Here is a 72,089-nt window from a genome sequence, read left to right on the forward strand (position 1 = left end):
TGACTCGGCCATGGACGGCTCTGACTCGTCCATGGACGGCTCTGACTCAGCCATGGAGGCCATGGACGACTCTGACTCAGCCATGGAGGCCATGGACGGCTCTGACTCGTCCATGGACGGCTCTGACTCAGCCATGGAGGCCATGGACGCCTCTGATTCGGCCATGGACGCCTCTGCCCCGGCCATGGACGCCTCTGCCCGGCCATGGACGCCTCTGACCCGGCCATGGAGGCCAGGGATGCCTCTGAGGCGGCTGTGCGTCGGGAGAGACTCGGGGAGGCCGCTATCGTGGCCGTCGTCATCCTATCGGGCCGGGACGGACCGGTAACATTAGCCCCCCGAGTTTCCGGTCGAGCGTAGGTCGAGTGGAAACTCAAAATCTACGCTTTCATGCGGATGCGGGATGAATGCTCTCGGGTTTGCGTCACGGGGAACGGCCTTTGTGCGTCGCGAGTGACAGCCTTTGTGCGTCACGAGGGATGGCTTTATTGCGTCGCGAGGGACGGCTTTATTGCGTCGTGAGGGACGACTTATATGCGTCACGAGGGACGGCCTTATGTGCGTCACGGGGGACGGCTTTTGTGCGTCGCGAGGGACGACTTATTGTGCGTCACGAGGGACGACTTATTGTGCGCCACGAGGGACGGCCTTTGTGCGTCGCAAGGGACGGCTTTTGGGCGTCGCGAGGGACGACTTATTGTTTCGGGTTGATCGTGCGTGGCTTATTTTCTCGATCTACCATTGAAGGCGTGATCGATTAGCACGACTTTATTGTGCGTGGCTTATTTTCTCGACCTACCAATGAAGGCGTGATCGATTAGCACGACTTGGGCCTCGGGGGCCTTGGTGTCACGTTTGTGTGACCGGGTTTTCCGCGGACGCTGGCTAGACCAGGTACGTCCGACGGACGCAAGCCTTTGAAACCCATTTGTAACTTGCTGCCTTTCGGCTCACGAGCTGGGTGGCGAGCGCGATGCCACATTTGCGTGGCGAGGTTTCCCGTGGGCGCTGGCTAGACCAGGTACGCCCGGCGGACGCAGGCCTTTGAAACCCATTTGAAACTCGCTGCCTTTCGGCTCACGAGCTGGGCGGCGAGCGCGGAGCCACATTTGCGTGGCGAGGTTTCCCGTAGACGCTGGCTAGACCAGGTACGCCCGGCGGACGCAGGCCTTTGAAACCCATTTGAAACTCGCTGCCTTTCGGCTCACGAGCTGGGCAACGAGCGTGGAGCCACATTTGCGTGGCGAGGTTTCCCGTGGACGCTGGCTAGACCAGGTACGCCCGGCGGACGCAGGCCTTTGAAACCCATTTGAAACTCGCTGCCTTTCGGCTCACGAGCTGGGCGACGAGCGTGGAGCCACATTTGCGTGGCGAGGTTTCCCGTGGACGCTGGCTAGACCAAGTACGCCCGACGGACGCAAGCCTTTGAAACCCATTTGAAACTCGCTGCCTTTCGGCTCACGAGCTGGGCGGCGAGCGCGAAGCAACATTTGCGTGGCGAGGTTTCCCGTGGACGCTGGGTAGACCAGGTACGCCCGGCGGACGCAAGCCTTTGAAACCCATTTGAAACTCGCTGCCTTTCGGCTCACGAGCTGGGCGGCAAGCGCGGAGCCACATTTGCATGGCGAGGTTTCCCGTGGACGCTGGCTAGACCAGGTACGCCCGGCGGACGCAAACCTTTGAAACCCATTTGAAACTCGTTGCCTTTTGGCTCACGAGCTGGGCGGCGAGCGCGGACTCAGGACTCAACTCGAGGACTCATGTAGAGCCTGCACGAGGGGTATCAGTCGACTTGCAGACTTGGGGCTCAACTCGAGGACTCATGTAGAGCCTGCACGAGGAGCGTCAGTCGACTTGTGGACTCGGGACTCAACTCGAGGACTCATGTAGAGCCTGCACGAGGAGTTACGTGAGGAGTCGGCACAAGGAATATTAGTCGACTCGTGGACTCGAACTCGTCTCGAGAACTCATGTAAAGCCTGCACGAGGAGTTACGTGAAGATTCGGCATGAGGAGTATCAGTCGACTCGTGGACTCGAGCTCGACTCGAGGAATGAACTCATCTCGAGGAGACATGCAGAGTCGGCACGAGGAATACTAGTCGACTCGTGGACTCGAACTCGACTCGAGGACTCATGTAGAGCCTGCACGAGGAGTTACGTGAAGAGTCGGCACGAGGAGTATCGGTCGACTCGTGGACTCAGGACTCAACTCGAGGACTCATGTAGAGCCTGCACGAGGAGTTACGTGAAGAGTCGGCACGAGGAGTATCAAGCGACTCGCGGACTCGGACTCGACTCGAGGAGTGAACTCTACTTGAGGAGAAATGAAGAGTCAGCACGAGGAGTAGCTAGTCGACTCGTGGACTCGGTTCCCGACTCGAGGAGTGAACTCTACTCGAGGAGACATGAATAGTCAGCACGAGGAGCAGCTAGTCGACTCGGTACTCGACTCGAGGAGTGAACTCTGCTCGAGGAGAAATGAAGAGTCAGCGCGAGGAGTAGCTAGTCGATTCGTGGACTCGGTACTCGACTCGAGGAGTGAACTCTGCTCGAGGAGAAATGAAGAGTCAGCACGAGGAGTAGCTAGTCGACTCGTGGACTCGGTACCCGGCTCGAGGAGTGAACTCTACTCGAGGAGAAATGAAGAGTCAGCACGAGGAGTAGCTAGTCGACTCGTGGACTCGGTACCCGACTCGAGGAGTGAACTCTACTCGAGGAGAAATGAAGAGTCAACACGAGGAGTAGCTAGTCGACTCGTGGACTCGGTACTCGACTTGAGGAATGAACTCTACTCGAGGAGAAATGAAGAGTCAGCACGAGGAGTAGCTAGTCGACTCGTGGACTCGGTACCCGACTCGAGGAGTGAACTCTACTCGAGGAGAAATGAAGAGTCAGCACGAGGAGTAGCTAGTCGACTCGTGGACTCGGTACCCGACTCGAGGAGTGAACTCTACTCGAGGAGAAATGAAGAGTCAGCACGAGGAGTAGCTAGTCGACTCGTGGACTCGGTACCCGACTCGAGGAGTGAACTCTACTCGAGGAGAAATGAAGAGTCAGCACGAGGAGTAGCTAGTCGAGTCGTGGACTCGGTACTCGACTCGAGGAATGAACTCTACTCAAGGAGAAATGAAGAGTCAGTACGAGGAGTAGCTAGTCGACTCGTGGACTCGGTACCCGACTCGAGGAGTGAACTCTACTCGAGGAGAAATGAAGAGTCAGCACGAGGAGTAGCTAGTCGACTCGGTACCCGACTCGAGGAGTGAACTCTACTCGAGGAGAAATGAAGAGTCAGCACGAGGAGCAGCAGTCGACTCGTGGACTCGGGACTCAACTCGAGGACTCGTGTAGAGCCTGCACGAGGAGTTTCTTGAAGAGTCGGCGCGAGGAATATCGGTCGACTCGCGGACTCGGAGCTCGACTCGAGGAATGAGCGCGCCTCGAGGAGATATGCGAAGAGTTGGCACGAGTACCAGTCGACTCGTGGACTCGGGACTCAATTCGAGGAATGAGCTCGTCTCGAGGAGATATGTGAGGAGTCTCTCTTTGGGACCTCCGGCCTAACCATCGACCCCTTGAGACTTTACTATTATTATTATTTGTTTTCTGTTTCGAGAGAGTTAGCCCAATACGTTCGGGTGAACTGATGAACCGAATCCAAAGACGTCTGGACGAAGTGATGAAGTCGCTCCAGCTCGACTAGACGAAATGGCGAGTTCGACAGACGAGGTGACGAGCTCGACCAGACGAGCTTGACCAGGCGAGGTGGCGAGCCCGACCAGGCGAGGTGGCGAGCTCGACTTGGCGAACTGGAGAGCTCGACTAGGCGAAGTGGCGAGCTTAGTGAACTGACGAGTTCGACTTGGCGAACTGATGAGCTCGACTAGGCGAAGTGGCGAGCTCGACTTGGCGAACTGACGAGCTCGACTAGACGAGCTTGACCAGGCGAGGTGGCAAGCTCGAAATCCCAACAATCCGTTACTCAACTCGAGGACTCAGGTGGAGTCTGCACGAGGAGTTTCGTGAAGAGTCGCAACGAGGAGTATCAGTCGACTCGTGGACTCGGGACTCAACTCGAGGACTCGTGTAGAGCCTGCACGAGGAGTTACGCGAAGAGTCGCCACGAGGAGTATCAGTCGACTCGTGGACTCGGGACTCAACTCGAGGACTCGTGTAGAGCCTGCAAGAGGAGTTACGTGAAAAGGCTTTCCTTGGGACCTCCGGCCTAACCATCGGCCCCTTGAGACTTTATTATCATTATTATTGTTGTTTATTTTTTTTTTGTTGAGTTGTTTTTGATTGAGCATTGATCCCTGTTAGCCCCCCGAGTTTCTTGCGTTTGTGAGACGAAGGCCAAGAAACTCTCGTGTCGGAGGTATACAATAGTCTGTGTCACAATAACTCTTTGTTGCAATAAAGGGGATCATTACAGGTAGTCATGGCACTTGGCCTTCTTTTAAGAAAAAAAGAAAATTACATTTTTGAAATAAAAGCGATCACGAGGTCGATCGAGTTCGGTCGTGAGTTTAAGGGTCGAAGTAACGACAATCATGGCTTGCCAGCAGATGCGACGAATTCCTTGAGATCCCCACCTCGAATCAGGGAATCAATTCGCTTCCTAAGCTGGTAGCATTCAGCGGTTGCGTGTCCGTGATCTTGGTGGTAGTCGCATTGCTTGCTTCCGTTCCGCGTCGCGGGGTCCTTCTTCAGCGGGGCCGGGGATCCTAGCTTTCGCTGGTGTAAGCTCAGGATCCGGCTGGGCGTCGTGTTGAGTGGGACGAAGGGCTGCTTCGGGGCTGGAGAAGGATGGTCATTAGGGACTCGACCGTTTCTACGCCTCTTTCTTCGCGAGCCGAGACCGGTGGCCGGTGCCATGAGTGCGGCGGCACGATTCTTGTCTGGTGCACGGTCAGCAGCGTTGGGTGGTTGGTGTCCAAAGGCAGCTTCCTTCACGGTCTCGCGTCGGGCGTTGAGTTTCTCTCTCAAGTCGCACCCACGGGATTCCCTTCGGGACTCGAGGTGGTCTCTCAAGTCTCCATTGGCCGTCCCTATCACTTTGGGCGAGGATACGCCATTCGGGTGACGTCCTCGACGGACGTCTCGGCCATTGACGTCGTCATCTCCTCGGGGGTTTTGGACGCGGATGGTGAGCTTGGAGCGTCCCTTTCGGGACCTAGAGGTCGAGCGTCCCTGAGTGTTATTCGACACTTGACGCCTCGACGTGGTCGCCGGATGGTGTCCCCTCGAGCGTGTGTGGGCGTGTTCGTTAGAAAGTTGACATCTCAGAGCGGTCGCCCGAGGGTGTCCCCTTGGAAGCGCACGCGAGCGTCCCCTTTCGTCAACAGCGTGGTGGAGATTGGTCTCGTTGGTTATCGGCTTCACCGCGTGACCGGGGTCTTTCTCGTCATGGTTGACATCATCGACGTTGTTGGAGTCGAGGAGGTCGGCGATGAGCGCGCCGGTGACGCCGGGGCGGTCTAGGAGCTCGGCGAGCCTTCGAGCCGCGTCCTCTCGGACTGCGGCCTCGAGGTCATTCGCCGGGTCTCGGAGCTGGCTCTCATTATCATGAGGTTGCCCTTCGAGACGGTGCACAGAGCTTTGGTGATCGCGCCTCGAGCTAGTCGCTTGGGCGCCCGCAGACGTAGCGGGGATACGACTCATCTCTCAAGAGTCGTAGAAGTACCAGGAATGAACGTGGTAGAGGGAATGCGTCGCCAAGGTCGAGAGATCCCCTCCTTCTAGCGCCAAAATGTTGTCGCAGTTTTTCGGACAACGATTTAGGAGCCCAAAGTGGTTAGACCCAAGGCCAGACCAAGTGGTCTCACTTCGGCTCGAGCGTGTCGGACTTGATATCTCAAGTCATCCCTTAGCTATTGGTGATGTCTATCTCGTCCAGGCACCTGAAAAGCAAGCAGGAAGGTGTGAACTACAAAGGGGAAATAGAGGGCGTGCCTCTATTTACCTCTCTGACGCTCAACATTAGTAGGATTGAGGTGGATATTGAGGATTTAGGTGTTTAGAGGCCGAGACTTGAGAGAAACGAGCGAGGTACGAGCTCGGCAGCATTTCAGTACTCAAGAATGGATTACCTGGATTAGGGGAGAGACCCCTGTATTTATAGGCGACCAAGGGGCGTTATGAACAACCCCTTGGCCGAGGGCTGCCTCTGACTCGGCCATGGAGGCCATGGACGGCTCTGACTCGGCCATGGACGGCTCTGACTCGTCCATGGATGGCTCTGACTCGGCCATGGAGGCCATGGACGGCTCTGACTCGGCCATGGACGGCTCTGACTCGTCCATGGACAGCTCTGACACATCCATGGACGGCTCTGACTCGTCCATGGACGGCTCTGACTCGTCCATGGACGGCTCTGACTCGTCCATGGAGGCCATGGACGGCTATGACTCGGCCATGGACGGCTCTGACTCGTCCATGGACGGCTCTGACTCGGCCATGGAGGCCATGGACGACTCTGACTCAGCCATGGAGGCCATGGACGACTCTGACTCGGCCATGGAGGCCATGGACGGCTCTGACTCGGCCATGGACGGCTCTGACTCATCCATGGACGGCTCTGACTCAGCCATGGAGGCCATGGACGACTCTGACTCGGCCATGGAGGCCATGGACGGCTCTGACTCGTCCATGGACGGCTCTGACTCAGCCATAGAGGCCATGGATGACTCTGACCCGGCCATGGAGGCCATGGACGCCTCTGACCCGGCCATGGACGCCTCTGACCCGGCCATGGAGGCCATGGACGCCTCTGACCCGGCCATGGAGGCCAGGGATGCCTCTGAGGCGGCCTTGCGTCGGGAGAGACTCGGGGAGGCCGCTATCGTGGCCGTCGTCATCCTACCGGGCCGGGACGGACCGGTAACAGATAATATTCAATGGATCCACTCATCATAATCAGGTTGAATTCTTGAGTAGAAAATTAATTCATTTGAACCGAGAGATTTTCAGTGTCAACTCTTTAGTGGACTCAGTTGACATTAAGCTAAACTTGGAAAAGGTTTGTGAACTTTTGAGTCCAAGTATTTAGCCCAATCTTTGTTTATTTGGATCCAAGAGGTCACTGTCACAAATCATATCGAGAAGGAATAGTTAAACTAAAAGCTAAGTCAAAACAAGAACGAGACAAGTTTTATGAAAATTGTCAAAAGGGTAATTTTGTCTTTTTGGACATAGGATGAAATGAATGTCAATAAATTTTTTGACATGGTCATTTGATGACTTACATCCACTCGGCCAAATTAATTTATTAGGGCCTTGTGGATTGATTTCATTTCATAAGAGTTTTATTGAAAATTCTTAATGGGAATTTCTCATGTTGTCATGAACAAATGAAGAAGCTTCTAGAAGTTCCTTCTATGGCCGCCCAACACAAAGAAACAAAGGGATATTATTTTGTGCATAAATGTATTTAGATACTTGCCAAAAGAAAAAGAGGAAACAAATTCCCTCCAAGAGGAAAGGGAATTTTCGGCCAAGGCTTAAGGGAAGCAAAAAAGGAAACAAATCCAAGGCTTCTAGAAGCCTTGTTTGGCCGCCCAAATGAAAGAGGAAAAGAGGAATATTTTGCTCATGAATATGTGATATTCTATAGAAGAAGAAACTAACTTATTGAAGATAATCCCTCCCCTATAAATAGAGGACTTATTCTTCTCATTTCATTCATCCCAAGTTTTAGAGATTTGAGAGCTTTTCTCTCTAGCTTGGCCGCCCAATCCTCTCTCTCTCTCTCTAAGTTCTTTTCGTTTTTGTTTTGGCACCTAGGTCCTCATTTGACCTAGCTTTTTTAGGTCTTCGACTTTAAGACTTGTTCTTAAGTCGTAGTGTTTAAAAGTGCCCACTCACTAATTCCTTTTCTCTCGAGTGATTCTTGTGATAGAAATCATCGTGGTTGCTCATGTTGCCGAGGAAAGAAGAGAGACGTGCTGCGAGGGGAGACGAACGTTTTCAACCTTCCGAAGGCTCATCAACGTTCAAGCTTCTAAAAAGGTTAGTAAACTTTTAATGCTCATAATAGTTTTTATTTACGTGTACTTGTTCTTTGTCTAGGTTAGTAAAATTCTTTTACTTGTCAAAAGAAAAATTTTAAAATTCCGCCGCTTACCCGAAGCGTTAAACTTTTTCTTAAACCCTAGATCAATTCCAACAAGTACAGACTGAGCACCTTCCACGGAGCTCAACGTGCACGTAGATCTTTCTGATCGAAGCACGGGAAAATTGGTTGTGTCTTTTACTTTCTGCAATTTCTTTTTGTTTGTCCTGATTCTGATCATAGTTGAGGCCAAATATCGCGTTTGGTTGCATAGTAATTAGGGCTAAAATTCCTACAGTGGTATCAGAGCCTTGCTTTCTTGAAGATCCTTGCCCTAACCCTAATTTCTTTCAATTTTAGGGTTTTCTGCCATCTTTGATTTATTGGCTTTCGTTGTTCATTATCTTTAAGAAACTCTTACTTCGGGATCGTGCCTCTTCTCCGTGTGTTTCAGGATAATGGGAACTGGACGCATAGAGATCGCAGCCTATGATGGGAAAACTGACTTCTCAATGTGGAGTACCAATGTTCGTGCCCTACTATCTCATCACAAGGTGGCAATTGCTCTCAAACAAAAAGAAGAGAAGTGGTCTGAGGACCAAATGAATAGAAGGGGCGAGATCGATGAGGAGGCCTACAACCTTCTCATATTGAACCTCTCCGACGGAGTGATCAGAAAGGTTTATGGATGCGCTACTCCGTTGAAAGTATGGGGTAAACTCGAAACTCTTTTCTCGAATCAATCTGCCCCCAATCTTTCCTATTTGAAAGCTTCCCTTTTCGCTTTCAAAATGGACCCCACGAAATCTGTCGATGAAAACCTTGATGAGTTCCTTAGGCTCACCCTTATGCTTCAAGGAACAGATCATGCGTTAGACGATTCTAGCGTGGTTATGATATTGATGAACTCGATACCTGAGAATTATCAAGTTGTGAAAGATGCTTTCCAATATACTGGCATTGTACCGTCTTATGATTTTTTCTGTTCTGCTTTGAGAACTAGGGAGTTAGAGTTAAAGAACCAAAAGAACAAGTCTGGTGCTAACTTGTTTGTAAAGAACAGCAAATCTGGTTCTGGAAATGATAAGAACAAAAAGAACAAGAATAAGGCAAAAGAAAACAACCCTGAAACAAGAAAATGTTATCACTGTAATAAAACTGGTCACCTTAGAAAGAATTGATATAAGTGGCTTGAAAAGAACAAACACTCGAATCCAGAAACCAACATAGCTTCATCTTCTAAAAATGTTGAAGTTTCTGAAGTTTTGAATGTTACTACCAAATCATGTAGCGATTGCTGAATTCTGGATTCTGGTTGTTCTTTCCACATGAGCCCTAAAAAGACTTGGTTTGATAACCTTTTACCTGTTTCTAATGAGACTGTTCTTATGGGAAATGACAACACATGTGCGGTTCTTTGTGTTGGATCAGTGAACCTAGGGCTTGATAACGGGAAAACCGTTACCTTGACCAAGGTGAGATACATCCTTGGTCTCAAAAGGAATCTTATATCTTTGGGTGTGTTAGATGATCTTGGTTATAGTTATGGTGCTGAGAATGGTAAGTTGGTTGTGCGCAAGGATGGTAGACAAGTTCTATCTGGGACTAAGGTATCTGATCTGTATATCTTGAATGGTTCTTGTTGCAATGCTATTACTTCTACTGCTTCTGTTGTTACCACTAACCTTTCAAATACCCAGAAATGGCACTTAAGGCTTGGCCACATAAGTCAGGATGGACTAAACTCACTGAGCAAGCAAGGAATGTTTGGTAAGGACAGCATCACTGAACTAGCATTCTGTGAGCCCTGTGTCATGGCCAAACAACATAGGCTGAAATTTGAATCAGGTACTCACTTGTCCAAAGCAAATTTAGATTATGTTCATGCTGATCTGTGGGGCCCTAAGGGTCATGAGACCCACGGAGGCAACAAATATTTCCTCTGCGTTGTTGATGATTTTTCCAGAAGAGTTTGGACCTTCCTACTCAAAACAAAGGATGAAGCCTTTGGAAAATTGAAAGAGTGGAAAACTTTTGAGGAAAATCAGTTGAGTAAGTCCCTTTAGACTCTCAGAACTGACAATGGCCTCGAATTCTGCAACATGGAGTTTGACAATTATTGCAAGGATCATGGGATCCTAAGACACAAAACTATCAAAAAAACTCCACAGCAAAATGGAGTGGCAGAACGTATGAACAGGACTTTGCTTGAGAAGGTCAGGGGACTTCTGATCACCTCTGGCCTTCCCAAGGCCTTCTGGGGAGAAGCACTGAGCACAGCCACATACCTAGTAAATAGGAGTCCAAATAGATCCCTAGATTCTAAGTGTCCCATGCAAGTGTGGAGTGATAGAACACCTGATCTTAGCCACCTAAGAATCTTTGGTTGTGCAGCCTATGCCCACAATAGGGAGGGAAAATTAGACCCTAGATCCCTTAAGTGTGTTTTCTTAGGATAACAACACCAGTCTGGTACAAAGGGGTATAGACTATGGGACAGAACCTCTAGGGGAGTGAAAATTATCATAAGTAGAGATGTGATCTTTAATGAAACAACCTTTCCCTGCAAAAGTCAACCTGAAAACCCAGTTGACCAAACAGCCAGACATGAAACTCCTGAACAAGACCATACCTCAATCTAGGTGGAGACCATAGACCCTAAACCTATCCTTACTGATGACCAACCCCTTGAGAATGACCAGATGGATGATCAACATGATCAGGAGCCAGATTTACAACCTGAGCACTCTGATCTAGATGAACAACCTGAAAGGTCGACTCAAGAGGCTTTAGGAGATTATCAGCTGACCAGAGATAGAGTTAGGAGAGACATTAGACCACCCACTAGATACTCTTATGTAGACCTAGTGTTTACTGCTCTTGTTGCTGCCCAGGAGGTTCAAAGTTCTGTACCAGTTTCATACATTGATGCTATGGAGTCCAAAGACTCTGAAAAATGGCATGTTGCCATGGTTGATGAGATGCTATCTCTGAGTATAAATACAACATGGGAACTGGTTGAAAAACCAGTGAATCAGAAACTGGTGGAATGCAAGTGGTTGTTCAAGATCAAGGAAGGATTGTCTGATACTGATCCTCCAAGGTATAAGGCCAGACTAGTGGCAAAAGGTTATACCCAACGTGAGGGTATAGATTTCACTGAGATTTTCTCACCAGTTGTTAAGTTCAAAACTATTCGGATAATGCTAGCACTTGTAGCTTATCAGAACCTTGAGCTTGAACAACTGAATGTGAAAACAGCTTTCTTACATGGTGAGTTAGAAGAAAAAATCTACATGAGACAGCCAGAAGGGTTTGTTGACAAAACCTTTCCCCAACACGTCTGCCTATTGAAGAAATCCATGTAAAGCTTAAAGCAGAGCCCTCGACAATGGTATAAAAGGTTTGATGATTTTGTGTTAAGCATTGGTTTCATTAGAAGTGAGTTTGATAGCTATTTTTATTTTACTTCTCTTTATGATAATCCTGTTTATATTCTGTTGTATGTTGATGATATGCTCTTGATTAGCAAGTCTGTTGCCAAGATTGATAAGCTGAAGTGTGATTTAAACTCTGTTTTTGACATGAAAGATCTTGGCCATGCTAGAAAAATTCTAGGAATGATTATTGCTAGAAATAGGGATAAATGTTTTCTGAAACTGCATCAAAAACCTTATCTTGAAAAACTTGTTTCAAAGTTTGGTAGCTTGCATTGTAAACCTATTTGTGTTAATCGCGTTTTTGGATTAGCACTAAGAACCGTCCGTGGTTCGATCTAGGGCCGGACCCTATGACCGCACGTAGGTTGGGTTTGGTGAAGTTCTTCTCTTCTCGTCGTGTTTGTGTTATTCGGATCTTCGGATCTTTCGTGTTCTTCGTTGAGTCTTTGCTTCTTTGAGTCTTCAACCCTTTGAATCTTCCATGTTCTTCATGTTCTCACGTGTTCGTGTTCATCGTGTTCTTCGAATCTTCTAGTGTCCGGGTCTTCGGATATTCGAGTCTCCGGGTCTTCGAATCTTCCACGTTCTTCGCGTTCTTCGTCGGGTCTTCGAATCCTTGCACTTTCACCTAACCACAAGAAAACGTGAATCTAGAGGGACGCGGAGGGTTTTCCCTCGGCGCGTTCTCCGACGCTCAACATTAGTCGTGTTGTATTGTGTTTTTGGTAAACGATTTGTACTTGTCTCTATGTTTTCTAGAGAGAGAAAGTGGTGGTGTGATTTTTGTAGAGTTTTGACAAGTTGAGAGAAACTTACCTTGTGTTGTGAATGGATGGGGTATTTATAGGAGCCAAGAGGTTTGGTGGAGATGGCCGGGTGGTCTTGAACGAGTGAAGATGACCGGGTGAAGGCGACCGGGTGGTCTTGGCCGAGTGAAGACGACCGGGTGATCTTTAGCCGAGTGAAGATGACCGGGTGAAGACAACCGGGTGGTCTTGGCCGAGTGAAGACGACCGGGTGATCTTAAGCCGAGTGAAGATGACCGGGCGAACACGACCGGGTGGTCTTGGCCGAGTGAAGACGACTCTTCTTTTTTGGCCAACCGGGTGGTCATTTTTGTGGTTTTATCTTGAAGATTTGTCAAGAAGTCTAGCTTGAAAACATTCTTTGAGAGTCTTTTGAAAGACATTTCATGAGTGTTGACTCGGAGCTTGGTGCGTGAGTTTTATTGTGGGCTTGTGCCTTGTGTATGGACTTGATGTATCATCTTTTGCTCTTGGGGTGTTATTTATACCATGTGAAAATAACGGCATAACATTAACCCCCAGTTTCTTGCGCGATTTCTCGTGCGAGAAATTCTTTAATTTTCCTTCCTGGTGCGTTGTTCTCCGACGGCGACTCCGTAATTTTTTAGACGTTGAAGGGCCTATTTTTTATTTGTCACATGGAAAACTATTTATTTGTATGTACATGGATTTTCTTTATGTATGTACCTCCTCTTTTTTTTTCTTCCTTTTTTTTTTTAAGTAATATTTCTATTGCCGTACATACATGCTTATCCATACATATATACATACGCATATGCATATTTTCTTTTGATATATATGAGTATGAGCATGCGCCTAGATGGGGATTTTAAAAAATTCACATGTATATATTTCTATGTACATACAAATGATACAATGTTCACTTTTCTTTCTGACATACACATGTTTTTTCTTTTTTCTTTTTTGAAATTGTTCTTTTTTTATACATCAGCACATTCTGACACACGTTTCCCTTTCCTTTTACCCTTTTTTTATTATTATTTTTTTTTAAAGGTAAAGAAAGAAACAAACAGAGACTTTCTACACAGGAAAAGCATTACTCTGAGTTTCATTTCTTTCATTTTGAAACTAACAGTGCAAAAACCCTAGAAACACATCGTCCACCATTCTTGCCAGATTGAAGCTCATTCTGCAACAAAAAAATCGTCGGATTTCAGGTGAGAATAGCTTCTTGGCTCCTCCTCTTCTCTCACACTTCTGCTTCCTTTTTTTTTTACTTTCTCCCTCTTCATTGATGGTGCTCAACGACCCCATTGATGACGGGTCCGAGGTTTTAGATTTGGTACGTTTGTCTGAAATTAATTCAAACAATGGGGAAGCTTTTGACCCGGGAGAACAGTTTGGGGTTCATTTGCTTGACGATTTGTTTTCCACGGAGGAGGTTCAAGGTTCGGATGTGTTTAGGTACGATGACTTTGGCTGGGTGAGCGTCTTGGCGGAAGTAAACCAGGCAGATTTCGTTGACGGCGGTGGCGGACATTGTGCCTCCGGCATCGGAGTCGAAGATTCTTGCGGTGCACGAGTGGTGGGGTCACACGCGGAGGTCGTCCAGGTTGTGGCAAGACGGTCCCTTGGTGAGATTGTTCAGGCGAAGGAGATGGCGAGAATTTCCCCGAAGAATGTCAGAAGCCCGGAGGTCGCCGGCGTTGGCTCTGCGATGCCTTCGGTGCGGATGCGGGTCGGGTCAGCGAAGGCGGTGAGGGAGAGTGAGGTGTCGGCCATTCCGCAGGGATCTCCAACAGGGATCGGTGGCAGACCCAGGACCGAGTCTCCGTCCGAGGTGGCCGGCAAGGATTCGGCGACTGAATGCGCTTCTTCGACTCGTGTTGCTGGTAGAGGCTTTATGCATAAGTCGTCGATGTCGGGTCAGGTCGAGGTGGACTCGACAACAAGTGCTCTAGCGGCGGGAGTTGTCTCGGCGGCCGGAGGAGGTACGTTTCCTCTTTTTTTTTATTGCACTCTCTGGTTCCCATGAGCATGATTCTCATACCATGTATACACACGTTTGTATAATTTAAGGTGGGTTTGGCACAACACTATACAGAGTTCTCTTGTGTTTTGGCCACGAGATTTTTTGGGTCATTTGGAAAGGTTTGTGGTTTGTCTAGAAATTTTGGTTTTTTGTGTAGAGAATAATCTTTGGAGTTTAGCGTGCTTTGGATTTTTTTGAATACTCGGTTGAGGGCTTTTGTTTGAAGTTTATGGGTTATTTTTTTTATGTATATTTGAACTGCGTTTTGGGTCGAATACGGTCCTTGGTGCCCTTATTTTGCGCACACGCGTTGTTATTACATCACAGGTAGTGTGACATTTGTGAACGTATCTTTGTCTCGTTCGGCGTCTGTCTTCTCACTATTTTGCGTTGGCAGGTCTCGAATCTAATCACGAGTCAGATGACATCCCTCTTAGCGAGTTGAGGAAGAGAAAAGAGGGGAAGGGAGCAAGGCAAAAACAAGACAAGCCTCGGGAGAGGAAGAAAGCGGCGGGGAAGGTGTGGGTAGAAAGTTCAGGAGAATGCAAAACGGCAGCCATTAATAAAAACGAAAAAGAGCATGCCTCCCACGGAAAGGTGTCCAATCCGTCCGTCTTGGAGGTCGAGAGTTCTATCACCACGGAGGAGTTGAAACTGATCCAGGAGGAGCTTTGCATCCCGAAATCGTTTCTCACTCTCGCCCCTTCTCCGAATGATATTCCAAGTTGTCCTCCTTTGGGTTACGGACCGGTACACCTCGAGAGTCTCATGTACGGGTTAAGTTACCCCCTCCAGCCTATCGTACAAGACTTATTAGTGGTCCTTCGTATCCATGCCTTCCAGTTAAGTCCTACAGCCTATTGGGTTATCTCGGCATGTTACATGATTTGGTCGTGGTTTTCTGGTCGGGCGATGACGGCGGGGGATTTTCGTGATTTGGTGAGGCTTGTTACCTTGCCTTCGGTTTCGGGTTCGTACTTTTTCATGGACCGTACTCGGAGGCCGGTGGTTTTGGGTCTTCCTGAGAGAATTCGTAGGGGATGGAAGAAACGGTGGTTTTGGATTTCTGACAAGTTGTACGGTATTGCTCCTCGAGAATTCGGTCTACCGGCTAGTTTCAGTGCGAGCAAGGGAGCGAACATAACAGAATTCTGCCAACTGATCCGGTCGCTACCCGATGACGCATTGTGTGCTGAGTTTTATCGGTCTCGTGTCACATGGTGGGAGTTTGGTTGGCTTCCGTTTCGTCCGGGTGTGGTCGATGGCAATGAGCCGTGCGCGTCGAGGGTCCCCGCTGTGTCTCTTGTGCCGAGTTCTACCCCGCCGTCCCCGGAGATCTTCGAGGAAACTTCCGAGGCCTATACGGAACTTCTCGGCGACTCTGTGGCTTCTCCCGTTTCGAATCATTCCCCCAATATCCCATGGGTTTCTTTATCGCCGTCTGGGGGTCTTTTGTCGCATGAGGTAGCGACTCCTGACACTTTGCCGTCGAGGGCAGCTCATGTGGTGTCACCCGCGGATCCTTTGATTTCCTCGCCCCAGCCATCGACAGTTGACGGTATTATTTATTGGCGTTGGAAAGGCGATTGTGTGTGTCGCGTGGATGATCGTGTTCCACCGATTGTGCATACATTCCCCATTTTTACTTGCCATTGTTATTACTATAATTATTATTATAATAATATTAGTTTTGTTTAATCTTTTTCTTCTTCGCAGGGATGGCTTGAGGCACCCACGCTCGCAATGAACGTAGTGGCTGGCCGAGCTCGCAGTATCCGATAATTCGCAGCCCGGGTGTGTGCGAGACGGGAGTCGTGCCGGCTCGCCCCTCTATTATTTCTGAGCATCCGTCATTGGAGGTGTTCACGAGGAAGCGTTCTTCTGACCCCATTCCTGATGGTCTTGAGAAAAGATTAAAGGGAGACTCGTCGTCCACGTCAGGGCGCGGGAGGAGATTGGGTGAACGTATCACCGCGGTTGTCAAGGCAGTCCCGCACGAGCGGCTCGCATCCGTGAGTCGGATGAGTTACTTGGAGTTGATGTCCTCCCACTCGGAGCGTCTCATGATGGTTGGTGATTTATTTCATATGTTCCTTTTAGTGCTAATACCTGGTTAAATGTATTTTTGTACGAACATATGTTTTGGGTATATGCGTCTTGTTTTATATTGTCATTCCCCTTTGTAGGCTTTTGTAGAGTTCGTGGAATCCGAGGAGGTTGTTCGTTCGTTGAAGGCGGAGGTGGACGAGTTAAAGGGGAAGATGAAGACCTCCGAACGTTCTCGAAAAGATGCTGATCGCTTGTCGAGGGAGGTGGACTGTCTGAAGGTTGACTTAAAGAATTCTGTAGCGGAGAAGAGGACTATTCGCCACACCTTCGGTGACCTGGTGAAGCAAGCTCGTGAGCTACAGTTGCTAGCCGAAAAGAAACTCCGGGATCGTGATGACGATGTGGCTTTCACGCGCTCTGAGATTCAGCGGTTGGGAAAGAGGATTGCCGAGCTTGAAGCATCGGCCGCATGTAATGGCGACTCGTGTTCTCTTCGCTTGGAGTTGGACAAGGCACTTGAGTCGATTACCGAACTCAGAGCGTCTCTTGAGGCTAAGAACGTCTCTTTGGAGTGGGATGCGATGCTCTACGGTCGGAGGCAGACTATGATGGAGAACCCCGGCCCGCTCACCTTTAGTTACATCCCGCCAGAGTACATCGCTGCAGATGACGCACGTGCGGCTAGGCGGGCAGCTGAGAGAGTCGAAGCATCGGAGGGTCCGAGGATGTCAGGGGCTTCTGATGGTGATGCGGATCACGCGGTCCGAATGGAAAACAGAGATGTTCCGGAAGACGCCGAGAGGATTAATGCTCTAGATGGCATTGGCGAGTAGTTTTGATGCTTTTTGTTTATTTAGCTATTAGGATATTATTATATGTTTATGTATGCGTTTCAGGGCGAACCATCATCTGTTGGCTATTTTTCTTTTTGTTGACGCGGTATGTTGTGCGTCTTTTCGAGCCCTTATTATCTTTTGCGGGCCCTCCCTCACGGGTGTATTGTCGATAAATGAAAGCTCTCCCATTCGCATAATCGTCTTCTTTCCTCTTTTTTTTATCTATGCTTTTATACATCGTTTGTTGATGGTTTGTGGACTTCATAATTTTCAGCGTGCTTGTGGAACCTGGGGTGCTATAGCCCTCGATTGTGTTCGCTTGCTTTGTCGGGGTTTTTTTTTTCCGTAACGTTGATGCGTGTTTACGCTTGTTTGGTGTTTACTTCGCGTCTTATGTGCTTTGGCTTGTCACCGTGTATCTCAGATAGGATCGCTTCTGTTGGGGCTCGTTTTTGTTAGAGCCCTCGACGGGCGATCCTTCATTTTTTTTTTACATCTTTTGTGCTTGTAGACTATGTCTTTCATGCGTGTTGTTCACGTCATGCGTTGACTTTTTTTTTCCTTTTTTTTTTTTTTTGCAGCTCGTGGCTCGTTCCTTTGTATTTCTACATTCCATGTATCCATTAAGAGTAGAATACACAATTGAGAGGAAATATGCTTGCTTTTTCATTGATCTGATTTTAAGATAAAACAAAAAAGGGCACTTGGTTGAGTGCTTAGCATTTTACTATTGGTTAAAAGTGCAAAATCAAAAGGTACATAATCTTAACGAAAATCAGAATCAAAAGTAGAGACTTAATGCTATAATTAGCTAAATCTCCTATTGGTAATACTGGCGGAGGTGTTCCGCATTCCATGGATGTGCGATCTCGGTACCATCGATTCTTTCGATCCGATATGTGCCGTCGCGTATCACTTGTCGGACTCGGTACGGGCCTTCCCAGTTGGGGCCAAGTACTCCTGCTCATTGTACATGCGTGTTTTGAAACACTCTTCGGAGGACCAAATTTCCTTCCGCGAAGTTACGCGCCTTAACCTTCGAGTTGTAGTGTCTCTCGACGATCCTCTTCTGTGCGGTCATGCGTGCAAAAGCGTCCGTCCTCTTCTCTTCAATCACGTCAAGCTCCATCCTTAGGGCTTCATTGTTGTTTTCTTCATCGAAATCCTCCATCCGATACGTCGGGATGCCGATCTCGGCGGGGATTACCGCCTCGACTCCATATGTGAGGGAGAATGGGATCTCCCCAGTGGCAGTTCTAGTCGTCATTCGGTATGCCCAGAGGACGAAGGGAAGCTCCTCAGCCCAAGCTCCTTTCTTTTCTTCCAATTTTTTCTTCAAATTTTCCTTGATGGTTTTGTTCACGGCTTCGACTTGGCCATTCGCATGCGGGTGTCGCGGCGATGAAAAAGTCTTGCTAATCTTCAATTGCTCGCATATGTTTCTGATCTTCTTGTTATCGAACTGTGTACCATTAACGGTGACTATGGATTCGGGAATTCCGTGGCGACATATGATTGACCGCCAAATGAAGTTAGTTGTATTGGCTTCAGTGATCTTATGCAATGGCCCGTCTAGGGCCGACGAGGACAAAGGCATCACTTCGACCCGCGCGACCGGCGCAAGGCGTTTGACGGCGGAACCTTGCCTCAGCCATTGGCCGGCCCAAACCAATGGCCGGCCCAAGGTTCAGCCGGCCATATGCTCAGCCGGCCCATGGCCGGCCCAAGGGTCAGCCGGCCATATGCTCAGCCGGCCCATGGCCGGCCCAAAGGACAGCCGGCCAAGGCCGACCCAAAGGTCAGCCGGCCCATGGCCGGCCATATGCTCAACCGGCCATACAGTTCACTCGGCCAATGGCCGAGTGAACCCTTCAGCCGGCCATGCAGCTCACTCGGCCAATGGCCGAGTGAACCTTCCAACAGTTCACTCGGCCAATGGCCGAGTGAACCCTTCAGCCGCCCATGCAGTTCACTCGGCCATTGGCCGAGTGAACCTTCCAGCAGTTCACTCGGCCAATGGCCGAGTGAACCCTTCAGCCGGCCATGCAGTTCACTCGGCCAATGGCCGAGTGAACCTTCATCCGGCCAAGACTCCTCACTCGGCCATTGGCCGGCCCAACCCTTCAGCCGGCCAATGGCCGACCCAAAATGCTCACTCGGCCATTGGCCGGTCCAACCCTTCAGCCGGCCAATGGCCGACCCAAAGTGTTCACTCGGCCAAGGGGCCCCCCAAACACCCCTTGGCCGCCTATAAATAGAGAGGTCTGCCCTCTCCCAAAGGTAATCCATTTTTGAGTCCCGAAACGCTGCCGAACTCATACTTCGCTCGTTTCGCTCATCTTTGGCCTCTCACCACCTCTAAAACCTCTATACTCCACCTCAATCCCACTAATGTTGAGCGTCGGAGAGGTAAACAGAGGCGCCCCCTCTGTTTCCCCTTTGTAGTTCACACCTCTTTCTGCTTGCTTTTTAGGTGCCTGGACGAGATTAACACCACCAACAGCTAAGGGCCGGCTTGGGATACCAAGCCCGACACGCTCGAGCCGAAGTGAGACCACTTGGTCTGGCCTTGGGTCTAACCACTTTGGGCTCCTAAATAGTTGTTCGAAAAACTGCGACAACATTTTGGCGCTAGAAGGAGGGGATCTCTCGACCTTGGCGACACATCCCCTCTACCAGTCTTCTTCTCACTTCTACGACTCTCGAGAGATGAGTCATGGCCCCGCCACCGCCGTGGGCGCCCGAGCAACGAGCTCAAGGTGCGGCCTCCGAAGCCCCGTGCGTCGTCTTGGAGGGCAACCTCGTGATAACGAGAGCCAGCCCCGAGACCCGGCGAATGACCCCGAGGCCGCAGTCCGAGAGGACACGGCTCGAAGGCTCGCCGAACTCCTAGACCGCCCCGGCGTTACCGGTGCGCTCATCGCCGACCTCCTCGACTCCAACAACGTCGACGACATCAACCACGAGACCAACCTCGGCCACGCTATTCACGAAAGTGGACACACGCGCACGCTTCCAAGGGGACAGCCTCGGGCGGCCGCGTCGAAACGTCAACTTTCTGATGAGCACCCGCACGCGCCCTCGAGGGGACACCCTCGGACGACCACGTCAAGACGACAAGTGTCGAAAGGTACGCGGGGGCGCTCAACCTCTAGGCCCCGAGAGGGACGCTCCAAGCTCACCATCCGCGTCCAAAACCCCAAGGGAGATGACGACAACAATGGTCGTGTCGTCTATCGAGAACGTCACTCAAATGACGCACTCTCGCCTAAACTGATAGGGACGGCCGTCGGAGACTTGAGAGATCACCTCAATTCCCGGAAGGAATCTCATGAGAGCGACTTGAGAGAAAAGCTCAACGCCCAACGCGAGATCGCGAGCAAGATCGTCTTGGGACGTCAACCACCTGACGCTGCTAACTGCGCACCTAACAAGAAACGCGCCTCCACACTCGCCGCATCGGCCGTCGCTCCCGACTCGCGAAGGAAGAGGCGCAGAAAAGGTCGAGTCCCTAATGACCTTCCGTCTCCGACCCCGAAGCGATCCTTCATCCCGCTCAACACAACGCCCGACCGGATCCTGAGCTTACGCCGCGATGAGCTGGGAAGCCCCGCTCCACTCACAAAGGACCCCGCGAAGCGAGATCGAAGTAGGTTCTGCGAATACCACAAAGATCATGGGCACGTGACGATCGAATGCAACCAGCTTAAGAAGCGAATTGATTCCCTAATTCGAGGTGGGGACTTCAAGGAATTCGTCGCATCTGCTAGCAAGCCATGATTGTCGCGACTTCGACCTTTAAATTCACGCCCAAACCCGATCGGCTTCGTGATCTCTTTTATTTCGAAAATGTAATTTCTTCTTTTTTCAAAGAAGGCCAAGTGTCATGACTACCTGTAACGACCCCCTTTATTGCAATAAAAAGTTATTCTACACATGACAACCTTTTTGTATACCTCCAACACAAGAGTTTCTTGGCCTTCGTCTCACAAACGCAAGAAACTCGGGGGGCTAACAGGGATCAATGCTCAATAAAAAACAACTCAACAAAAACTCAAAAAAAAATATAATAATAAAGTCTCAAGGGGCCGATGGTTAGGCCGGAGGTCCCAAAGAAAGACTTCTCACGTAACTCCTCGAGATGAGTTCATTCCTCGAGTCGAGTTTTGAATCCACGAGTCGACCGATACTCCTCGTTCCGATTCTTCACGTGGCTCCTCGTGCAGGCTCTACATGAGTCCTCGAGTTGAGTCCGAGTCCACGAGTCGACTGATACTCCTCGTGCCAACTCTTCACGTAACTCCTCGAGATGAGTCCATTCCTCGAGTCGAGTTTGAATCCACGAGCCGACCGATACTCCTCGCGCCGATTCTTCATGTGGCTCCTCGTGCAGGCTCTACATGAGTCCTCGAGTTGAGTCCGAGTCCACGAGTCGACTGATACTCCTCGTGCCGACTCTAACGAATTGTTGGGATTTCGAGCTCGTCGCCTTGCCTGGACGAGCTCATCACCTTGCCTGGACGAGCTCATAACCTCACCTGGTCAAGCTCATCACTTCGTCTAGTCGAGCTCGCCACTTCGTCCAGTCAAGCTCGCCACTTCGTCTGGTCGAGCTGGAGCGACTTCATCACTTCGCCCAAACATCTTTGGATTCGGTTCGTCAGTTCACCCGAACATGTTGGGCTAACTCTCTCGAAACAGAAAACGAATAATAATAATAGTAAAGTCTCAAGGGGTCGATGATTAGGCCGGAGGTCCCAAAGAGAGACTCCTCTCGAAACTCCTCGTGCAGGCTCTACGTGAGTCCTCGAGTCGAGTTCAAGTCCGCGAGTCGACCGATACCCCTCGTGCCGACTCTTCACATATCTCCTCGAGATGATCTCATTCCTCGAGTCGAGCTCCGAGTCCGCGAGTCGACCGATACTCCTCGCGCCGACTCTTCACGAAACTCCTCGTGCAGGCCCTACGTGAGTCCTCGAGCCGAGTTCGAGTCCACGAGTCGACTGATACCCCTCGTGCCGACTCTTCACATATCTACTCGAGACGATCTCATTCCTCGAGTCGAGCTCCGAGTCCGCGAGTCGACCGATACTCCTCGTGCCAACTCTTCACGAAACTCCTCGTGCAGGCTCTACATATGCCCTCGAGCCGAGTTCGAGTCCACGAGTCGATTGATACTCCTCGTGCCGACTCTTCACACATCTCCTCGAGACGATCTCATTCCTCGAGTCAAGCTCCGAGTCCGCGAGTCGACCGATACTCCTCACGCCGACTCTCCACGTAACTCATGTGCAGGCTCTACATATGCCCTCGAGCCGAGTTCGAGTCCACGAGTCGATTGATACTCCTCGTGCCGACTCTTCACACATCTCCTCGAGACGATCTCATTCCTCGAGTCGAGCTCCGAGTCCGCGAGTCGACCGATACTCCTCGCGCCGACTCTCCACGTAACTCCTTGTGCAGGCTCTACATAAGCCCTCGAGCCGAGTTCGAGTCCACGAGTCGACTGATACTCCTCGTGCCGACTCTTCACACATCTCCTCGAGACGAGCTCATTCCTCGAGTCGAGCTCCGAGTCCGCGAGTCGACCGATACTCCTCGCGCCGACTCTTCACGGAACTCCTCGTGCAGGCTCTACATAAGCCCTCGAGCCGAGTTCGAGTCCACGAGTCGACTGATACTCCTCGTGCCGACTCTTCACACATCTCCTCGAGACGAGCTCATTCCTCGAGTCGAGCTCCGAGTCCGCGAGTCGACCGATACTCCTCGCGCCAACTCTTCACGGAACTCCTCGTGTAGGCTCTGCATAAGCCCTCGAGCCGAGTTCGAGTCCACGAGTCGACTGATACTCCTCGTGCCGACTCTTCACACATCTCCTCGAGACGAGCTCATTCCTCGAGTCGAGCTCCGAGTCCGCGAGTCGACCGATACTCCTCACGCCGACTCTTCACGGAACTCCTCGTGCAGGCCCTACGTGAGTCCTCGAGCCGAGTTCGAGTCCACGAGTCGACTGATACTCCTCGTGCCGACTCTTCACACATCTCCTCGAGACGAGCTCATTCCTCGAGTCGAGCTCCGAGTCCGCGAGTCGACCGATACTCCTCGTGCCGACTCTTCACGGAACTCCTCGTGCAGGCTCTACATGAGCCCTCGAGTTGAGTATCGAGCCCACAAGCCAACTAACCAATCCTCGTGCAGGCTCTACATGAGCCCTCGAGTTGAGTTCCGAGTCCGCGCTCGCCGCCCAGCTCGTGAGCCGAAAGGCAGCGAGTTACAAATGGGTTTCAAAGGCTTGCGTCCGCCAGGACGTATCTGGTCAAGCCAGCGTCCACGGGAAACCTCGCCACGCAAATGTGGCACCGCGCTCGCCGCCCAGCTCGTGAGCCGAAAGGCAGCGAGTTTCAAATAGGTTTCAAAGGCTTGAGTCCGCAGGACGTATCTGGTCTAGCCAGCGTCCACGGGAAACCTGGCCACACAAATGTGGCACCGCGCTCGCCGCCCAGCTCGTGAGCCGAAAGGCAGCGAGTTACAAATGGGTTTCAAAGGCTTGTGTCCGCCAGGACGTATCTGGTCTAGCCAGCGTCCATGGGAAACCTCGCCACACGAAGGTGGCACCGCGCTCGCCGCCCAGCTCGTGAGCCGAAAGGCAGCGAGTTTCAAATGGGTTTCAAAGGCTTGCGCCCGCCGGGCTATTTGGTCTAGCCAGCGTCCAAGGGAAACCTGGTCACACGAATGTGGCATCGCGCTCGCCGCCCAGCCCGTGCGCCGATAGGCAGCGAGTTACAAATGGGTTTCAAAGGCTTGCGTCTGCCAGGCGTATCTGGTCTAGCCAGCGTCCACGGGAAACCTGGCCACACAAGTGTGGCACTGCGCTCGCCGCCCAGCTCGTGCGCCGATAGGCAACGAGTTACAAATGGGTTTCAAAGGCTTGCGTCCGCCGGGCGTATCTGGTCTAGCCAGCGTCTACGGGAAACCTGGTCACACGAATGTGGCATCGCGCTCGCCGCCCAGCTCGTGCGCTGATAGGCAGCGAGTTACAAATGGGTTTCAAAGGCTTGCGTGCGCCGGGCGTATCTGGTCTAGCAAGCGTCCACGGGAAACCTGGCCACACAAATGTGGCACTGCGCTCGCCGCCCAGCTCGTGCGCCGATAGGCAGCGAGTCACAAATGGGTTTCAAAGGCCTGCGTCCGCCGGGCGTACCTGGTCTAGCCAACGTCCGCGGAAAACCCAATCACGCAAATGTGACACCAACGCCCCCCGGGGCCAAAGCCGTGCAAATCGATGACTGATAGGTCGAGAAAGTAAGTCGCACACAACAAAGACGTGCAAATCAATTATACCTTCGTTGGCAAGTCAAGAAAATAAGCCACGCGCACAGAAGCTGTCCCTCGCGACGCATAAAGGCCGTCCCTCGTGACGCACAAAAGCCGTCCCTCGTGACGCACAAAGGCCGTTCCCTATGACGCAAACCCGAGAGCGTTCACGCCGCATCCACATAAAAGCGTAGATTTTAAGTTTCCACTCGACCTACGCTCGACCAAAAACTCGGGGGGCTAATGTTGTCGGCCCGTCTAGGGCCAACGAGGACAAAGGCATCACTTCGACCCGCGCGACCGGCGCAAGGCGTTTGACGGCGGAACCTTGCCTCATCCATTGGCCGGCCCAAACCAATGGCCGGCCCAAGGTTCAGCCGGCCAATGGCCGGCCATATGCACAGCCGGCCCATGGCCGGCCCAAGGTTCAGCCGGCCAATGGCCGGCCATATGCTCAGCCGGCCCAAAGGACAGCCGGCCAATGGCCGGCCATATGCTCAGCCGGCCCATGGCCGACCCAAAGGTCAGCCGGGCCATGGCCGGCCATATGCTCAACCGGCCATACAGTTCACTCGGCCAATGGCTGAGTGAACCCTTCAGCCGGCCATGCAGCTTACTCGGCCAATGGCCGAGTGAACCCTTCAGCCGCCCATGCAGTTCACTCGTCCATTGGCCGAGTGAACCTTCCAGCAGTTCACTCGGCCAATGGCCGAGTAAACCCTTCAGCCGGCCATGCAGTTCACTCGGCCAATGGCCGAGTGAACCTTCCAGCAGCTCACTCGGCCAATGGCCGAGTGAACCTTCATCCGGCCAAGACTCCTCACTCGGCCATTGGCCGGCCCAACCCTTCAGCCGGCCAATGGCCGACCCAAAATGCTCACTCGGCCATTGGCCGGTCCAACCCTTCAGCCGGCCAATGGCCGACCCAAAGTGTTCACTCGGCCAAGGGGCCCCCCAAACACCCCTTGGCCGCCTATAAATAGAGAGGTCTGCCCTCTCCCAAAGGTAATCCATTTTTTAGTCGCGAAACGCTGCCGAACTCATACTTCGCTCGTTTCGCTCATCTTTGGCCTCTCACCACCTCTAAAACCTCTATACTCCACCTCAATCCCACTAATGTTGAGCGTCGGAGAGGTAAACAGAGGCACCCCCTCTGTTTCCCCTTTGTAGTTCACACCTCTTTCTGCTTGCTTTTCAGGTGCCTGGACGAGATTAACACCACCAACAGCTAAGGGCCGGCTTGGGATACCAAGCCCGACACGCTCGAGCCGAAGTGAGACCACTTGGTCTGGCCTTGGGTCTAACCACTTTGGGCTCCTAAATAGTTGTCCGAAAAACTGCGACAACAATTTGTTTTGCAGTGAAATATCCACCGACGCGCTCCAGCGATTATAAAGTGTCCAAATTAATTAATGGTGACTAATTATGCTTATAAATAAAATTTTAATTTTAATAGATGTGTATATATATTATGTCTATACATGTGTGCATATAATATTATAACTTATTTTACGTACATAACATATTTTTATTTTTTATTTTGACATAATTCAAAATTTTCTTAAATGATTTTTTTTCTCTTCTCCGAGATGTAATGTGAATGTACTTGAAAGTTGTCAAGAGTTGGTTTCTCAAACACTACTCTCAATAATATTTTTTCTTGCTAGTTCGGTAAAAAATGTTAGAGGAAATTACGGTGGTGTTGAAATGTTGACAAATTTATACACATATTCATACTGATTTGAGTTCTCAATTCTTCCGTGGCCATAAATATTTGACAAAAGTATACCTCTGTACACACTAAGCCTCATTATCTATAGGCCACGTTACACTTTGCATGCTATATATATATATATGCATACATTGGTATATATATATAAACGCATATAGAATGTTTTGGACAAATAAAGCTTCTCTCCATAATCTGTACTGTTTTTCTCTCTTTTCCACTGAAGTAAATATTGGTAAATACACTCACTTGCTTTTCCTTATTTATTTTGATATCATCTCATGCACGCTACTCAAGTGGCCACTATATACCACATTTTCTTTATTTCTCTCTTTCTATGTATTTGCATATAGTACTATATATCAACAATAATTTAGATAGCATATACATACCTGTATATATATATATATATATATATATATATATATATATTTGAATAAGAGTTATTTTATAGTCTGTTTGATTATATACACGATTTGTTTTTCTATATTCAAAAGTATTTTATTTTTGGTACTGTTTAGTCTAAGTACTAATTTGTTTCCATAAAGTTGCAAACATGTGATTTATAATTATATTAGGTAGAATTATTTATAAAGTCATACATATTTTATAATTATGTTACTAATAACAAACGATACAATAATTATAGAAAATTTTGGGGCACATATATCGTGAGCGGTCGGAGGAGACTTTCACGTTATTAACATCTATCGAGGTAAGTAAACCTTACTTACTTGCATTAGTTAATGGGTTTAATTTACGTATGATTATATGTTTGTGTGAATTATCTATTATATGCTTAATTGATTGATATATGTCATGATAGAATATTACATATGAAATTTAGATCTCATGCATAACATATCATGATAGAATGTTCAAGACTCACGAATCCAATGTTTTTAAGGAATAAAGGAATAAAACATTCATAATGATATGAAAATGCTTTTCATAACGTAAAGGGTGTGTGTTTATGTTTGGAGGGCGCAATGGCAAGGGGCGCGGAGGACCGGCGTACCCACCGACTGAAAATGTTTTTAATGAAATGAATGACTATGCTAGGGAAGGTCCCTTATTTTCCTATTCATGATGGGGACAATGAGCCCGTTTCGGCAGGAGTATTGAGTGGTGTACGATTCCATGGTTTAATTCGTACTCTTCTCCCTCTAGCATAGAACAATGGATCCAATAAAGGTTTAACAGGTTCTTTAACCACGGTCCATTGGTACCAAAAGCGTAGGCACACACCGAGCGCTCAAATCAAAGAGAAAGATTTAGATAAACGAGATGCAAAATAATTTAGAGATATAGGTTTCATTATCATGTCATCATTAACGTGCATGAGGTTTACTTACTGAGCTTTATAGCTCACCCCCTTTTCCCAAATTCTTTTTCAGGAGACGAGTAGTTGGTTACCGAACGAAGACGATGAGACGACTTGCGATGTGGCTAGTGGCAAATATATAATTAGTTATCTATTTTAGTACTAATTATGACCTTCTAATCAAAGTCTATGTTTTAAATTTCCGCACTCACTCTACTGTGTTTGAGAATGTATAATTATTGTCCTTTTATTTTCTAGACTTCTAATAGCTGAATATTACCATTTTGAAAAAAAAAAGTATTATGCAAATATTTATGATATTGAGTTTTAAACGGTATTTTGAGTTTTATTAAACAATTAAATAAAAGTATGCGCTACAGAATCAGAATATATTGCTATCTGTGATGTCTTTAAAGAGGCTGTGTGGTTACAAGGCTTATTGAAAGAAGCCAAACTTATTGGTGAAAAAGCTGTGGTGTATTCGGATAGCCAGAGTGAAATTCACCTGAGCAAAAACCCGGTGTACCATGAAAGAACTAAGCATATAGATGTTAAGTTCCATTTCATCAGGGACTTAATATCAAATGGTGTTGTGAAATTGTTGAAGATCGATAGTGAAGATAATCCTTCTGACATGGGTACTAAGATTGTTACTAACACTAAGTTTAAGCACTGCTTAGACTTATTGTTTGTAGAGTAATTTTTTATGCAGAAACTGAGCTATGAAGTGGTGGAAGATGCCAGTCTGTACTAAAGGTCTCGATGAGTTGGAGCTTGCTGTGCTTCAGGTGGAGTTTGTTGGATTTGGAAGCCCAACAATCTTTATTCGCCGAAGCCCAATTGGTAGGCCCAACAAGCAGATCAAGATGGATGTCGTTTGAAGATGGTGCTCTGTCGTTTGACCTAAACGACATTGGAGTATCACTCACTCGGAACCACACGATCAGGCTTCATCCTTCGGCCTCACCAGATCTCAGCTCTTGTGTTATATAAAGAGCACGAAAATACCTTTGTACGATTCATTACATTCATATTGTGGTGCCTAGGGTTTTCTCTTCTCTCCTATTCTCTATGAGTGATTGTATTCTGAGCGATCTTCTTCATCGTGTTTCCTTGTGAGAAGCTGGTAAAAGAATCTTCTGTGAGAAAGTGTTTTGTACTGAGAGAACGAGATTTGTGAGGCTGAGGGTGTAATCGACGACAAGATAGTACAGACTGAGCGCCTCCCACGGAGCTCAACTTGCACGTAGATCTTTTTGATCGAAGCACGGGAAAATTGGTTGTGTCTTTTACTTTCTGCAATTTCTTTTTTGTTTGTCCTGATTCTGATCATAGTTGAGGCCAAATATCGCATTTGGTTGCATAGTAATTAGGGCTAAAATTCCTACATAAACAAACTCATAAAGCATATTTTGATATACCGGACGAGATGATAGTATCCCGTTTTCTGGAAGGTCTCGATAGCGGTTTGGTATTCTAGTGTGACTGGTCAAATCTCAATGGTATTTTCACAAATATTTTTAAAATATTGTTAAGTAAAGTTTTAAACTAATGATTTTCTCATGTGCGTAAAATATCGCATATTTACTACAATCTTTTATTTTTTTTAATTCTAATGTTTATATGTAATATATACGAATATAATTGGGCGAACTGGCAACGTAGCCATTATGAAATATGGTTTTTGCTTTCTAGTCCACGTTTGGTTTATTTTGCAATCTAGCCATTTACCATAATAAACATACATAAAATACCTGATTTGCCCCTATTATTTTAAAGACGTTTATAAAACACTAGCCCACGTTTGACTATTTAAATTAAGTAATTTTATTTCAGAATTGTTAATTAGGTGATTGTAAATATAAAAGGAATGAGATTGAATTAGTCAACGTAACTAATTGAAGGAACATATATTCGGTATTGATTTTTAAAAGGAAAAAATTGTTTCCAAAATAATATTAAAAGTTGTTGAGTAATTAATGGGTACGTGTGTCATTAAATGCATACGTAATAGTCTCTCTCTTCTTTATTCGAATCTCATTTTAATTGGTTTATTTCTATAAATTATCTCAGCTGCGGTTAATTTATGTTAATTTGCAGATTAGTTCAAAATAAATAAAAATTAACGAGTAGTTTATATATGTTAATTTGCAGATTAGTTCAAAATAAACAAAAATTAACGAGTACGTAACAAATTAATATCGTGATTAAATGAGCGATATATTTCAAAATTTAACATTAAAACATAATAAAATATAATCCCTAAAAACTGAGAATTCGAATTTCATATTGTAGAGCCTAAAAAATATCACGAGCGATATTGTTTTCCTTCACATTAAACTAGCCCGCAAAATAGGAAAGTCAACTAACTAGATTTAAATATGTGCATTAATTAAATAAAAAAAGCTACAAATTAAAATTTCCGAAAATCAATTATAATTTCCGAAATAACGTGACAAAAAATTAAAAAAAAAATCTGCCGATATTTTTTCAAAACGTGGGTTAACGTTTTTTCACAAAATCAAATCAAGGTTATATTGGTAATTACCATTTTCTATAATTTTAACACATCATCTTTTCGTACTAGATTTGAAACTAGTACGAAACGTGAGCTAGATCACAATTGCAACGTTTGAAGTGGCTTAATTCGACTAATTTTTTAATATAATTTATATACATGTAGTATGTTCCAAATACCTTGGTATACCCCACACTACACGGATTACCAATAAAATAAAATAAAATAAAAAATGCAACACGATTAGTAAACAGTATTTCAATCATTTTTCAGGAGGATAATTTTTTAATTAACCTATTTAATTGGGTATTTTTCACCCTTTCTTTCTACACAACTATTAGAAAAAAGATATATACACAAGCCAAACAGTAAATAAAAATAAAAACTTTCCAAACCGAATGTGTGAAAATAGCCAATTTTACGTGGGGCTTAGCCATAACATAAAGGCATAAAACAGTAATCAAATAAATATGCAAGCAAATGTAATGAAGCAAAAAATATTACTTGTATTCAATAAAAGTTCGGCATGACAATACATGTAATAAGTTTGATAACAAATTAAACGAATTCTTGTTCTTAGACAAACAAGCACTAAACATAAATAATTTCTATATACCATTTGATCATATTTATCCTCACAACATTACTGCACAACACGACATGAAAACTTAGCAGAGCATACAAAAGGGTTCCAAGTTTTCTTCATCCCCCAGGAAGCTCTTTTATTCTCTTCAACCCCAAAGGAACCCATGTATGACTTTGTTATATAGACACACATCAGACAGATAGCCAGAGGAGGGTGTTTTCTTTTACCTGTTTCAAAAAGTCTCTCTAACAATTGACACCACACTGGCTGCCTCTCGCCGCGGCTTTCGCGGAGTCGGACGTGAATGGGTCGATGCGGACCCACAGAAGGGAGAAGATGGAGGCGAGAAGGATCGACCAGACAATGACGATAGTGGGGGTTCGGTTCTGTCGGCCCAACAGACCCTTCAAGAACGGGTAGAGATGGACGATGACCCAGAAGGCGAAAAAGAGTTTTCCGAAGAGCGGGCCCCACGACTGGTATCCGCTGTTAATGGCGTAGGAGACGCCGGCCACGATTCCGACCAAGTTGATGATGAGGACGGTGGTGGGAGGGATGAGGAGAGAGGTCCACTTGAAGACGTAGAGCTCGGCAAAGTCTCCGTCCTCGTCCGAGGCCTTGGACGTCACTGTGAAGTTGGTGTCGATCCCGGCCAGGACTTTGAGGAGACCCTGGAAGACCGCAAACAGATGGGCCGAAGTTCCTCCGATGACCCAGAACTGTTCGTTTCTCCACCAATCTTCAATGCTCACTCCGCTCCACCTGAGCTCGAGAATTCCCGTTGTGAAAATCGAGACGAAGAGCAGAATGAACCACATACTAGCAAAGTTGCTTATCTGCCATTGAGAAGGGAAGGAAAGAAATAAATATTAGTTAACATAATGGATGGAAATAACAGGCACCAAATCAAGCCAGGAACGACAGAATGAGTGGAAAGACATTATTGTTATTATTTTACTGTGTTCCTGACCCCACAAATGCGGAACTGGAAACACAAACGGTCCCTCGCCCCACAACATTTTGGGAGCTGGAAATACCAACTGCTAGTTGGGTAGATTTAGTGATACTAGAACCCAAGACCTCTTGGAAGTAAACCAAAACCAAAGGGCCTGATCGTCAAACCAACAATTCTTACATCGTCACACTATTTTGTTAATATCATAGAAATAGAGAGGATATAACATTGCGTAGATAAAGAGGGATGAGTATCTAAATAAGAGGGATCATGGTTTGAGTGAGGTATGTGAATTGTGAGGTAATTTGGAGGGAAATAAGAAATTCATGTTTTGGGAGATGAGTGGACCTCTTGACAGTCTCGCAAATCTATGTTGAGTTTCATTTTAGTCCTACATTGATTAAAACAATGAGTGAGATCCGTAACATATTTCTTTTACTAAACTATCGATGCTTACCTCGGGAATGATAAATTTTCCGGTGAGAAGGCAAACGGCGGGAAGTGCACAGTAGAAAAGCAGCGGGATGGAAGTGATCGGATACACGATGGTGTTGATGTACGCAAGTCGCTCCAAAACTCTCAGCCTCCCATTATAACCATACCAAATGGGACAATGCCTGCTAAGCATGATTTCAATTGAACCCAAGGCCCATCGAAGCACTTGGTTCAAACGATCAGAAAGATTGATCGGAGCAGATCCCTTGAATGCCGGGCGAGGAGGCATACAGTAGACTGAAATCCAACCACGGGCGTGCATCTTAAACCCAGTTAAAATATCTTCTGTCACGGAACCATAGATCCATCCAATCTGTTTCAAAAGCAAAGCTTTCTCCATTAGAATACATTTGAACAAGTACAATTGAACAACATGGTATACTAAATGTTTGAATCTGTAATGATTCTGAATACTCACCTCTTTTCCCCACTCAGTCTTATCTTCGTATCCACAGCTAATGACATGGATTGCTTCCTTTAAGAGAGTTGCGGGATTAGTTGTTGGTGGAATTCCTCCTTGTTCCATGAAAGTCGCTGAAATAAATACCGGGGATTGTCCAAAGCGCTTTTCTAAGCTCTTCTGAGACATAAGAAGTGCACCCTCCTCATCATAACCTGCGGACAATAGAAACTTCGTCAACATCCGTGGTTTTACACCCACAATCCAACTGTTTCTGTATCTCAGTATGCATTAAACTTATGACTTTCTCCTTTAATAACAATATTTCTGGGGAAGAAAAGAATATGAGTAACTGACAAAGCTAATTGGAACTTGTCTCTGGAAAAAAAAAAAAGTGTTATTGCAAAAATGATTAAGATAGTAGAAAATAAGTTTTAATAAAACTAACCATCAAGTCCCTCATCATTGTCTTCCATATTAAAAATTGGTATAGTAGACTCGGTTCTTTTAGCTGCTCTCTTTTTGTCGATGTATTTTTTGTTCTTTTCCTTCTTTCTCGAGCCACAACAGCTCTTGATGATAATGTTTGGCTCCAAATCTTCCTCGGATAAAACTGGATCATACCCATAAAGAGCTTGCCTGTTGAAACAACATCCCGTTCCCACATAGACTGGACCCTGAATTCCATCCAGCCCTTTCAAGTTGATCTAAAAATGAAAGTGAAAACGATATAAGAATATATGGCACAGGACCATTACCAAGCGAAGTGAAATTTGAGGTTAAAGACTTGGACATACATCAAAAAAGACAATATTGCGATTTGCATATCGATCGTGTAAGTCAATGCCATCAAATCGCTGGGGGAACTGTACGTAACAAGTCTTCTTACTATAAGCAGGGTCCATCATGAAACACATTGCCTCTTTAATAGCTTTGCTGTTATTGAAGTAGTGATCACAATCCACATTCAGCAGATATGCACCATTGGTCAAAACAGCAGAGACCCGGATCTGTAAATCATATGATAGCCAGGTAGAAAATCAGAACAGCTCGAACAGATACTTGATGCAATATTCAACAATATGTCTAACTTTCACTCATGTAACAGTTGTAAAACCAGCATGAGTTTTGAGTAGGTGTCATCAGAGATGTGAATAATTTTCCTTAAATGTCGAATCGAATGCATGTTAGGCCAACATTATCAAAAGAACGAACCAGTGCATTCATTGCTCCGGCTTTCTTGTGATGCTGGAAGCCAGGTCTCTTCTCACGAGAAACATAAACAAGTCGAGGCAATTCATTGCCATCAGTATCAAGTCCCCCACTATGGCCTAAGAATACCTGTGCATGAACAGAAAATTCCCTCAAGAAAATGCAAGATAAGCGAAATCGTATCAAATAATTGGTGGTAGTATGTATACTACAATACCTGAATCATTCCTGGATGATCCCTAGAGTTGTTACCGGGCCATGCAGTGCCATCCTGCATTGTCCAGCCTTCCTCAGGCATCTTTTGTGCTTTTGCAACAAGAGCATTAATCCTCACCTTGAATTCTTCGTACTCTCTCTGAGAGCCAAAAACAAAAGGGAAACATCAATATTGCCACCTTAACCAATGTGATCATAACATTTCAGGATACGTATACATAACATACTCGGACATGGGACCATGCGGGCTTAAATATAGAAATCCATTTATCTTTTATCACATTGTCAATATTTTCTGACATAAGCCTGAATATCAATGAATTTGAAAGCATCTAAGAGTATTTCCTTCACAAAATTGCATATATTGTCTGCAAGCAACCTCTAAAACAGGTAAGTAAGGTTCAAGCGCTATGTAACATGAGTTACCTTCATCGCTCGACGTTCTTTCACAAAAGAAGGCTGAATCTTGTCCTTCAAGTAATCAATCTTTTGAGAAAAATAGAACTCAGGGGCCCTGGGTTCAATATTGTGTTTCTTACAAAAGGGCACCCATTTTCTTGCAAACTCGGCAGTTTCAGATAGAGATTCAAAGGTCAGCATAGCTGAACCATCATCTGATACATAGCACGAGACCTTGTCGACTGGGTAATCCACAGCAAGTATGGACAAAACAGTGTTTGCTGTGACAAGTGGAGGTTCCTTGAGGGGATCGACAGTACTGACAAACACATCGACAGGAGCTAGCTGTGATGGCTCACCCTCACGATCAAACCTGCAGAACAGAAAAAATCATTCGATGCAGTCATAAGATTATTTCCTTTTTAATGCAGCTAGACCATTCAGCCCACACAGCTGAAAGTAAAGTTGGCCTACCTCAGAGCAAGCCTATCCAGATAGGTCTCACGGTTAATAGGATACCATTTCGGAAATTGATCCAGCAGCCAAGATAAGGCAAACCAGATCTCACAGATAACGGATATCAGCCACAATACGTATGCATCTTTCACTGGATGAGTAGCCCGGTATTGCAAGAAAAAGCCCAGAATAATAAGCCGAAGTATGATGACAACACGATAAGGAGTCAGATGAGATGAAGGAATGGGAACAATGCGACTCAGTGGCTGTCTAGCATCATCAGCCCTGGAATTGCCAAACAGAACAAAACAAAAAAAATCACTTAAAAAATTACATGCGAAGAACAAATCAAATGCAACAAGTAGGGGAAAAATGCCACTTTATGTTATTTTTTTATTAAAGGAGATATGGAACACTCATAAATTACAATGTTAAAATAAATTGTCTCCAAAACTTAACGTGATAGGGAAACTTCAAGATAATCAAATCAAATTAACGCCAATTTGTTTAGGTTATGCTAATGCAAAGAAAAACACTGTAACCGAGAGTAAAGGAGGAATTTGGTGTATAATTAAGAATGAAAATTCACAAACATGCTCACATTTGGAGTTCCTCTCCATTTGAACCAGTGCCTTCCATGTCACCCTTCCCTTCAGAATACCTACTGGTCATTTGCATCATATTTTTATCCTGTTTGAGCTTCCAACCTTCGACCCTTTCTTTCCAGTCAACATTTCCAAGCCCGTAAGAATTTAAGTCCTTCGATGGATCCACAATCCTCACTGGAACTGTAATAAAGGAAGTTGCATGGTCAATCTCTATTCAAATCAGCCTCGGAATCAGAAGAGTGCTGCAAGTAAATTACACAAGATTAATGATCATCCTCATTACCTGGCAAACGAGGATCAACATAAGGAAGATGTTTGTCCACGGGGCCCAAAGGACCTGATGTGGTCCGCACAGATTGGTTGTCAGGTGTAGCACAAGGAATTTCGCCAGATACCTGAGTAAGAAATGGATTTTCACCGATTACATACTAACACGAACAAAAGAACGATAATTTCACATTGATCCCAAATTATACAATAAGCCCTACATAACACTCTTGCTTGATATCCTCTTCCCCTAGGTTCTATTAGCTACTAAAGGAGCAGCTATATAATACAATAAATGATGACCGATTCTTAAGTACAAACTAATGAGTAATCTAATAATGGTGTTACAACCCATAGTGATGTGCACCAAGTGAATGAAGAATAATATTCTTTAATTTCATACCGGCTGCCCATTAGTGAGGAGGGGAATCGGCTGTTGAGATTCATGTCTAGAGGAAGATGAGAGATCAGCATCTTCTTGCCATTGGCGTCTTCCTTGGTCATAGTTGAACTCATTCTCCAAATCATCGATGTCGTCTTCATCGTCATCTCCATCAACTCGAGGACTCCCTGAGATAACCAAAAAGAAATCAGCAGAAGAAAAAAATTGCAAAACCAATAATATGGTAGGTCATATTCTAAAACAGAATCAAAAGTAAATGAAGAAAAGATTATTTCTTTATGTACCTTTGTGCCTCTTGTATCTAGTTTTGCACTGTGGACATGCCTGGTTACCGTCTTTTCGCTCGTACTCGTAACAAGGCCGGCAAACTGGGAACGCACACTCGTTGCAAGCAACAAACACGTCACCGGTGGCATTCAGTCCGACAGTGTCACCACAGATCTGACAAACTTGGCCATTCACATTCTTCACGGGTTTTGGCTGCATAGTTCAAGAAAAAATCAAGTCAGACCTAAATAATACTCAATACTTCAATTTGTGCGGAAAAGGAATACATCGGAACTTAATCGCATTAGAACTTTATCACAAACCGAGATCAATTGAAATGGAAAATTAACCTCGAACAGCACATGAGAATCAGAAGCTCAAAGAATGTCAGTCACTTAAAATTCACCAAAAACTTAAACTACGTACTCAGATCCAAAGCGCTTCAGACACTTTAATACAAAATAATTATTATAAAACAATACGTTTACCATAATTAATCATAAAATCGATGAAACGGGAGCTCGAATTCAAGCAATAGGATAGAAAAAGAAAATCAGATCTAGCGATAAGAAGAAGTTCAATCCATGACTAACCCCGGTCTCGGAATCGTGGCGAATCCGAACGAGCTCGTTCCTGTTGTAAGAGCCGGCCACTAAGCCGGCATTGGCTTGCATGGTTCTCTCTCACGTCGATCCCAGCGCTGAAGAAGTGAGAAACCGAAATGGTCGCAGTAAGTGTTAGTATTCTAGAGAGAGAGAGAGAGTTAATTCTTCGCTCCTTCAATACGCCATTTTCGCTCTCTTTCTCAACTCTTTCTTCCAGCTAAGCTACTTCTGCGCTTGGTTGTCTTTTTATCGCTTCATTGCATTTCTTAATTCACCGGCTGAATCGGTTGCCTGTACACGACCGACACTATTCGGCTTCAGCTTGGCTGGCTCGGAATTGGAAAGGTTTATATTATTATTTTTTGGTAGAATTTGTTGCGATTACCCAATAACAAAATTTCATTTTATTTCGAAGTAAATTATTAAATTTATTTCGACTGATGAACATTTTTTAAATAAAATGAAATTTTAACTATTTTAAAAAAAAAGTATAATATACTTAGTTTTCCCAATTTGAAAATTAATTACTTTTTACTAATGTAAATACAACAGATTAACTTGAATTATTGATTTTAAACATCTAGTTGTAAATTATAAATATTTATAGATGTGTTTAAATTGAGATCTGTATTAGTCTAATAACCACGATAACAAAATAAGTTTGGTATCGCATCAAAATGATCGCATTTAAATGTACACACGTAATTATTTTTTTTGTTAAATGAAATACACATATCTTTATATTTTAGAGATTTGTAACTAACTATGCCACTTTAAACATGTGATTTTGGATCTAGCCTATGTTTGACAATTTTTAGGGATATAACCAAATGGCTTATGTGGCAATAATTAAGGTCTGATTTGTCTTTATTTATTAATAAATTTGTCACTTTCTCTCTCCTATTTTTTTTCAAATAATTTTTTTTTCATCAAAACTTCAAAAATTTGTATTTTTCTCATACGAACTCGAAATTGAGTGATTTCAAATCCTACAAATTCGTGGCGTCGAGATCTTCAAAAATAGACACAATGTGTTTGATGAAAAATTATGTTTAATGCATCATATTTACATTTCCATTTTTTTATAATTTCAAAAAATTTCCGTTATTTCCATATTTAAGGTAGATTTTTCTACATCTATGATATTAAACATTATTTTTCATCAAACACAATGGATCTATTTTTGAAGATCTCGGTGTCACGAATCCGTAGGATTTGGAATCACTCAATTTCGAGTTCATATGAGATAGATATGGTTTTTTGAAGTTTTTATGTAAAAAAAAATGTAGGAAAAAATAGGAGAGAGAAAATGACAAATTTATTAATAAATAAGGGTAAATAAGACCTTAATTATTTACACATAATCATGTTGGCTATTTCCCTAAAAGTTGTGAAACATAGGCTAAAAACAAATTTCATAGTTTCATTTTGGCTATTTCGCTACAATGCTCTATATTTTACATAATAAGATGATCTTTTTTTAGCTCATCTCTAATGAGCACCTATCTTCAAATTTCAAAAATATATTTATATTTTATATTAGTCCTTAATATTTAATAATATTGAATATTATTATATCTCCATAAACAATAATAAATTACACACAAATAATAATAATTCTTTAAAAACATTAAATTTATTTTTCTTTAGTGTAGTTTTATTTTGTATGTATATGTATAAATGTAATTTTAATTTTATGTTATTTTTAGCAATGAATTTACTCTTTAGTTTTTATTAAATTTTAACTTTCATATTAATAGCATGTGTTGTATTTTTTTTATTCATCCACTAGTAAATATATCAAATTATTAAATTAAAATAATTTAATTGTATTTATATACAAAAAAAAATATATTTAATTAAATTTTATAAATGGGATATTTTTAACAACTTATATAAAATATAGTACTAAAATATAATTACACAATAATTTTTAGGGCACTGTAGTTTAATAGCCAACAAAAATATTCATTTTTTGAAATAGTCAACGTTTGCAAACATTTGGAAAAATAAGCAAGCAGTCTAGGTGACATAAGTGATAGCTAATAAAAATTATTTTTATAACCATAGCTTTTTAAGTTCGTCACTTTCTCTCTCCTGTTTTTGAATTCGTCAATTTATCTCTCCTACTTTCCTTCCTACATTTTATTTTCATAAAAACTTCAAAATCCATATATATCTCATATGAACTCGAAATTGAGTGATTTCAAATCCTTCGGATTCGTGCTGCCGAGATCTTCAAAAATAGATCCATTGTGGTTGATAAAAAATCATGTTTAATGTGTCATTATTACGTGTGTTTGTAATGAATTTTCTAGAAATATTCAATTAATTTTCATTTATTTCCAGATAATTTCCGAAAATTTTCAGTTATTTCAATATCTAAGGCAGTAACGTGATTTTTCTATATTTATGGCATTAAAAATTATTTTTCATCCAACACAATGGGTCTATTTTTAAAGATCTCAGTGCCACGAATCCGTAGGATTTTAAATCACTCAATTTCGAATTCATATGAGATAGATATGGATTTTTTATGTTTTGATTAAAAAAATGTTGAAAAAAAAGTATGAGAGAGAAAGTGACGAATTCAAAACCAAAGGAGAAAGAGAGCGACGAATCAATTAAAGTCATAAAAGTAATTTTTATTAATTATCACTTATGTTACCTATGCTGTTTGTCTAGTTTTTGAAAAATATGCAAACGTTGGCTATATGTCAAACGTGTTGTTTGTAATGGTATAGTTAGTTACAAAATTCTAATTTTTAAGGATGTGAACAGTATATCCTCAAATTTGAGGGTTCACTATTCAAATCCTCAAATGAATGTTTAAAGGTCCCAATTGGAGCACCACGAAAACCTCAAATTAAGGGTTTAAGGACCCCCAAACTTTTAGAGCACCTGCACTCCATTTTCATATGAAGATGTATTCTTCAAATATGAAGTTGATGGGAATAGTATATCTTCATATTTGAATATGCACTATTCAATCTCTATGACTATTTCTTTAATATCCCAAGTTGTAAAAAATTAGAAAATTAGCCCAAAATTTAATTATCTATAATTTGATACTTTATATGTACTATGTATCTATTTATAAATTAGTGCATTCTAAAAAAATATTAATTCAAACGCAACTCATACTCGAAAACAAAAAACAAGTATTTGTTGCAACTAGTCAATCATCTACCTCAATTTAAGGATCTAACCCAAGTTTTATTTGATTATCTGAATAGTTAATTTAATTAGCTTCGACATGATGGGCTATTTTCTTAATAAAATTAAACTTTGGTTAAAATCTTGAAAAAAGCTAGGAGATTGACTAGTTCCAACAAAATCTTCTTTAAAATTTATGTAATTAAAAAACTTAAGTCACAATACTTCATAGACAACAAAAATAAAAATATCAAGACATAAATTAAAAACTTAAAGGTACGATTAATGAAAGAAAACTACTTAGAATTATATAAAAATTTAATAGCTCAGAAAATCACTTCCAGGTCTTCCAATATTATCAAATATTTCCTCAAATACATTCGTAGAATTAAAAGTACCATGTTGTTGTAGTTACTTTTCATATCTTTTATGTGTGATACATGCTTGTTCCCGAATTATATAAGCATGTTGATGTGGATCAGCAATAGTATGGGTCTAGTAACATGATTTTGAGCTTCATATCTTTCTTTTTGAGCTCCATGTCTTTCTCTTTGATTTTCAATCGACAACGTAAAATTTCCACTTGTTGTTGATGAGCATCTTATTGTGATTGCTTCTGATGGTTGTTCTGTTTCAATAACTCTTTTAGTTTTTCATCACGTTCTCTTGTATTTGTTCACTAGCAGAAGCCTCCTGGTGCAATTTTCGCTTCAATTTTCTCACGATTTCGAATGTCTCGTCCTTTATTTCTTCGTATTATTGATGTAATCAAAGATCATGATGACTATTTCATCCAACAAAGTGATGGACTTAGTAGGGCTGGCTTATCAACTCTGCCTACCGACTGATGTCACTGATGAGTACGTTAAGATTGGCGAGTCAACGACACTGAAATGCTAGGAAAGATTTTGTCGAGCTATTATCCATATTTTTTAAGAAAGGTATTTACAAGAGCGAAATGCCAATGATATTACAAGATTGCTATATATTGGGGAACAACGAGGCTTTCCATGAATGTTGGGTAATCTAGACTGTATGCATTATAGCTGGAATAATTTTCCAACTGCTTGGACTGGACAATACTCAGGGCGTAGTGGAACACCAACTATTATTCTTGAAGATGTAGCCGACTATGATTTATGGATATGACATGCATATTTTGGAATGCCAAGTGGTAATAACGATATTAATGTGCTAGAACCATCTCAGCTCTTTTCTAATCTTACTCAAGGTATTACTCGTCCCACTAATTATGATCCAAGAAAATGAATATAACATGGGTTATTATTTAGCATATGATATTTGTCCAAAATGGTCAACTATTGTGCAAACTATTCGGCACCCGCAAGGTCATCAGAAAATATATTTTTCCACGCGACAAGAGGCATGTCGAAAAGATGTTGAGTATGCATTTGGCATTCTCTAGTCGCGTTTTGCTATTATGGCAGGACCGGTACATTTTTGGCGCAAAGAAGTATTGCATGACATAATGACAACCTGCATCATTTTGCATAACATGATAATCGAAGACGAGCGTGATTTAAGTGCTCCACTTGAAGAACTAACTGTACCACTTTCTGAAGTTGAAATAGTGATTGATGAAGATGCTCGGTTTCAACAATTTATGAGTAGCTATATACAAATCAGAGACAAAGATGCACAGTTTGCCATACGTAATGCACTGATAGATCATTTGTAGGAGAAATATTCAAATTTTTAAGTCTAGATTTATTTATTTGTATAATCAAGTAAAATGTTTTGCTGTGTTTTTATTTATTTTTATTATGAAATGTAATGTTTTAATTTATGTACTTTGTTTCCAATCAATAAATTATCATACTTTGTGCCATGGAGGAATACATTTTTTTTTTTGCATTTTTGGACATTATCAATAATATACATGTATTTGAACTAATATGAACAAAATTAATTTTGTTCAGCATATTTATTATATATATAAAATAATAATGGGTTAAACTAAACTATAAAAAGTTATAATGGAAGATGATATATTTGGGATATTCTTCGAAGAAGATGTAAAATAGAGATGGATTGCCGATAAAAAAAATATCGCTCATTAATGTAAAAATGTTAAAAAATAGATGAAAAATAAAGATAGAGTGCAGATGATCTTATATTCGAATATGATTTTTAAATTATATTGTGATTTTTGAATATCTAAGACCAACTCTAACCATACTATTAAACAATAAAATTCACACAATATAAGTTTCAATTGCACGTATAATGACTATAAAATTATTTTTACAACTTATTATTACCAAATTAGTGTGGCTACATTATTCCACTAAATTTGACGTGGATATTATATGTGAAATTTGTTGTAACTAGTCCATCTTACATTTCTTATTAGGGAGTGGATGGGGATGGTGTAGACGCAAGTTTACGTGGAGGAGAAGGTAAGCAAGTGGTAAGTGATAATGAGTTGGAGGAAGATGAAGGAAGTGATTATGAGGATGAATATAACATGAGGATACATCAAAACTCTTCAAGCGAGAGTGGAACAGATTTAGAAGATGAATTTGCTCCAAGCTCATCAAGAAAATGCAAAAAGAGGAAGATTGTGTTGCCTGACTTTCCTGCATTCAGAGAGGACACCGATATGGGTCAAGACTGTTTCAAGTTAGGATTAGTATTCCCAAACGCTAAGGTTTTTAAAGATGCTGTTAGGGAGTGTGCAATTCGTGCTGGCAAACAGATATACTTTAAGAAACATGACCCAGAAAGAGTCAGGGCTTGCTGTAGAGACCCTAAGTGCAATTGGGTTTGCTATGCATCAGTCATAGGCCACACTGACTCGTTCTTGATAAAGACATATAGGTCAGAGCATACTTGCCCGAGGACTAACAACAACAGGTACATGTATCTTACTATACTAAGAAAAGTTATGGGTAGAACTATTATGTATGTGTTTATTTATGTGTTTATATATGTATTTTGAAGGTTTGCAACTTCAAGGTGGTTGTCAAAGCATTATAGGAATCAGTTCCAAGATAATGAGAATTGGTTGTGTAGGAGCTTCATGAACAAGGTGCAGCAAGACTTCATCCTGAATTGCTCAAAGATGAAAGCCTATCATGCCAGGAAGTATGCACAGGATTATCTAGAGGGGACATACAAACAATAATATGCATTGCTTTGGGACTATGGAGCTGAAATCAAAAGATCAAATACGGGATCAATAGTTATGTTTGACACAACCTTTGTAGATGGAAAACCAATTTTCAACAGGATGTACATATGCTACAAAGGTTGCATGGATGGTTTCAACGAGGGATGTCGGCTCGTGATAGGCCTAGATGGCTGTCACATCAAAGGCCATCAAACCGGTCAATTGCTCACTGCAATTGGGATCGATGCTAATAACAGCATGTTCCCAATTGCTTTTGCAGTTGTGGAATCTGAGTGCAGGGATAGTTGGACATGGTTTTTACAGTTTCTACAAGAGGATGTGAAGATCCACAACAGTCTGCATTGGACATTCATAACAGACAAACATAAGGGACTTAAAGAAGCATTAAATGGCATGTGGGAAGAAGGTGCCATACCAGCTGAGCATCAACATTGTGCTAGACATTTGAGGAGTAATTTTACCAAGGTAAGTATAATCCCAACTTTTAATTATCAGTAGCTTATCAATTCCTAACAATTTACTATGTTGTCATCAATGCATAAGGTATTCAAGGGGCAGTTCCTAAAAACAAAAGTAATGTTTGCTGCCATGGCTTACTCAATGGAGAAATATTTGTCTGAGATGGAAGACATCAAGAATGAAGATGTGAAGACTTGGGAATGGCTGATTGACAAGGAGCCTTGTCATTGGGCAAAGGCATGCTTCAGAACGACTCCTAAGTGCGACATTGTCTTGAACAATCTTTGCGAATGCTTCAACGGGACTAGGGCTTTATTGATGGCTAGAAAAAAGCCAATACTCTCAATGCTTGAGAGAATCAGGATGTATTTACTACAGAGATTCACTAAGCAACGGGTAGCAGCAGATAAGTGGCATGGAGACATAGGTCCCCGGATTTCAAAGATCCTAGAGAAAAAACAAGTGGCTCAGTGCACAAAACATGGCCCATTATTGTGGCAATGAGCAATGGCAAGTCCAAAATATGTATGGCAACATGTACGCCGTAGACCTCAGAAACAGGACATGTTCATGCAAAAGATGCGACTTATCAGGTATTGTTCCTTATGCAAGTAACAACCTTTTTCTCTGGTTACTTATTATCTGAATGTGGATCGGAATCATTGACGTCATTGGTTTTCTTTTGTTATGCACGGATACCTTGTGGACACGTGATCAGTTGTATTTGGAGTAATAATGAAGACCCTGAGAAGTACGTGGCTGACTGTTACAAAACAGAAACGTACATGAAGGCGTACTGACACCAAATCCATCCACTCAACCCCATTGAGCAATGGCCAAAAACTGGGATGACACCAATGGAAATGTCTCCTAACAAATCAAAGCCAGGGAGGCTAAGAAAACTGAGAAGGGTCGAGCCAGAGGAAGTTTTGCCACCTCGAGGAGCTACAAGATTGAGAAGATATGTCCTCATCAAGTGCTCAGCTTGTGGAGAATATGGCCATAACATGAAGACCTGTTTCAGAAGAAACAAGAGAATTTGGTTAGTGATCTCAACTCAATAATTATGCAGAGAGCTGTAATGAGAATCCTATTTTGTTTGTTTTGTTCTGCAGAGAGAATCAAAGAAGAAAGCTAGAGATGGAAGCCAACGCTCTCAGCGAGGACGTGGCCAATCTGGAAGTCAACCACCTAGCCAACAATCACACGCAGGTCCCAACGTAGGTGCAAATCAAGATGCAAGTCATGATGCAAGTCAAGCTGCAACTCAAGGGCCAAGCAAGCTGCAAGTCAAAGTGCAAGTCAAGCTGTACCTCAAACTACAAGTCAAGCTACAACTCAAAGTGCGAGTTTATTGGTATGTTGATTACGTGATCTGTGACGTCACCCACCATCGCGGCCCGTGAACCGGCGATGAGAGGTCGCGGGTCATGACACTAGCTATAAGGCCCTTTTAAGATTTATTATAACACACATAAGGATAAATGGTCAATTAATGAACTTATGACCATGTGTGTTCAAGAAGAGCATCGGCTGGCTATGGAAGATGGTGAGAAAGTGAATATGACCTTCTCTGAAAGGAAGAAGAAAGATCGTGCCAAAGGCAAAGACAAGATAACTGTCAAACGAGACATTAAGAAAGAGTTAAAGTGTTTCTTTTGCAAGAAGAAATGAAACATGAAGAAAGAATGCTCTAAGTTCAAAGATTGGCTTGACAAGAAAGGTATTCAACTTTCGTTTGTATGTTATGAATCAAATCTAACAAATGTTGGTTATTAGATTTGGTGGATTGACTCTGGTTCTACGATTCATGTCTCAAATACCTTGCAGGATATACAAAACCTACGGAAGCCAGTGGGAAGTGAGCAATACATCCATTCAGGGAGCAAGATGAGCTCACATGTGGAGGCGCTATCGATTCTTGCAATTTGGTGTTGAGTAGTGAATTTATTTTGCATTTGGAAAAAACCGTTTATGTTCCTAATTTTTCAAGGAATTTAATTTCAGTTTCAAGACTTGTGCCCTTTGGTTTTGATTTTACTTTTCGGATACTGGTTTTACATTATTAAATAAATACGAAATTGTTGGTTATGGTACGTTGTCTGATGGTCTTTATTCAATTACATTGTAAAATGATGCTGCTTATAACTCCTTGACTGTTACAACTGGGTTGAAGCATTGTATAATGAATGAAAATTCGTCTCTATTATGGCACCGGAGATTGGGACATATCTCCATTTTGAGAATTAAAAGGTTGGTGGATGAAGGAGTATGACTTTGAGACTTGTGTGGATTGCATTAAGGGAAAGCAAACCAACAAGTCTAAAAAGGGTGCTAAGAGAAGTACAGAGGTGTTAAAAATCATACTTACAGATAAGTATTGTACTGACATGGATGCAAGTAGTCCAAAATATTTTATCATCTTCATAGATGATTTCTCACGATTTATGTATTTCGACGCCTTTAAAGTTTTCAAGGCTGGAGTAGAGTAACAATGTGGTAAACAAATCAAAATAGTGAGATCAGATAGAGGTGGAGAGTATTATGGTAGATACACTAAGAATGGACAAGCACTTGGGCCATTTGCGAAGTTTCTTCAAGAACATTGGATTGTTGCCCAGTACACTATGCCTAGTACTCCGGACCCAAATAGTGTATCAGAAAGAAGAAACCGAACTTTAATTGACATGGTGAGAAGTATGATGAGTAACACAAACCTTTCTCAATTCTTGTGGACTGAAGCACTAAAGATGGCTGTGTGTATATTAAACAGAGTTCCAACCAAGGCTGTTTTAAAGACACCTTTTGAGTTATTCAAAGGTTGGAAACCCAGTTTACGACATATACGTGTTTGGGGATGCCCGTCCGAAGTAAGAATTTATAATCCACAAGAAAAGAAACTAGACCCACTAGTGGGTATTGTTGGAATCGATCTAGGGTTTAAGAAAAAGTTTAACGCTTCGTTAAGCGGCGGAATTTTAAAAATTTTCTTTTTAAGTAAAACTAGTTTTTACTAACCTAGACAAGAGCATGTACATGTAAATAAAAACTAATATGAGCTATTAAAGTTACTAACCTTTCTTGAAGCTTGAACCTTGTAGAAGCTTTTGGAAAGTTGCAACGCTCGTCTCCCCTTGCAGCACGTCTCTCTTTCTTTCCTCGGCAACTCGAGCAACCACGAAAGTTTCTATCACTAAATCACTCGAAAAGAAGGAATTAGTGAGTGGGCACTTTTAAACACTACGACTTAAGAACGAGTCTCAAAGTCGCAGAGCTAAAGACTAGGTCGAGTGAGGACCTAGGTGCCAAGACAAGAGAAAACCGAAAATAAACTAGAGAGAGAGAGAAGAGGACTTCGGCCAAGTTCTAGAGAGAGAGTCTCTCAAATCTCTTAAACTTGGATGAATGAATTGTGAGGAAATGAGGCTCCTATTTATAGGAGAGGTCTCACCTTCAATAAGGTAGTTTCCTCTTCTATAGAATATCACATATTCATGAGCAATTTCCTCTTTTTTCCCTTTGAGATACTCGGCCAAGCTAGGGCTTCTAGAAGCCTTGATTTGTTTCCTATTTTGTTCAAGGCTTGCCTTGTCTCTCAATGTGGCCGATTCCTTTGTGCATCCTTATGCAAATTTGTTTCATCTTTTTCTTTTGGCAAGTATCTAAATACATTTATGCACAAAATAAACTCTCCTATTTCTCTATTAGGGTAGGCGCCCAAGTCTCTCTAGAAGGAGCTTCTAGAAGCTTCTTCATTTGTTCATGACAACATGAGAAAGGCCCATTAAGAATTTTCAATAAAATTCTCATGAAACGAAATTAATTCACAAGGCCCAATGATCAAGTCATGGCCGAGTGAAACATGTCACAAAATGACCTTGTCAAAAAATTTATTGACATTCATTTCATCCTTTGTCTCAAAAGACAAAAATACCCTTTTAACTATTTTCGTTCTTGTTTTGGCTTAGCTTCCAGTTTAACTATTCCTATCGATGTGATTCGTGACAGTGACCTCATGGACCCAAATGAACAAAGCTTTAGCTAAACACTTGGACTCAAAAGTTCACAAACCTTTTCCAAGTTTAGCTTAATGCCAACTGACTCCACTAAAGAGCTGACACTGAAAATCTCTCGGTTCAAATGAATTTATTTTCTACTCAAGAATTCGACCTAATTATGATGAGCGGATCCACTGAATATTATCTATGTTTACCCTTCATGAATGTCATCAGCTAGTCGGGATTTACTAAATTACCATTTTACCCTTCTAGCTGTTATTTCCTCAACTCCTTTGTCGCTTGTGAATAAGTTAGAAACAATGTATTGACGAGGAGCTAACAAGTCACATTGTTTCATCCAAAAGAGTCAAGACTCAATTTGGACACTGGCCAGTTCATTTATTCACACTCCAAGGAACAAAGCATGAGGTGACATACATTGCATTTCAGCAATCTTGTACATGAATTCCATATCTATGAGAACTTCACAAAGTTACTCATGACAGACTCACAACTTAGTACTTCACCAATAGGCCTTGTTCGGAATCACATAGTGAGTCCGAACTTTGACTTTCTCAAATGAGAATACTAAGGTGTGAAATGGCATGTCTCATTTCAGGATTAAGGTAAGCATGATGCAATTCATACATAGTGACTTCGAGACATAAGAGATTAAATGGTTTGTTCTTATCTTGTCTCTAGAAGTGCACTGGTCAATTCAGTACCTTCGGAAGATACCTAGAAGAACTATAGAGTTCCTAACTCTCAATGCCTCATAACCAGACATCATAGATTCTTCTAACAATCATACTGAGGTCAATAGTCCTTTGACCCTAAGATTGCGAATATATCGTTTTAAGCAAACTACGAAGAGTTTGTTCATGCAAATCTACATTTGTCTCTTCGTAAGTTGTTAAGTTTGTTTATGGACTAAAAGACTATGGTTTTATCATAAAGCTTCAGACAAGGAAGATTGAATGAACGTTTCAACTTTATTAATGAATGAATAGGCAATTACAAGCAAGAGTCTTCATGAGACTTTATTACATCAAATGTTCAAAATAAAGACTACAACTCTTCTTGTGGGCACCATTGACAACAGGTATTTCATTGGATATGCTCTAAAGGTTATAGATTCTACTGTCCATCTCATAGTACTAGGATTGTGGAATCAAGAAATGCTAAATTTCTTGAGAATTACTTAATTAGTAGGAGGGACTAACTGCGTGACTCAGTCTCTGCTTAGATCACAATGAAGTGCAACCTTCTAGTTCAAGTGATAGACTAATTATCATACACACTTCTCAAGCTCAATCGTGTGTAAGAAAACCAGCTGTTGAAATTCCACAAGCTAATAATGCTGATCCTTTAGATCAAGTTGCTGATCAAGATCATGTTGAACAACCAATCGAACAACCAATTGAACAATAAGATTCTCAAGATAATGATGAAGAAACATTGAGAAGATCTACTAGAGTTAAAAGATCAGCAATCCCTAGTGATTATGAAGTGTATTAGCAAGAAATGTACTGCAACATTGGAGCCGAGAATGATCCCGAAACGTTTTTACAAGCTGTATGTTTTAAAGAACCTAACTTATGTCACAAAGCCATGATTGAGGAGATGAACTCTATGGAAACTAATCAAGTCTGGGATGTCGTCAAGTTACCCGATGGTGTAAAAGCCATTGGAAGCAAATGGATCTTTAAAACAAAGAAAGACTCACAATGCAACATCGAGAGACATAAGGCAAGAATTGTAGCCAAAAGGGTTTACTCAAAGAGAAAGAATCGATTACACAGATACATTTTCTCCCGTATCAAAGAAAGATTCTCTTCGCACGATTATGACATTAGTAGCTCACTTTGACTTTGAACTACATCAAATGGATGTGAAAACGGCCTTCCTTAATGGGGATCTAGAGGAAGAGGTTTACATGAAACAGCCTGAAGGATTCTCCTCTAATGATGGTGAGCATTTAGTATGCAAGCTTAATAAATCCATTTACGGTTTGAAACAAGCCTCCCGCCAATGGTATTTAAAGTTCCATGATGTTATCACTTCATTCGGTTTTGAAGAGAACGTCGTGGATCAATGTATATCTATGAGGTGATATACATTGCATTTTAGCAATCTTGTACATGAATTTCATATCTACGAGATCTTCACAAAGTTGTTCATGACATCTTCATAACTTAGTACTTCATCAATAGGCTTGTCTATATCACATAGTGAAACTAGAACTCCAACTTTCTCAAATGAAGGAATGTAAGCTATAAAGTGACATGTTTCATTTCAGAATTGAGGTAAGCATGATGCAATTCGTACATAGTGACTTTGAGACATAAGAGGTTAAATAGTATACTGTCTCTAGAAGTGCACTGGTCAATTCAGTATCTTCAGAAAATACATAGGAAGAACTATAGAATCTCCAACTCTCTATGTCTCATAACCAAACATCACAGGTTCTCCTAACAATCATACTGAGATCAATAGCCCTTTGATCCTTAGATTGTAAATATACTGTTTTAAGCAAACCATGAACAGTTTGTTCATGCAAATCTGTATTTGACTCTTCATTTGTTGTTAGGTCTGTTTAAGGACTAAAGACTAAGGTTTACCATAAAGGCTTAAAACAAACAAGGAAGAATAAATGAAAGTGTCAACTCTTTATTAATTTTTCAGTAGTTACAAGCAAGAGTCTTCGTGAGACTTTATTACATCAAATGCATATAAGCAACAACTACTACTCTTCTTGTGGGCATCAAAGCCAACATCATATATTTTGTTTTTTTTTTGTAAGTTTTGAGCTATATGGACCAAGTGGGAGAATGTAAGAATATTTTCATTAATGAAGAAATATTGTCTCCAATATAATGGTCCATATATATAAAATTAACCAACTAATTAATGGTCAAAATCGGGCTCAAATTAATGGCCGAAATCAAGTAATTACCTACAATAGTAGGATTGTGATTTTTCTCATTGATGGCTATGAAGCTATAAATACACACGTTTTGCGGTCCTTAAGCTTACTCACACATTAGAAAACCAACACCATCTAGGGGTGAGAGCGAGAGTTTAGAAGAACATCGAAATAGCTCGCCGGAGTCGGAGTTCGAAACTCGTCGAAAAACACAACAATGGCCGGAGGTAACTCGATCATTTTCGCTTCCGCTTTAACGTGTTCTTGTCGTTAGAACACCTTTAGTATGTGTAATAAGTTCTTACATATAAACCACGGCTAGTTATACTATAGGAAATATAATAAATAAGATTAACCTAAAATTGGCTAACCAGATAGAGCTATAGTATAAATTACTCTACAAAATTACTAGGTCCATTGATTAAATTGCACTATTTTCTCAAGCAAAATATTAGGAGTTCCATTTTACAAACTTTCCCACAGTATCGTGAGCTAGTTAAATACATGTATATATGAAAAAAAAAAAAAATAGTAGAAAAGAAACACGGGCTAATAAAATAATAATTAAAAAAAAAACAGGAAAAACAAATCAAGATTGATACTTTTTTTTTTAGAAATCTTGTCCACCGACAGCTTCTCGAGTGAGCCAACGAGAGGTTTCAACTTGGAACGGGAAACAACCGGTAGACTCGTAGGCCAGCTTGTCAACAACCAGTTAATTATTTGAAAATATAAAATTTCTATGATTAGTTATGCAAATGAATTTTGGCATTTTGTTGACACAGACTCATTAACATCAATAATGGTGACGTGGAATAAAGCTATTGGGTTGTTATCGATTTTATTCAGAATGTGATGCTATCAAACTTAACTTTTTTTTTTTGGGTTGCCAACGATCAGGCTGTCGTTTAAGCATTATGTGAATATTACCGGCTTTCCTTGAACTCGGCTTAATAAGCTAGCTATATCTTAGTGGCTCGGATGAAGATTAAGCTTTGGAGTGAAAAACCTCCGATATATATAAAGTTTTTAATTTTTTAAGATTAAAAACGTGTTTTTTAAGTTTGAGAAATTTCGAGTCATTTTTGTGACTTGTTTTCTTGTATTGTTAGTTTCTTTATTTACTTGAATCGTTTTATGCTTGTTGTTATTTCTTTTATATCATGTTATTACCATGTTAATAAAAACACAAATAAAACCTTTAACAACTTCCTAAAACATTCCGTTACACTCGATTCTTTTTCGCATCTAAAAATACCAAACTTTAATTATTTCTTTTTTTTTCGAGCTAGAGTAAAACCCGCAGTAAACGTGGAATAACTCTCTGCTCAGAAATCTAAATTTAATGATTCTTGAATCAAATTAAAGGTCTGTCTGTACTCTTTCCAATGCCACCGGTTTTTGGTCAAAAGGACATCGGAGCCGCCAGTTATGGCGATTTTACTCCGAGGTGCGCGGCTGTTCCGAAAGTCCAATTTTTTAGAATTCCGGATTTTCAGCCCCACTACCATGAGTTATAGAACTCTAATGAAAAAAATTTCTTGAGCAAAAATGTTTTTCATAAGATTATAAACATGATGTGAAAGATTAAAATGTTTTGATTTTTGAAAGTTTAATTGAAATTGAATTTTTACAAAACTAGTTTGAATTTTGAAAAACCGTTTTCATTTTCAAACTTGAAAATATTTTGTCATCCAAATCAAATAAGTTTTCAAAATGTTTTTCAAAACTATATCTATATCACATATGTTCAAAATCTATATGCTCTTGAAAATTTGAGTGGCAGGTCTCCTCGTAGACGAGCCGAAAAATAAAAAGATGTGTAATCTCAAACTTTCAAGTGTTCGAGTGAGTTGAAGTTCACACTTCCCTCATGCACTTTCCCGAATAGAAAATAGAAAAAGATCGAGTATGTACCTTGTGCCTTTATGCACTAACACTTCTCTGAACATGAATATCTAGAATTTTTTTCTAGTTGTCCGCTCTATCGCTCTTTAACTAGGAAATCTGTTTCCGAACTTATAAGAGTCGATGTACCAACTCCAAAAACTAAGTGGGAGGGTTATATTCGTTGTTTGTAACCCACGATCCCCAACACTAATGAAAGAAGCAATTAACGTGGGACTAAGAGCCGCTCTTGCGACCCTCTCTTAAATGGGAGTACTCCAAGGCGTTTTTGCTTCGATCATTGCTCAATGAGCTACGTCCGAGAGTGAGACGATGATGACAAGGCCTTCCCTTGGGGGATTGTTTTTCAAAGTTGACCTTTTGGACTAAGTGGTTGGTTGCACACTTAGGCTCAATACCTAGTAATCCTCCCTTGAGGCTCTGCGAAAGGATGTGAGTGATCAAACCAATTTAAAAGGTGGCTAGTCAAAATTGGTGTATTGACATCTTGGCTAAGCATTAATGATGTGTCATTTACTTATAAATGGAGATTTTTTGCCGCCTTCTCTTGAGGGAGTAAATTATCGTTTGGTTTATAACACCTTTGGATTTATCAAGTCTTAAATAAAACTTAAATCCTAAACCAAAGACTAATCATAAACTTGTTTCAACTTTTATAGGCAATATGTCTCTCAACCCTCTCTCAACCATTCTTTCCTCGAATAAACTCGAAGGCGACAATTACGTCGACTGGAAACGTAACCTCGACATAGTCCTTACTATCGACAAGCACAAATGGGTTCTCACCACCCCCTGTCCTCAAACGAATGAAGATTCGACACAAGAGGAAAAAGACGCCCTGGCGGCCTGGCATCGATTTGATGAGATTGTGAGGTGCTATATCTTAGCATCAATGAACAATGTGTTGCAACAACAACATCGTGACATCGAGACTGCCGCTGACATGCTCTACAATCTCTTTGAGATGTTTGGAGGGCAAAAGCGTCAAACAAGGCAACAAGTAGTCCGAGAGTTTATGAACTGTCACATGAAGGCTAGGACTCCTGTTGGAGACTTTATGATACTGATCATTAGTTATCTTAATAAAATGGAAGGATCTAAGATTGATGGGAAGAATGTCATATATATGATCTTAGAAACTCTCCCCGCATCTCTTGATACCTCAAAGATGAACTACTTCATAAACAAGCTAGAGTACATTGTTACCAAGCTTATGAAGGAACTTCACACTGCTGTAGGTCTCACTAAGAGAAAGAGGAATCAAGGAGAGGCACATGCTACTGAGCAAAAAGCCTCCGCCTCTGGAACTGAAAAGAGGCCTCACAAGGCCGATAAAAAGAATTGTCCTGCCTATCTCAAAGCAAAGGAACATAGTATTGTACTAGTTACCGAAGCATGCTTAGTAGTTGATAATGTATCAACGTGGATTCTTGAATCCGCTGCTACTAACCATATTTGTTGTTCCTTGACTAGTTTCAAGAAAACCAAAGGCTTAGAGGAAGGCGAGTTCTGTTTCAAATGGGGTGATGGGAGCCTGGTGTCCGCGAAGGCTGTGAGATCCGTGACGCTGTCTTTTGAAGACCGCACTTTAAACTTGAATAATGTTTATTTTGTTCCTACCTTTGGGAAGAACTTAATATTCCTTGCTTGTCTTCTTGAGCAAGATTATTGTTTAAAGTTCATTAAGAATGGAATTCGTATTTCGTTTCCTGATAATTCTTTTGTCACTGATGCATGTATGAAGAATGGTCCTTTTTACATTTATCTCACTCAACCTTCTTTAGACACCGAAATAGATCACGATCTAATTAGGGAGCCAAAGAGGATCAAACTTTCTGAATCGTCCGATCTAATAAGATCAACATATCTCTGGCACTTAAGACTTGATCATATCAGTCTAGACAAGATTAAGAGACTTGTTAGGGACGGTCCACTCCAAGCCTTTGCAATAGGTTCACTACCTACTTGTGAATCCTGCATAGAAGGAAATATGACAAAGCGACCTTTCTCCGATAAGGGTCGAAGAGCCACTGAGTTGCTGGAACTAGTACATTTTGACGTATGTGGTCCGCTCAGTCAATAGGCACGTGGTGGTTACAAATACTTCGTTACCTTCACTGATGATTACTCAAGATACGGTTTTGTCTATTTGCTCAAACACAAATCCGAGACCTTTAACGTATTTAAGGTCTTTAGGGCTTTAGTGTAAAAGCAAACTGGCAAAGTGATCAAAACCCTTCGATCCGATCGAGGTGGTGAGTATATGTCTGGAGAGTTCGATGACTTTCTTGAAGAAGAACGTATCTCTTCTCAGCTTACCGCACCTGGCACAGCTCAACAAAACGGAGTGTCAGAGAGAAGAAATCGAACTCTTATGGAGATGGTTAGATCAATGATGAGTTACTCATCACTCCCTCTTTCCTTTTGGGGATATGCCCTCGAAACAGTCGCTTACATTCTGAACCAAGTTCCGTCCAAAACGGTTCCTGGTACTCCTTACGAACGATGGACTGGTCGTAAAGTAAATCTTGGTCGCATTAAAATTTGGGGTTGCCCCGCACACGTGCTGAGGCAAAAGACTAGCAAGTTGGCTAGTAGGTCAGAATTGTGTCTTTTCGTTGGATATCCAAAGGAAACCAAAGGTTTCACATTCTATAGTCCCGAGGACGATAAGACTTTTGTTAGCACGAATGCTCGTTTCCTTGAGGAGGACTTTATGAAGGATGCAAAACCTAGAAGCAAAATTGTGCTTGAAGAAAAGTTGGGTGAGGAAGCTTCTACCTCATCTGTAAGAACTGTTCTTACCCCAACTGAAACACAACCTAACTCATCAGAATCTCGTCAAGTAGTACTTCGACGTAGTGGGAGGGCTACTCAAAATCTTGACAGGTACATGTCCTATGGAGACTCTCTCGTAGCCGTCTTTGACATGGATGATCATGTTTCCTATAGCCAAGCAATGGCTTGTTCTGAATCAAACCTTTGGCTTGACGCCATGAAAGTTGAAATGCACTCGATGTATATCAACAAAGTCTGGAAACTTGTAGACCTTCCTGAAGGGATTAAACCCGTAGGGTGTAAGTGGATATACAAGAAGAAAAGGGGTCCGGATGGGAACGTCGAGACGTTCAAAGCACGACTTGTGGCTAAGGGTTATACCCAACAAGAAGGGATTGACTATGAAGAAACCTTCTCGCCAGTCACGATGCTTAAATCCATCCGCATACTTTTATCCATAGCTGCGGCTCTCGACTATGAGATCTGGCAAATGGATGTCAAGACAGCCTTCCTGAATGGCAATCTTGACGAGCGCATTTATATGGCTCAACCAGACGGTTTCGTGGAAGAAGGTCAAGAGACCAAGGTTTCTGAGTTACTTAAGTCCATTTATGGACTAAAGCAAGCATCTAGGTCATGGAATATTAGATTCGATGAAACTGTGAAAAGCTTCGGTTTTGAACAGTCAATAGATGAGCCTTGTGTTTACAAGTTAATACGCGAAGGCAAAGTTGTGTTTCTGATATTATATGTCGATCATATATTACTCATAGGTAAATTATCTGAGGTTAAGGTCTGGCTAGCAAAGCAATTCGATATGAAGGATCTAGGAGAAGCCGCGTACATTCTGGGGATCCAAATCTTTCGAGATCGGAAAAACCTGACCCTGTCGCTCTCTCAAGCATCTTATATTGATAAGGTGATGGATCGCTTCTCGATGCAAGACTCCAAGAAGGGCCAAACACCTTTTAGGCATGGAGTCTCACTCTCTAAAGACCAGTCTCCCAAGACTGCACAAGAGATTGAAGACATGAGGAAAATTCCTTACCCCTCTGCCGTAGGAAGCCTCATGTATGCTATGCTTTGCACTAGACCTGATATTTGTTTCGCCGTTGGCGTAGTTAGCCGTTTCCAATCCAACCCTGGACCCGAGCACTGGATTGCTGTTAAGCATGTTCTCAAGTATCTTCGAAGAACTAGGAACTTGATGCTTACATACTCAGGTACTGACCTGACTATGACGGGATATACCGACTCCGATTTTCATGCGGATAAGGATTCCAGGAAATCAAGTTCAGGATATGTGTTCATCCTTAATGGTGGAGTTGTTGTGTGGAGGAGTATTAAGCAATCTTGCATTGCTGACTCCACAATGGAAGCAGAATATGTGGTTGCTTGTGAAGCATCCAAAGAGGCAATATGGCTTAGAAAATTCCTTAAGTATTTGGATGTTGTTCCAAACGTCGACGAGCCCATGACCCTTTATTGTGATAATAGTGGGGCTGTCGCTAACTCAAAGGAACCTCGAAGCCATAAGCACTCTAAACATATTGAGAGGAAATACCATTTGATTCGAGAGATCGTGCAGTGCGGAGACGTGGAGGTGAAGTAGATCTCTGGCAGATCCATTCAGCAAGGCCCTAGCGAACAAGGTCTTCGATCAACATCGAGAGGGATTAGGCATGAAGGACTACACACATCTTCTCTGAGTCAAGTGGGAGTTTGTTGTCAATGGTGCCCACAAGAAGAGTTGTAGTCTTTATTTTGTACATTTGATGTAATAAAATCTCACGAAGACTCTTGCTTGTAATTGCTTATTCATTAATAAAGTTGAAACGTTCATTCACTCTTTCTTGTCTATTTGAAGCTTTATGATAAAACACTAGTCTTTAGTCCATAAAAAAACTAAACAACTTATGAAGAGACAAATGTAGATTTGCATGAACAAACTCTTCGTAGTTTGCTTAAAACGATATATTCGCAATCTAAGGGTCAAAGGACTATTGACCTCAGTATGATTGTTAGAAGAATCTATGATGTCTGGTTATGAGGCATTGAGAGTTGGAGACTCTATAGTTCTTCTAGGTATCTTCCGAAGGTACTGAATTGACCAGTGCACTTCTAGAGACAAGATAAGAACAAACCATTTAACCTCTTATGTCTCGAAGTCACTACGTATGAATTGCATCGTGCTTACCTTAATCCTGAAATGAGACATGTCATTTCACACCTTACGTATTCTCATTTGAGAAATTCAGAGTTCGGACTCACTATGTGATTCCGAACAAGGCCTATTGGTGAAATACTAAGTTGTGAGAATGTCATGAGTAACTTTGTGAAGTTCTCATAGATATGGAATTCATGTACAAGATTGCTGAAATGCAATGTATATCACCTCATGCTTTGTTCCTTGGAATGTGAATAAATGAACTGGCCAGTGTCCAAATTGAGTCCTGACTCTTTTGGATGAAACAATGTGACTTGTTAGCTCCTCGTCAATACATTGTTTCTAACTTATTCACAAGCGACAAAGGAGTTGAGGAAATAACAGCTAGAAGGGTAAAATGGTAATTTTGTAAATCCTGACTAGCTGATGATATTCATGAAGGGTAAACACTGATAATATTCTGTGGATCCGCTCATTACAATTAGGTTGAATTCTTGAGTAGAAAATAAATTCATTTGAACCGAGAGATTTTCAGTGTCAACTCTTTAGTGGAGTCAGTTGACATTAAACTAAACTTGGAAAAGGTTTGTGAACTTTTGAGTCCAAGTATTTAGCTCAAGCTTTGTTCATTTGGATCCATGAGGTCACTATCATGAATCACATCGAGTAGGAATAGTTAAACTGGAAGCTAAGTCAAAACAAGAACGAAAATTGTCAAAGGGTATTTTTGTCTTTTGAGACATAGGATGAAATGGATGTCAATAAATTTTTTTACATGGTCATTTGATGACATGTATCACTCGGCCAAAATTAGATTTATTGGGCCTTGTGGATTAATTTCATTTCATAAGAATTTTATTGAAAATTTTTAATGGGCCTTTTTCATGTTGTCATGAACAAATGGAAAAGCTTCTAGAAGTTCCTTCTAGAGTGAATATAGGCGCCCAAATACCCAAGAGAAAGAGATAATATTTTGTGCTTGAATGTATGAAGATACTTGCCAAAAGAAAAAGAGGACACAAATTTCCCCTAAGAGGAAACCAAGGTGGGCGCCCAAATGGGTCAAGGGAGAAGCAAATAAAAGAGGAAACAAATCCAAGGACTTGCTTGGCAAGTCTTGGCCGCCCAAATGAAGGAGAAGAAAAGGAAATTGGCTCGTAAATATGTGATGTTCTATAGAAGAGGAAACTACCTTATTGAAGGTGAGACCTCTCCTATAAATAGGAGCCTTATTCTTCACATTTCATTCATCCAAAGTTTTAGAGATTGAGAGCTTCTCTCTCTAGACATGGGCGCCCCTCTCCTCTCTCTCTCTATTCAATTTCGGTTATTTGTTTTGGCACCTAGGTCCTCATTTGACCTAGTGTTTAGCTCTTCGACTTCAAGACTCGTTCTTAAGTCGTAGTGTTTAAAAGTGCCCACACACTAATTCCTTTTTATCTTGAGTGATTTAGTGATAGAAACTTTCGTGGTTGCTCGAGTTAGCGAGGAAAGAAAGAGAGACGTGCTTCGAGGGTGACGAACGTTGCAACTTTCCAAAAGCTTCTCAACGTTCAAGCTTCAAGAAAGGTTAGTAATCTTTAATGCTCATATTAGTTTTTATTTACATGTGCTTGCTCTTTGTCTAGGTTAGTAAAAACTGTTTTACTTGTAAAAGAAATTTTTTAAAATTCCGCCGCTTACCGAAGCGTTAAACTTTTTCTTAAACCCTAGATCAATTCCAACAACCTAGAAGAACTATAGAGTCTCCAACTCTCAATGCCTCATAACTAGACATCATAGATTCTTCTAACAATCATACTGAGGTCAATAGTCCTTTGACCCTTAGATTGCGAATGTATCGTTTTAAGCAAACTACGAAGAGTTTGTTCATACAAATCTACATTTGTCTCTTCGTAAGTTGTTAAGTTTGTTTATGGACTAAAGACTAATGTTTTATCATAAAGCTTCAAACAGACAAGAAAGAATGAATGAACGTTTCAACTTTATTAATGAATAAGCAATTACAAGCAAGAGTCTTCATGAGACTTTATTACATCAAATGTACAAAATAAAGACTACAAGTCTTCTTGTGGGCACCATTGACAACACCGCTGCCTATCGGTGTGCGAGGTGTGGAATCGTGCGAGAGCACTGCACGAAAGACGTGTGAGGTCGGAGGTCCGGTGCGCAGACCCGACTCGTTGGCATTTTCGCTACCTCTCGATGCGCAAAGCGTTGACTCGTGCGAGAGCGTCGCACGAGGGATGTATAGGGTCGGAGGTCAGGTGCGTGGATCCGACCCGTTGGCGTTTCGCTACCTCTCGGTGCGCGAAGCGTTGGATCGCGCAAGAGCGTCGCACGGAAGATGTGTACCTGTTAGCCTCGTTAGCCCCCCGAGTTTCTTGTGTACTCGCAGAGGAGACTAGAAATTATAATACAATAGGGTAAAGGTTTCGAAGTGAAATGTAATTCAATTATCATGTCGAAATAGTTAAAAATTACATTCCCAGGCCGTTGGCCGTACTTGAAATTTGAAATTGTCTTTTACTAAAATCGAAAATAAGATGAAAGTAACAAAACATAGGGCAATCACGAACGAGCTTCTATTGGTAGTATTGTCGCAGGTGCCCCGCGTTCCACGGGTGCGTGAATACGTGTCCCTCCAGGTTCTCGAGCTCGTACGTTCCGTTGTGAATGGCTCGCCGCACGTTATACGGGCCTTCCCAGGTGGGGCCCAGGACCCCTGCTCCTTGCACCTTGGTGTTTTGGAACACCCTTCTAAGGACGAGGCTTCCGTCGGCGAACTTCCGCAGCTTGATCTTGGAATTGTAGTACTTCTCGACCCTTCTCTTCTGCGCGGCAAGGCGGGAGAGTGCGTACGCCCTTTTCTCGTCTACGAGGTCCAGCTCTAGCCTGATTGCGTCGTCGTTGGCGGCTTCTTCATACTCCTCGATGCGCAAGGTCAGCAGCTTGGTCTTGACAGGTACCACGGCCACGACGCCAAACGTGAGAGCGAAAGGGGTTTCGCCGGTCGCATTTCGCGTGGTGGTTCGGTATGCCCACAAGACCATGGGAAGCTCGTCGGCCCAAACCCCCTTTCTTTCTTCCAGTTTTTTCTTCAGGTTCTCTTTGATCGTCTTGTTGACTGCCTCGACCTGACAGTTGGCTTGAGGATGACGGGGAGAGGAGAAAGTCTTGCTGATGCCCAGTTGTTCGCACATGTCCCGAAGGCACACATTGTTGAATTGCTTTCCGTTGTCGGTCACAATCGATGCGGGGATCCCGAAGCGGCAGACAATGTTCTTCCAGATGAAGCTCGTCGTGTTTGCCTCGGTGATCTTCGCCAATGGTTCGGCCTCTACCCATTTCGTGAAGTAATTGATAGCCACGATTGCGTGCTTGTACTGCCTCGGGGCCGTAGGCAGCTCACCGATGAGATCGATTCCCCACTTCGCGAAGGGTCGAGGCACAATGATCGAGCACAACAGGGCCGGCGCTTGGTGCGGTACGTGGGAAAACCTTTGGCATTTGTCGCATTTTTTGGCCCATTCGTGGGAGTCCTTTTTCTAGGTCGGCCAAAAATATCTGAGTCTTAGCAGTTTCAGTGCCAAAGATAGCCCGGCGGCATGGTTTCCGCACACGCCTTCGTGTACCTCGCGGAGCGCTTTCTTTGCCTCGACCTCGGTCAGGCATCGGAGAAGGGGCATGGAGTAGCCTCTCTTGAACAAGTTGTCTTCCCTCATTGTGTATCTTGGCGCCAAGCTTCTCAGCTTTTTGGCCTCTTCCTTGTCTTCGGGGACGACTCCTCGCTTAAGGAATTCCACGAGCGGTGTCATCCATGAGGGGGGCGGAGTTCCGTCAACTACCCCTACATCGCGTCTCGAGACGTAGGGTCGAGTCAACACTTCTATTGGAATGCTGCCCTCCCCCTCCTCGTCTATCTCGGACGCAAGGCGTGCCAGGGCGTCGGGGTCGATGTTCGCCTCTCGGGGAACTTGGACTATCTCGAACCATGATAGGGCCTCTAGATTCTTTTGGGTCTTTGACAAGTACGCGATCATGTTCGGCTCTTTGGCGGCGTAGTCGCCCTTAACCTGGTTCACAATCAACTGCGAGTCATAGTGGATGCGCAGGTTTTGGACGCCTAGCTTGTTTGCCAGTTCCAAGCCAACGATCAGAGCCTCGTACTCTGCCTCGTTGTACGAAGCCTTGAACTCGAACCACAAGGCGCATCTCAGTTATTCCCTATCGGGATTTGTGAGCACAACGTCGGCGCCAGCCCCCCGGGCATTTGACGCACCATCCACGTGCAAGTCCCAGACCGGCCCTATCGGGCTGTTGGTCCTCTTCTTTGACGACTCGTTGTGGTCGTTCTCCTTGTCTTCCTCGTTCTCATTATCTTTGTAGCCCTCATCAGTTGAGGGTGCGCTTGTGAATTCGGCTATGAAGTCGGCGAGGGCTTGGCCCTTGATGGCGGTTCTCGGTTGGAACTCGACCTCGTACTCGCCCAGCTCCTGGGACCATATGGCCATTCGAGAGGAGGTCCCTTTTTGCAAGGCCTTCTCGATGGGGTGTCCCGTGCGTACCACGATGGGGTGCGCTTGGAAGTAGGGCCGGAGCTTTCTCGCGCTCATGACAAAGGGCAAGGGACAATCTCTTGATTTCCGGGTATCGGGTCTCGACATCGAGGAGGGCCTTGCTAACGTAGTAGACCGGCCACTGCACCTTGTCTTCTTCGCGTATGAGAACTGCGCTCACGGCCCTATCGGAAACCGCGAGGTAGACATAAAAGGTCTCACCATCTTTCGGTTTTGCGAGGAACGGGGAAGAGCTGAAGTAGGCCTTCATCTCGCGGAATGCCTCCTCGCATTCCTCAGTCCACACAAACTCGTCGGTCTTCTTCAGTGCCTTGAAAAACGGTTGGCACCTATCGGTTGCCTTGGAAACGAATCGCGTCAGGGCGGTGATCCTTCCCGTCAGGCTTTGTACTTCTTTCACTTTTTATGGTGACCTCATCTCTAAGATCGCCCTAATCTTCTCGGGATTCGCCTCAATCCCGCGGCGGCTAACCATGTAGCCCAGGAATTTTCCAGACTCAACCCCAAAAGCGCACTTATTGGGGTTGAGCTTCATCTTGTAGCGCCGCAAGATCGTAAACATCTCCCTAAGGTCTCGAACGTGATCGCAGGCCTTGAGGCTTTTAACAAGCATATCGTCCACGTAGACCTCCATAGTTTTGCCAATTTGATTGGCGAACATTCGGTTCATCAACCTTTGATACGTCGCTCCCGCGTTTTTTAGGCCAAAGTGCATGACCTTGTAGCAATAAAGCCCACGGTTCGTAACGAAGGTGGTCTTGATCTGATCCCGCTCGTGCATGCGGATCTGATTGTAGCGTGAGTAGGCGTCCATGAAGCTCAGCAACTCGTGGCCCGCCGTGGCATCCACAAGCTGTTGAGATCTTTGTAATCGATACAGATCCGCCACTTCTCGTTTGGCTTTTTGACCATTACCACATTGGACACCCATTTGGGGTGTTCCGCCTCCCTGATGAAGTTGGCGGCTTGGGGTTTGTCAATCTCTTCACCAATGGCTTGGTACCTCTCTCTGCTGAACGCCCGTCGCGGTTGAACACGCTCAACCACTCTCTCGTCGTCGTTGAGACGGTGAACCATTATCTCGGGGTCGATCCCCGGCATGTCGGCGTGTGTCCACGCGAAGACGTCTTTGAACTCGCGGAGGAAGGCGGCGAGCTGGGTTTGGATTTCGGACGGGAGTTGGGCGCCTACCTTGACTACTTGGTCAGGCTTGGCGTCATCCAACACGACGGGAACGAGGTCGTCCGGTGTCTCCACTTTTCGACGCTCAACATCGTCCCTCTGATCCAGTTCTCCAAAGGTACCTCCTTCCTCTATCTTGCACGGGAGCTTGTCTCCGAGTTGGAAGATGGTGCTCACCATCTTTCCTTTTCCTTTCCCGTCCACGCCTTGGATGTAGCACATCCTTGCCATTGATTGGTCTCCCAACATTACGGCAATCCCTTTATCAGTCGAGAACTTCATCATCAAGGGGTAGGTGGACATAATGGCCTTCAACCGATGGAGGGTCGGGTGGCCGATGATGATATTGTACGCTGAGGGCTGATCCAGGACCAGGAACGACACAATGTGGGTGACCTCGATCCCCCTCGGTGTCCCGAAGGTAACCGGGAGGTCGATGGTACCCTCCGTCATGACCCTCTCTACGGAGAAACCGAAGAGTGGGGTCGAGATCGGGGTCGGTCTCATCCCGGATAGCTTCATCTTGTCCAACGCCGACTTGAAGATTATATCGGCGGAGCTTCCATTGTCGATTAGGATTCTCCGGATGAGGTTGTTGGCGACCGGGGCCGAGACGACTATCGCGTCGTTGTGCGGGTGGAGAACTCGCACCACCTCTTGGCCGGTGAAGAACATGGACTTGAATGGGGCAGGAGGAGGAGCCTCGTATGTATGGTTGATGTAGTGCGCTATTTTCCCTTGGGAAACTTCCCGCACGTACTTCTTCCTCTGCGTGCTCGAGTCTCCGAACTCTGGGCCGCCCATGATTGAACCCACGATATGTAGCTGTGAGCTCTCCGGTTCTTCGATTGTTGCTCGGTCCATGACGGTCACCGTCGCCGGACCTTTCCTCTCTTGCCGCGGGCGCTCTCCGTGCGCTGCAGCCGTCCCGATCGTTCTAAGGACATACTCTTTCAATTTCCCATCTTGAATCAGGGCCTCGATCTGATGCTTGAGTTGGTAACATTCGGACGTCAGATTCCCGTGATCTTGGTGGTACTCGCAGAACTTGCTTCGATCCCACTTCGCGGGATCCTTTGTGAGTGGAGCGGGGCTTCCTAGCTTATCACGGAGCAGAGCTAGGATTCGCTCTTGCGGAGTGTTCAGGGGGGTAAATGCCGAAAACTTTCGGAAGCTATCGACATGCGGGGGTCTCGGCCCAGGGAGGGAACGACCGTTAGGGGCCTGGCTTCCCTTGTTCCTCCTCTTTCGAGGGTCGGGACGATCTCCGTCTTGATCTTCGCGGTGACGACCGCTTTGTCCCCCCGACTTTCGGCCATTTCGGCCGTCGAGGTAGTCCTCGATCCCCATGTAGGTGCGGGCTCTCGACATCAGCTCCGCCATATCCCGCGGGACCTTACCGACGATAGATTTGAGGAAGTCGCTCGTGCGAGCCCCCTCGATGATCGCCGTGATGGCGTCCTTGTCGTCAAACCCTTCGACCTTGTGTGACTCCTCGGTGAAGCGCGTGAGGTATTGTCTCAAGGTCTCGTCTCTCCCCTGCCGGATAGACAGGAGGTAAGTCTTCGACTTCTTTTGCGCCACGAGTGTGGCGAAACGAGCAAGGAAAGCCTCTCGCAAGGCCCAGAAGGACGGGATACTTCCCGGTCTCAGACTCTGGAACCATTCAAATCCCGACCCCGTAAGGGTCAGGCTGAAGGCTTGACAGAGGGTCGCATCTGACTGTCCTTGCATTGTCATCCACGTCTCGTAGTGTTGGATGTGGAAGTTCGGGTCCGTCCGTCCATCATAGGGAGGGATGGACGGTGGTTTGAAGTTCCCCACGCAAGGTTGCGCGAGGATTTGAGAGGCGAATGGAAAGTATGACTCCTCGATCCCTGCATACTGTTGGAATTGATCTAGGGTTTAAGAAAATAATTAACGCTTCGGTAAGCGGCGGAATTTTAAAAATTTTCTTTTACAAGTAAAAACAGTTTTTTACTAACCTAGACAAAGAGCAAGTACATATAATTAAAACTAATATGAGCTAAGAAGTTTACTAACCTTTCTTGAAGCTTGAACTTTGAGAAGCTTTTGGAAAGTTGCAACGCTCGTCTCCTCGCAGCACGTCTCTCTTTCTTTCCTCGGCACCTCGAGCAACCACGATAGTTTCTATCACTAAATCACTCGAAATAAAAGGAATCAGTGAGTGGGCACTTTTAAACACTACGACTTAAGAACGAGTCTTGAAGTCGCAGAGCTAAACACTAGGTCAAATGAGGACCTAGGTGCCAAAAAAAAGGAATCGAAAATGAACTAGAGAGAGAGAGAGAGGAGTTCGGCCAAAGTTCTAGAGAGAGAGTCTCTCAAATCTCTTAAACTTGGATTGAATAAAAGTGAGGAATGAGGCTCCTATTTATAGGAGAGGTCTCACCTTCAATAAGGTAGTTTCCTCTTCTATAGAATATCACATATTCATGAGCCAATTTCCTCTTTTTCCCTTTGAGATACTCGGCCAACACAAGCCTTCTAGAGGCCTTGATTTGTTTCCTTTTTTGTTCCTTTCTAGCCTTGGCCGATTCCCCTAATGCATCCATATGCAAATTTGTTTCCTCTTTTTCTTTTGGCAAGTATCTTGATACATTTATGCACAAAATAATCTCTCCTATTTCTCTATAGGGTAGGCGCCCAAACTCATTCTAGAAGGAGCTTCTAGAAGCTTCTTCATTTGTTCATGACAACATGAGAAATGCCCATTAAGAATTTTCAATAAAATTCTCATGAAATGAAATTAATCCACAAGGCCCAATAAATCTAATTTTGGCCGAGTGAAACATGTCATCAAATGACCTTGTAAAAAAAAAATTTTATTGACATTCATTTCATCCTGTCTCAAAAGACAAATATACCCTTTTGACAATTTTCGTTCTTGTTTTGACTTAGCTTCCAGTTTAACTATTCCTACTCGATGTGATTCATGACAGTGACCTCATGGACCCAAATGAACAAAGCTTGAGCTAAACACTTGGACTCAAAAGTTCACAAACCTTTTCCAAGTTTAGCTTAATGCCAACTGACTCCACTAAAGAGTTGACACTGAAAATCTCTCGGTTCAAATGAATTTATTTTCTACTCAAGAATTCAACCTAATTATGATGAGCGGATCCACTGAATATTATCTATGTTTACCCTTCATGAATGTCATCAGCTAGTCGGGATTTACTAAATTACCATTTTACCCTTCTAGCTGTTATTTCCTCAACTCCTTTGTCGCTTGTGAATAAGTTAGAAACAATGTATTGACAAGGAGCTAACAAGTCACATTGTTTCATCCAAAAGAGTCAGGACTCAATTTGGACACTGGCCAGTTCATTTATTCACACTCCAAGGAACAAAGCATGAGGTGACATACATTGCATTTCAGCAATCTTGTACATGAATTCCATATCTATGAGAACTTCACAAAGTTACTCATGACATTCTCACAACTTATTATTTCACCAATAGGCCCTGTTCGGAATCACATAGTGAGTCCGAACTCTGACTTTCTCAAATGAGAATACGTAAGCTATGAAATGGCATGTCTCATTTCAGGATTAAGGTAAGCATGATGCAATTCATACATAGTGACTTCGAGACATAAGAGGTTAAATGGTTTGTTCTTATCTTGTCTCTAGAAGTGCACTGGTCAATTCAGTACCTTCGGAAGATGCCTAGAAGAACTATAGAGTCTCCAACTCTCAATGCCTCATAACCAGACATCATAGATTCTTCTAACAATCGTACTGAGGTCAATAGTCCTTTGACCCTAAGATTGCGAATATACCGTTTTAAGCAAACTACGAAGAGTTTGTTCATGCAAATCTACATTTGTCTCTTCGTAAGTTGTTAAGTTTGTTTATGGACTAAAAGACTAAGGTTTTATCATAAAGCTTCAAACAAAGAAAGAATGAATGAACGTTTCAACTTTATTATTAAATGAATAGGCAATTACAAGCAAGAGTCTTCGTAAGACTAAATGACATCATATGTACATAAATACACACTACAACTCTTCTTGTGGGCACCATTGACAACAAACTCCCACTTGACTCGAAGAAGATGTGTGTAGTAGTTCATGCCTAATCCCTCTCGATTTTGGTCTAGGACCTTGTTCGCTAAGGCCTTGGTGAATGGATCTGCCAAAGATCTACTTCACCTCCACGTCTCCGCGCTGCGCGATCTCTCGAATCAAATGGTATTTCCTCTTAATATGTTTAGAGCGCTTATGGCTTCGATGTTCCTTTAAGTTAGTGACATCCCCACTATTATCACAATAAAGGGTCATGGGCTCGTCGACGTTTGGAACAACTTCCAAATACTTAAGGAATTTTCTAAGCCATATTGCCTCTTTGGATGCTTCACAAGCAGCCACATATTCTGCTTCCATTGTGGAGTCAGCAATGCAAGATTGCTTAATACTCCTCCACACAACAGCTCCACCATTAAGGATGAACACAGATCCCGAAGTGGACTTCCTGGAATCCTTATCCGCTTGAAAATCAGAGTCGGTATATCCCGTCATAGTCAGGTCAGTACCTGAGTATGTAAGCATCAAGTTCCTAGTTCTTCGAAGATACTTAAGAACATGCTTAACAGCAATCCAGTGCTCGGGTCCAGGGTTGGATTGGAAACGGCTAACTACGCCAACGGCGAAACAGATGTCAGGTCTAGTGTAAAGCATAGCATACATGAGGCTTCCTACGGCAGAGGCGTAAGGAATTTTCCTCATGTCTTCAATCTCTTGTGCAGTCTTGGGAGACTGGTCCTTAGAGAGTGAAACTCCATGCGTAAAGGGTTTTTGACCCTTCTTGGAGTCTTGCATCGAGAAGCGATCCATCACCTTATCAATATAAGATTCTTGAGAGAGCGACAGGGTCCGGTTTTTCCTATCTCGAAAAATTTGGATCCCCAGAATGTACGCGTCTTCTCCTAGATCCTTCATATAGAATTGCTTTGCCAGCCAGACCTTAACCTCAGATAACTTACCCACGTCATTACCAATGAGTAGTATATCATCGACATATAGTACTAGAAACACAACTTTGCCTTCGTGTATTAACTTGTAAACACAAGGCTCATCTATTGACTGTTCAATGCCAAAGCTCTTTACAGTTTCATCGAATCTAATATTCCATGACCTAGATGCTTGCTTTAATCCATAAATGGACTTAAGCAACTCACAAACCTTGATCTCTTGACCTTCTTCCACGAAACCGTCTGGTTGAGCCATGTAAATGCGCTCGTCAAGATTGCCATTCAGAAAGGCTGTCTTGACATCCATTTGCCAGATCTCATAGTCGAGAGCTGCAACTATGGATAGGAGTATGCGGATGGATTTAAGCATCGGGACTGGAGAGAAGGTTTCTTCATAGTCAATCCCTTCTTGTTGGGTATAACCCATTGCCACAAGTCGTGCTTTGAACGTCTCGACGTTCCCATCAGGACCCCTTTTCTTCTTATATATCCACTTACACCCTACAGGTTTAATCCCTTCAGGAAGGTCTACAAGTTTCTAGACTTTGTTGACATACATCGAGTGCATTTCAACTTTCATGGCGTCAAGCCAAAGGTTTGATTCAGAACAAGCCATCGCTTGGCTATAGGAAACAGGATCATCCATGTCAGAGACGGCTACAAGAGAGTCTCCATAAGACATGTACCTGTCAGGCTTTTGAGTAGCCCTCCCACTACGTCGAAGTACTACTTGACGAGATTCTGATGAGTTAGGTTGTGTTTCAGTTGGAGTAAGAACAGTTCTTACAGATGAGGTAGAAGCTTCCTCACCCAACTTTTCTTCAAGCACAATTTTGCTTCTAGGTTTTGCATCCTTCATAAAGTCCTCCTCAAGGAAATGAGCATTCGTGCTAATGAAAGTCTTATCGTCCTCGGGACTATAGAAAGTAAAACCTTTGGTTTCCTTTGGATATCCAACGAACAGACACAATTCTGACCTACTAGCCAACTTGCTAGTCTTTTGCCTTAGCACGTGTACGGGGCAACCCCAAATTTTGATGCGGCCAAGATTCACTTTACGGCCAGTCCATCGTTCATAGGGAGTACCAGGAACCGTCTTGGACGGAACTTGGTTCAAAATATAAGCGGCTGTTTCCAGGACATATCCCCAAATGGAAGGAGGGAGTGATGAGTAACTCATCATTGATCTAACCATCTCCATAAGAGTTCGGTTCCTTCTCTCTGACACTCCATTTTGTTGAGGTTTGCCAGGTGCGGTAACCTGAGAAGCGATACCTTCTTCTTTAAGAAAGTCATCGAACTCTCCAGACATATACTCACCACCTCGATCAGATCGAAGGGTTTTGATCACTTTGCCAGTTTGCTTTTCCACTAAAGCCCTAAAGACCTTAAATACGTTAAAGGTCTCCGATTTGTGTTTGAGCAAATAGACAAAACCATATCGCGAGTAATCATCGGTGAAGGTAACGAAGTATTCGTATCCTCCACGTGCCTGTTGGCTGAGCGGACCACATACATCAGAATGTATTAGTTCCAGCAACTCAGTGGCTCTTGACCCTTATCGGAGAAAGGTCGCTTAGTCATTTTTCTTTCTATGCAGGATTCACAAGTAGACAGTGAACCTATTGCAGAGGCTTGGAGTGGACCGTCCCTCACAAGTCTCTTAATCCTATCTAGACTGATATGACCAAGTCTCAAGTGGCAGAGGTATGTTGATTTTGTTAGATCGGAGGATTCTGAAAGTTTGATCCTCTTTGGCTCCCTAATTAGATCATTATCTATTTCGGTGTCTAAAAGAGAAGATTGAGTGGGATAGATGTAGAAAAGAGCATTCTTCATACATGCATCAGTGACAAAAGAATTATCAGGAAACGAAATACGAATTCCATTCTTTATGAACTTTAAACAATAATCTTGCTCGAGAAGACGAGCAACGGATATTAAGTTCTTCCCAAAGGTAGGAACAAAATAAACATTATTCAAGTTTAAAGTGCGGTCTTCAAAAGACAGCGTCACGTATCCCACAGCCTTCGCAGACACCAGGATCCCATCACCCCATTTGAAACAGAACTCGCCTTCCTCTAAGCTTTTGGTTTTCTTGAAACCATTCAAGGAACAACAAATATGGTTAGTAGCAGCGGAGTCAAGAATCCACGTTGATACATTATCAGCTACTAAGCATGCTTCGGTAACTAGTACAATACTATGTTCCTTTGCTTTGAGATAGGCAGGACAGTTCCTTTTATCGGCCTTGTAAAGTCTCTTCTTAGTTCCAGAGGCGGAGGCTTTTTGCTCAGTAGCATGTGCCTCTCCTTGATTCCTCTTTCTCTTAGTGAGACCTTCAGCAGTGTGGAGCTCCTTCATAAGCTCGGTAACAATGTACTCTAACTTGTTCATGGAGTAGTTCCACTTGGAGGTATCAAGAGATGCGGGGAGAGTTTCTAAGATCATATCTATGACATTCTTCCCATCAATCTCAGATCCTAGGATTTCCATTTTACTCAAATGACTAATGATCAATATCATAAAGTCTCCAACAGGAGTCCTAGCCTTCATGCGACAGTTCATAAACTGTCGGACTGCTTGTTGCCTTGTTTGATGCCCTTGCCCTCCAAACATCTCAAGGAGATTGTAGAGCATTTCGGCGGCAGTCTCAATGTTACGATGTTGCTCTTTCAGCATATTGTTCATAGATGCCAAGATATAGCACCTCACAATCTCATCGGATCGAAGCCAGGCCGCTAAGGCGTCATTGTCCTCTTGAGTCGAATCATCATTCATCAGAGGAGGACACGGGGTGGTGAGTACCCATTTGTGCTTGTTAATGGTAAGGATGATATCGAGGTTATGTTTCGAATCTACGTAGTTTTCGTTTTCGAGTTTGTTCGAGGAAAGGATGAACGAGAGAAGGTTGAGAGACATATTGCTTAATTAAGTTGAAACAAGTTTATGATCAGTCTTTGGTTTAAACCAAACGATAATTTACTCCTTCGAGGGAATGCCGCAAAAAATCTCCATTTATAAGTAAATGACACATCATTAATGCTTAGCCAAGATGTCAATACACCAATTTTGACCAGCCACCTTTTAAATTGGTTTGATCACTCACATCCTTTCGCAGGGCCTCGAGGGAGGATTACTAGGGATTGAGTCTAAGTGTGTAACCAACCACTTAGTCCAAAAGATCGACTTTGAAAAACAATCCGCCGAGGGGAGGTCTTGTCTCATTGTCTCACATTCGGATTTAGCTCATTGAGCAATGATCAGTGCAAAGCGCCCTTGAGTACTCTCATTTAAGAGAGGGCCACGAGGGTGACTCTTAGTCTGGCGACACTTGCACTTTTCATTAGTGTTGGAGATCGTGGGTTACAAACAACAAGTATAACCATCCCACTTAGTTTTTGGAGTTGGTTCATCGACTCTTATAAGTTCGGAAACAGATTTCCTAGTTAGAGAGCGACAGAGCGGACAACTAGAAGACAATCCTAGATTGACATGTTCAGAGCAGTATTAGTGCATAAAGGCACAAGGTATATACTCGATCTTTTCCTATTTTCTATTTCGGGAAAGTGCATGAGGGAAGTGTGAACTTCAACTCACTCGAACACTTGAAAGTTTGAGATTACACATCTTTTTATTTTTCGGCTTGTCTACAAGGAGACCTCCCACTCAAATATTTCAAGAGCATATAGATTTTGAACACATGTGATATAGATATAGTTTTGAAAACATTTTGAAAACTTATTTGATTTGGATGACAAAATATTTTCAAGTTTGAAAGTGAAAACGGTTTTTCAAAATTCAAACTAGTTTTGTTAAAACTCAATTTCAATTAATCTTTCAAAAATAAAAACTTTTT

At 43.4% G+C, this 72,089-nt stretch overlaps 1 protein-coding gene and 1 long non-coding RNA gene across 2 annotated transcripts; one reads left to right on the forward strand and one right to left on the reverse strand.

Annotated features, from left to right (window-relative positions):
- Positions 1 to 26,375: 26,375 nt before the first annotated feature.
- On the forward strand, positions 26,376 to 27,773 carry LOC149390142 (uncharacterized). Its single transcript, XR_016300324.1, has 3 exons — positions 26,376 to 26,451; positions 26,866 to 26,931; positions 27,614 to 27,773. It is a non-coding gene; the product is annotated as an uncharacterized LOC149390142 (long non-coding RNA).
- A 2,768-nt stretch (positions 27,774 to 30,541) lies between these two features.
- LOC149390143 (cellulose synthase A catalytic subunit 1 [UDP-forming]) lies at positions 30,542 to 37,164 on the reverse strand. Its single transcript, XM_089618861.1, has 14 exons — positions 36,916 to 37,164; positions 36,340 to 36,535; positions 36,056 to 36,222; positions 35,669 to 35,780; positions 35,379 to 35,565; positions 34,796 to 35,062; positions 34,349 to 34,694; positions 33,924 to 34,061; positions 33,710 to 33,835; positions 33,292 to 33,504; positions 32,943 to 33,201; positions 32,513 to 32,709; positions 32,057 to 32,407; positions 30,542 to 31,480 (listed from the first exon to the last, which is right to left on the reverse strand). Exons 1-14 carry the CDS (start codon positions 36,994 to 36,996, stop codon positions 30,890 to 30,892), a joined length of 3,231 nt encoding a protein of 1,076 aa, XP_089474987.1. The 5' UTR covers positions 36,997 to 37,164; the 3' UTR covers positions 30,542 to 30,889.
- Between the last annotated feature and the right edge of the window lie 34,925 nt (positions 37,165 to 72,089).

This window comes from Urtica dioica, chromosome 7, assembly GCF_054948205.1.
Source record: "Urtica dioica subsp. dioica isolate 48M chromosome 7, U.dioica_male_clone48M_v1_H2, whole genome shotgun sequence".
Classification (NCBI taxonomy): domain Eukaryota; kingdom Viridiplantae; phylum Streptophyta; class Magnoliopsida; order Rosales; family Urticaceae; genus Urtica; species Urtica dioica.

Excerpts from the sequence above, each read along its gene's own strand:
- LOC149390143 (XM_089618861.1), bottom strand. The coding sequence starts at position 36,996 with ATGCAAGCCAATGCCGGCTTAGTGGCCGGCTCTTACAACAGGAACGAG. Across the intron at positions 35,566-35,668 it reads TGTTGATCCTCGTTTGCCAG|TTCCAGTGAGGATTGTGGAT; the intron begins GTAATGAGGATG and ends CCTTTATTACAG. Across the intron at positions 33,202-33,291 it reads GCAATATTGTCTTTTTTGAT|ATCAACTTGAAAGGGCTGGA; the intron begins GTATGTCCAAGT and ends TTTCATTTTTAG.